The sequence below is a fragment of the Quercus robur genome, chromosome 10, assembly GCF_932294415.1.
Source record: "Quercus robur chromosome 10, dhQueRobu3.1, whole genome shotgun sequence".
Classification (NCBI taxonomy): domain Eukaryota; kingdom Viridiplantae; phylum Streptophyta; class Magnoliopsida; order Fagales; family Fagaceae; genus Quercus; species Quercus robur.
In genome coordinates this window covers 30309083-30370030 of record NC_065543.1, presented here as the reverse complement: position 1 = coordinate 30370030, position 60948 = coordinate 30309083, and the positions used below count along the sequence as shown (strand labels likewise).

General features: G+C 33.5%; 3 protein-coding genes across 3 annotated transcripts; all 3 read right to left on the bottom strand.

Annotated features, from left to right (window-relative positions):
* Window positions 1-1053: 1053 nt before the first annotated feature.
* On the bottom strand, window positions 1054-15415 carry LOC126701383 (golgin candidate 2). Its single transcript, XM_050399441.1, has 10 exons — window positions 15147-15415; window positions 13795-14883; window positions 9227-9337; window positions 8987-9046; window positions 8178-8235; window positions 7344-7396; window positions 7103-7195; window positions 2562-2687; window positions 1705-1752; window positions 1054-1612 (listed from the first exon to the last, which is right to left on the bottom strand). The coding sequence occupies exons 1-10, from the start codon at window positions 15198-15200 to the stop codon at window positions 1247-1249; spliced, it is 2058 nt and encodes a 685-aa protein (XP_050255398.1). The 5' UTR covers window positions 15201-15415; the 3' UTR covers window positions 1054-1246.
* An 8616-nt stretch (window positions 15416-24031) lies between these two features.
* Window positions 24032-30503, bottom strand: LOC126702533 (uncharacterized). Its single transcript, XM_050401254.1, has 2 exons — window positions 30356-30503; window positions 24032-24640 (listed from the first exon to the last, which is right to left on the bottom strand). Exon 2 carries the CDS (start codon window positions 24436-24438, stop codon window positions 24151-24153), a length of 288 nt encoding a protein of 95 aa, XP_050257211.1. The 5' UTR covers window positions 24439-24640; window positions 30356-30503; the 3' UTR covers window positions 24032-24150.
* Window positions 27397-30815, bottom strand: LOC126702532 (ras-related protein RABA6b). Its single transcript, XM_050401253.1, has 2 exons — window positions 30356-30815; window positions 27397-27919 (listed from the first exon to the last, which is right to left on the bottom strand). The coding sequence occupies exons 1-2, from the start codon at window positions 30571-30573 to the stop codon at window positions 27487-27489; spliced, it is 651 nt and encodes a 216-aa protein (XP_050257210.1). The 5' UTR covers window positions 30574-30815; the 3' UTR covers window positions 27397-27486.
* Window positions 30816-60948: the final 30133 nt, after the last annotated feature.

Genomic DNA, 60948 nt, shown 5'->3' with positions numbered 1-60948 from the left:
ACCATTTTAAAAACACAAAACTCAAAATAACAAACCAAATAGGCTCTAATATTGCCCATCAACCACCTCTTTTAAACTTCGCAGAAGTGAAAAACTTGTACATTGGCTACAAATATGTATTTATTTATTTATTTTAATTTTATGTTCTTTTTAATCTAATTCCATCATTCCCTAAGACAATATTGCAAATATTTAATCACAATAATCCGTAATGCCAACAATAATAATATAATATGCGTACGCTTGGAATTTTTGGCACCCGTTTTTTCTTTCCAAGTTCCACACTTGCATAAGTTTGCTCCGTAGCAATTTTTTTTAAAATTTTTTGCAATAGCTGCATAAAATGTGGTTTCCACTAGACACCTCTCTGAAACGTGATCTTCCCTATTGGTTTTTCAATTCAATTGATACCAATAGAATATTATTATCTCTGCCTCAAATCAATAGAAGCTTGAGCATAGGATAGTTTTCTCCTTGCTATCCAGTTATCCTCCCTATATTTCAATTTACTTTACAATCTCAGCAAGCAAATCTAAACCACGAACACTAAACCCTTATTGATTCAGTTTAAATATACCTTTCATTCATTTAAAAAATCGTTTGGTCTCAAAGATTTATATTCAGACTATTACTAACTGACCATGGTACTTAAACAGCTACCATCTTTTTGCTTGGCCCTCTTTTCTGTTTCTGCCTTCCTCCTCTCTTTCTTCTCTTCACTTTCGCTCTCCAAGGCTTCTTAAATTGGGTTTCTTTACTTAATTCAACGCCATTTCATAATTTCATTTAACCACCTAGTTAATGTTATCCATCTTCCTGGGGCATAGGGTGTAATGACTCCTAAGGCATTGGGTTTAATTCATTATACTTTTGAACCTTCATGCTAATTTGTTAGACCACTATAGGGTTGGAGGTAGTCTCTCATTATACCACCCACTCACAACATGTGTGGGTCCCATGTGTGATAGTGGCCTCAAGAAACTGTCTCATAATTATCAACTAAAAAGAGGAAATGAACAAACTGCTCCTATTACTAGGTACTGAAATAAAATCTGGTAGGAAATTTTTTTGCACTGCATTGATGTGAAGTTGTGTGACTAATTACATCCCTAAATACAATCCCTACATATTCAGTGTTACTCGATGTGTGGGGGGGACTAGTTTCCATAATACACCAAGAAATGAAGACCTCTTAAAAGCTGAGGCAATCAAATGAATAATGAAGAAAAGCACAATATATTACAAATCATACACCTGCAGTGTTATTAATGTTTTCCAAGGAAATGACAGCACCAGATTTGGCTCCATTTGATTCTCGAGAATGTGACATGAATATATAAATGACCCAGAAGTGAAGGCATACAAGGTAAGCCAGAGACCACACCTTCGCTCTGGAATTCCTCCTTAAAAATACCTGACCAGCCAAGAAAATAGCATCCAACTGCTGAAGCAATGATCCCAAGTGTTTCCTGCCTGAACGCATCCTGTCATGAAACAGAGGCCCCCACTCTGATTCTGAGAGCTCCCACCTTCCTGATTCCAAGTCCCTTGATGAAGTACTTATAGAATCCGCTAGCATTGTCTTGTTTTCATCTAGAAATCTTGAAACCGCCTACACAATGCATCGAAGTATAAAGTGCAAATCACTAGATCTGTTTTATGTAGATAATACCAGTATAAAATAACGCTGGGGTGACAATGTACCTCAATTCTGAAGAGAAGAGTTGCCTTCTCTGAGGAGAGAGCCTCAACCTGGTTGAACATATTGAAATCTCAATGATCATTACACATACTACTGAATATCATTTTATTACAGAAAATTTGTGATTTAGAATAATTTTACTACTGAAAAAGAACTCAATCATGAACTCTGTCCTAAGATAATTCAAGTTATCATACAAAGGAATCTTTCACAAACATTGGAACTAGATAATAATAAATTTTTGAAGTAGCTGATAGTTGTATTACAGAGAAGGATAACCAATAGCATACAATATGCAAAATGTCCATGATCGCAAAATGTTACATACTGGCAACAAACATTTGAATGTGAAACAAATGAGCAATAAATCAAACCAGGAGCCTTAAATAATAGCAGAGGCTCTAGTAATGGCAGACCTGGAAGCAAGATACTATATACATGACTTTTTGGTCTTCCATTTTTTTTTATTGGCAAGTTAACCTTTGGGAGAGACAGTAAATTCAGTATTTTTTTTGCACCTGACTGAGACACCCATTGCAAAACAATATAGCTAATTAACCTTTTTTTTTTTCTTTTTTTTTTTTCAATTTTTATAAGAATATTAGTAATTAAATTTTATGGCTCCCATCCCTCTCAAACCTTAAAAAGTGTCTCGGCTGAATTTGGTTCTTCATCAACAAAAGGCTGAATGATTCATTTATATCTGAGGACACTTTACAAACTCTTATGGTATGCTTTTGCCTTTTCTATATAAGGCATTAAGCTAAAAACCAGATGTATCATATGCCCCCCCATTCATCAAACAAAAATAAGTACAAGAAATCACCGACTGAATTATCCAGGATGTTTGAAGACAAACCTGGGCTTGTTTCTGAATTAAATGATCAGTCATCTGACCAAGCCTTTGCTTGAGCTCAGTTTCAACTTCAGTTGGCTCCTCTATCTCTTTCTTTGTAATTTCAATGTTTGCTTCCAGCTTCTTTGCCTGAAATATAGACGATACTGTAAGTAAAATATATTGATTGCCCAAGCTTATATATACGTGTACATATGGTATCAGTCAAATAAATCAGGTTAACATGATATGTCAAAAAATATGGAACTTGGAATATAACTTTGGTAAACCATCAGAAGACCCCAAAGATAAAAGCAAAAAAATTCTTCATATAAATTGGATATGCTCTCGGTTGGTTAAACCCAAAACTTAAGTAACACCCAAAAACTCCAAAACTCTCTACCTTCCATCCAGCCACATTAGCAACAGTGTATGGAGACTAAATGGCCATTCTGACATCCATTACAATAGACCACATAGATACTCTTTCTCTCTCTCACACTCACACACACACTAGAAAACAAACTGGATATTATAGAGCACTAGGAGGTCTTTGCACCAAGTCAAGCTCACCATATGTGGACCACAGCACCTATATCCTTTTTTACCCCTGGACTCACCATTAAAACTTGCACGTTCAAACGAAACCAAAGGAAGAGGAGATACATGATTAAACATCAGGCTTTCATTTGCACAAGAAATGAGTCATGCTAACAGCATTTACAAAAGAAAAGAAGCTGGGGACATCTCAAGGATATTGCAGTGAAAAAATGCTCAAACCTAAACCTACTTTATCCAAAAGAAGCAATGTACACAGTTTATCAACTTTTGCATTTAGATTCTTTATTGTTAAATAATAATAATAAAAGTACCTATTTGTCACATTTTCGGAACCAATAAAATCTGTGTGCTACTGACTCCACCCACCAAACCAGTTGCCAGGTAATCCATGGGGATTCACCCCTGGCAGGCTAGGTAGTTTATGCTCATGCCTAGGAGCCACATAACCTCTTCTTATGTCACCAAAGGCTTACTCCATAAGGTTATATCTACTTATGTATTTGTATGTGTAGAAAAATCATATAATTATATTAAAATAGAATAACTTTTTATGTGATCTCAATAATATCACACTTTCATGGATTATACAAGAAATAATAGAAGAGGTGCCGCGACCATCAAATCCCTAAATATATAGCTAAATGAACCAATTACAAGGGTAACCAAAAAGATTGTAATGCCTACAGGAGCTTGAAAATCTCTATAAATGGGGAAAGGATATTAACCCAATTTGGCGATGCATGTCTTAATTCATAACACAAGGCATGGACTGTCTTGTAGCTTTCCTCCCCTGGATATCATGTGTATCCTTGCATCTATCAACATCAGTTTCATGACATTAGGGCTGGTCGCTAACCAGTTATATCCCAACCCATCCTACTGATCCCTTCTGACCCGAAGGGTCATGGATGGTTTCAAATGGGTGAATCAGTTGGTAGCAGGTCTTATCTGTCACTTGCAGGCCAGGTGTCAGGTTTAGGGTTTCCAACTGAGTAACCCAACCAGATTGTATATTATATATAAAATACGTTTTTTTTTTTTTTTTTTTTTTTTTGGGGCTACATGTGCGTTTTCTATTGTCTGGATATCTAACCTTATATGTTATCCCTATCCCCTCCCCCTTCTTCTTTTTCTTCTTCTTCTTCTTCTTGATTATTTATATGGATTTGTATATGGGTTTAATGAATTTGGGATCTAGATTCAAAATGAGTTTGATGATTTGTACAGATTTTCATGGCATGTTGCTGGATTCAAGAGAAGGTAAAGGAGGAAGAGGGTAGGGGAAGAGAGAGAATCAGATGAGAGATGAGAGAGGAAAAAAAAAAATAGAGAGCTACAATATCCGTTTTACACGGTTACTATAGCAATATTGTATATGCACAGTATTATAGATAGATTGATGTGGGTAAATTTTGAGCAAAAATGTGTAAAATTGTACACTTTCTATTTTACATCTGCTGATGTGATTGCTCTTAATATTGGGCACACACAAACTTCTACTGCACAAAGGTAGTCAACAACAAAAGGTGACTTAATATCGCTTGAAGCAAAAAGACACTAGGGGGATGGGCCCAAATTTCATCTTGTTAATTGGTCTATGGTTTGTACTCCACTTTCTTCAAGTGGTTTGGGGATTAGGAACCTGAGAACCTTTAATGTAGCTTTACTAGGGAAGTGGTTATGGAGATTTGAGCAAGAAAGGGATGCTCTATGGCGACAAGTGATATAGGTGAAGTATGGTTGTGATTGGGGTGGTTGGTGTTCTAGCTCATTCTCTGGTCCATATGGAGTTAGTTTGTGGAAAAATATTAGAAGGGGGTGGCCCTCTTTATCTTGGTTTATTTTGTATGAAATTGGAGATGGATCAAAAGTACAGTTTTGGCTAGATCAATGGTGTGGAACATCTTCTCTTACAGACTGCTATCTTGAAATATATAGGATTTGTCGAAACAAAGAGGCAAGTGTGGCTAATCTAATGAGGTACACCAATGGAGTCCTTCATTGGGAGATACATTTTTGTAGGGGTGTACATAATCGTGAATTGGAAGCTTTCTGGAGCTTCATAAATACCATTTATTGCACTCCTGTAAGGAGAATTGGGGAGGATAAGAGATGTTGGCTACCTTGTAAGAGTAAGGGGTTTATGGTTAGTGTGTACTACCATCTTCTAGTTGGCCATAGTGAGCAGTTTTTCCCTTGGAAAAGCATTTGGAAGCAGAAGATTCCTTCTAAAGTGGCTTTCTTTGTATGGACTGCTGCCTTGGGAAAATGTTTGACAATTGACAATTTAAGGAAAAGAAAGATATGCATTTTGGATTGGTGTTATATGTGCAAGTGTAATAGTGAAACTGTTGACCATCTATTCCTTCATTGTCCGGTTGTTTTGGAGTTGTGGGATATGGTTTTTGGTTTATTTGGAGTTTGTTGGGTTATGCCAATGTCTATTGTTGAGCTTCTTGCTTGCTGGCAAGGTCGATTTGGTCGCCATCATAATGGAGATATATGGATGGTTGTTCCTCATTGTTTGATGTGGTGTATTTGGAAGGAAAGAAATAGTTGGTTTTTTGAAGACAATTAGCGATCTATGCCTAATCTCAAGTTTCTATTTTTCATAACCTTATTGGACTGGTTCTCAATGTGGAGAAACCAAACTTTTTCTTCAATTTTGGATTTAGTTGATTTATGTAATTTTTGTATTTGATATGTACACCCATGTATACTCCCTGTGTACTTGGGTGTGTACTTGGGTGTCTCTCTTTTTTTGATATCAATAAATCTTTATTACTTATCAAAAAATATATATATATAGTTATTATACATGTAGGACTTAAATCATATGTATCTAATATATTGAAATTTTATAATCAGGTGTGTTTGATATGTGTTGTGTGAAGAAATTAGGTCTATTAATTGTAAAATTAGGTCCATTAAATCATATGTATCTAATATATTAAAATAAGGATTAAGAATATTAAAATATATATATATATCTTCAAATTCTTTTTGATAAATAAGTGAATTTCATTCATTAAAAGAAAAAAGTCACCGTACAATAAATGGTAAATATACCATAGTTTTTTTTTTTTGGATAGGTAATAAGAGTAATATTATTGATAAAAAAAGGAAAGAAAAATACAAGGAGTTCATGATGATGAACACATGAAAGAAATAACAGACAACAAAGAAAGCAAAAAAGAAAGAAATCAAGAAGCTATTCTAAGAAAAGACAAACTCTGAAAGAGAGGAACAATCTTTAAAACTCCACCACTGAGACCAATCAAAAAGACTACACTGGCACAGATCTTTTAACTTAACCAACATCTTTTCAGTGTCCTCAAAGGAACAACAATTTTGTTCTGTCCAACTATAAAGAAAATCCAAGAAGCTAGTTCCTGAATAACCACCCAAAGTAGTCATCCAACCAAACAAAGTATGTAAAAATTTGAGCTTCACATCCATCGCAGAATGTTCCAAGCCCTTCAAATGTTAAAACATGAGGCTCTAGCCTAAGCGCCTTTTTCATGGTCTAAGGTGCTCACCAAGGATCTAAAGTTGAACACCTTAGTAAAGGCGCCTCGCACCTAGGTGAACACCCGGCTCGCCTTTTACTTCCATGTACTGCACAAGGGAGGCCTTCTAAGAAGTAGTTGTCATCATAAATTGTAATGGCTACACACATATTAAAAGTTTAAAACCATTTAACTTAGGAGCATATTTTCAACAGTCTTCAGCTTTCACTGTCAAACAAAATGATTGTATGTGAGCATGCGCGAACACATGCATGCATGTATACACACACACAAAAAAAAAAAAAAAACATTTGTGTTTATAGATATTAAGTACTCAGGACATGATCTGCATGCATCTACAAAAGCTTACTTTTTCAATGGTGTCAACATCACAGAGCAAGGGGTGTTTAAAGCTAGAAATTAAATTCATTTTTTTATTATTATTATCAGAAATTGAAATCATTTATGAATATATCAATGGTTTGAAAAGCTAACCTTATCTTGCAATTGTATAACTTTATCAGCTATGAGAGAATATTCTGCCTCTAGTATCTCTCGTTCAAATTCCATTCCTTTTGAAGCAGCTAACTACAACATTATCAGATTAATGTAAAGATTATACAAAAGGCCAAGAAATTCATGTTGCTGCAAAGAGTTATTATGAAAGATGGAAAATATACATAGCTTTAAATGGCTCTCCCCCCAAAATAATCATCACAGACAGAATATAACTCACTTGTTTTAGAGATGTTCCAGTCTGATGAGAATTTGAGATCCTTCTCTTGATCTCTACAAGGAGAAAAAGGAGTTTGAAGGACCAAGCTCATATTGACGATGTTATTTATTGATATAATAATATAATGAAAATGGGCACGAAGGACCAAGATATATATATTTTTCTTGATAGGTAAGAATAATTTTATTAAAAGAAGACTACTCCACGCATAATGGACACAAGATAGCCAAAAAAAAAAAAATTACAATAGAATTAAGTATTGAACGTCTGTAGTATTCAAGGGTTACTGCTTATCCTCAGAGAAGCTCTTGAACTACTATTTTATTGACTCTTAGCATCTCAAAACCCTAACCCTCTCTTACAACCTTTATAACCCTAAATTTCTTAATTTTAGCTAAGCATTAGTCAGCAAATAACCTATCAAAACAAACCTTAAGAGTGTTAAATTAGTCTCAGCCCAGAAAATTATAAAAACATATTACACTAAGGATGAGATTATGTTCAAAAGTTCCTATAAACTCTAAAGCGTTCAATAGGCCATAGCAAACTCTAAAATTACAATTTCCCCTACCCATAACCAACCTAATAAGCTATTGTACACATAAGATTATGTTCTCGCATTGAGATTTTTACCCTTTTTTTTTTAAGAGAAATTTTGGCCCAAGGGAGAGGGAAGGGGAATCTGTTTCTTTAAAAACTCATTGGATATTATAAATACCCTATTCAGTTCCTTTGGCAAGTAGTTGTACAGGTTGTAGTTGAAAACACAAAAGCATAGTCAGAGGGGATCAAAAAGTTCATTCAATTATTTGCACTGTAAGCTAGGAGACATACCTTCACAGGTCGCTTCTTTCAATTCAATTTGATCCCGAAATTCTGCTACCCAATTAACCTGGTCCAAAAGTAAAATAAAAAGTATAAGCTACTCTGAAGTTCAATGGTACAATACTTCACCCTCCACTGCATTCTTATGCAAGGAAGTGGCATTTAAGCCAGAGCTCAATGGTACAATACCAACAACCTAAACTGTACTTTGATATATTTGCTGACTCTCCTGCAACTTTAACTTTTTCCAGTATCAAGGTCAAGCAATTTGCATACTTCTTTAGATGACCAGAGTTGAATGGCAACTATAGGCATTTCAAAGCAACAGCAAACTTAAGAGAATTAATAAAGGGCCTAAAAGCACCAGACAAAGTTTCTATCTTTCTTTTTCTTTTTTCTTTTTTTAAGAAGGTTTTGGCCCAAGGGGTGGGGGAGATGAGAGATTCAAACTAATGGCCTTTGCTTCTTTAGGCGTAGTCCCCAACTGATTGTGCTACCCTTGAGGATAAAGGACTATAGTAAGTTTCTATTTGGCATATATAACATATGAGATTGCACAAAGCACTCTGAACTCAAGGAACACAGTTATGGGGATAGTCAGAGCTGATGAAAAAACAAGTATCAAAACTAAAAAGACAGCCAAAGATAGGCTAAGCATAAACTTGAAAGTCATGACACTTTCCAAAATATAATTTCATCCACTATTATTACACAAATCAAAACATTCAAACCAAGGTCAAAACATTCCAATCAGTAACTTATTTAAGAATTCAAGCACAGGATTGACACAATCATTTGTATAAAGGATCACATAGTACCTGTACTTCAAGATTCCACTGCACAGTAGCAAGGGATCTTGCAAGATCAGCATTAGCAGTCTGCAAGAACTTTTGACCTTTAGTAACAACAATAACCTCATTAACTGCATTGCTTAAATTTTAATAAAGAAGAAAACATTGATTTCCATATGTAGCAGACACCCCAAAAAGAAGAAAGAGAGAGGACAAAAACCGTCTAAACATGAATATGAGGCAGATATCTAAAACAGGTTAAATTACCTCAAGTTTAGCCAATCGTGCAAGGGCCTCCCTTCTAGTATTATTATGCTTCTGTTTCTCTATATCAACAGCATCAAGTGTTTCCATCATAGTTGTCTGTAGATCGGAAGCCTAAAGCAAGCAAGAATGTAAAATTAAGTATACAATCACCGCAAGCATTTCAGGGACATCTTGCTAATAGTTGGCCAATTTCATATACACATGTATCAGACAAAGAAACTAGAAGCATCAACAGATAAAAAGTGTTTTCTGTTGTAACTAGCACCATGGAATGCACCATGCTCTTGAGATGTCAAGATGATTAGATTTACCATTGTTTTGGCACTTAGTTGTTTTAGAAAACTTTTTTTTTGGATAAGTAGTTGTTTTGGAAAACAACTGAGCTTCTGTTACTCCTTGGACTTTAAGACTAGGGTTTGTAACCATAGGGCTTCAACTCAGGTGGATTGTTAGGTAGGTGGCCATCCCAAGCTCAAACCCAAGAATTAAGATGGTACAGCCATAACCAAAGTTGTCAATTCCATTCCATTCTAGCCAAAACGGGCAAAATATTTCATACGAGTTTTAAAACTGGTGCAGTGAACCCTTTATTCCCATCGGCTTAAAATTCCAGTGTGTTTCTCATTTCAGCATGCTCTAGCCTATTTCAGTATTTAGATTTCAGACAATATAGTTAACATCGTCTCTCTCTCTCTCCCCCCTTTTATTTCTTTCTTTTTCCCTTCCTGCTTTCTCCCTCTCTCTTATTTTCTTCTTTTCTTTCTTTATGTGGAGTGTGGACCATAGAAAACTGATTTTTTTTTTTTTTTTCAAAATAAAGGAAACACCAAAGTTGTAATGTTGTTTATCTTTTTTATTTTCTTATTCTTTTTTTTCACTTACATATTTTATTTTATTATTTACCTGTAGTTTGGGGTGAAATATATAGAGGATATATTAAGCTAACGTAACCATCAATTGGGTATACCACCAACAACTAGTGGTACACACCGGTGGTAGTGGGGCATTTTATTATGTTATAGTATTTTATAAAACAGTGTTAAGAATTTTTATTATTTGTGAATCGATATAGCATAAACTTGATAAATAGTCAGATAGATATATATCATTAACTCCAAAATGGTTCACTGGAACTGAAATATTCCGTTCCAATAGACAAACTAAAACGGTTAGCAAAACCGAATTGATAACTTCGCCCATAACTCAACTTAATTTTGACCTCTTGTGAGCAACCCTAACCAAACCATTCCCCTTTGGAGGGAGGGTGGGGGGAAGAGGAAATGCACAGATACAGAGATTACACAGAATTTTATCTTTTGGTCAAACATTAAAAATAGGTAGGGAAATATGGTGAAGAAAGCAGCTCACAAATCTAATAAATAAGAGCACTCTGCTAGTCTTTAAGTTTAAGACTATCTTTCACACCTGAAACTAGGGGCGTAGCCAGGATTTTTAACTTGGGGGCCAAATTAGATGCTTGTACATTAGTCATAACTCATATATTTATGTGTATGTGTGAGATAGATAAAGTTAAAAGAAATAAAGAAATGAAGCTTAAAGATTAAGACTGCCACCTAAAAAAAAAAAAAAAAAATCACTAGTTAAGCAAAACAATAAACTTTTAGCGGCTTTCACATTTGAACATACACAAACATAGTGCACTTTTGTTTACTTAAAAATAAATAAATAAATAGCATCTGGACAACTTTGTATTTTTGTATTTTTTTTTTTTTTTTTTGGTTTGAGTAAATGTGTGTTTTGCTGGGTGTAGTCCACTTGAGAAACTAAAATATTGTAATTGTAAAAATAGTCAAATTTCAAAATGAATGCTATAAAGAAATTAACATTGTATGATGCATAAGACCCACAACAAAATAAACACATATGACAATTGCTCCAGTCAATTGCTGAACTAAAGGCTAATGACTGAAAGGTAACTTATACTTTTACTTTGTTTTAGTCATTTTATATGCCATAATTTGCTAGACATCCCCACTTAGCTAATTATTTTCATTACTTCCATATACCTTCTTTAATCCTAATAGTTCCATGCTCTGGATACATCCAATCGTCAGCCAATAAAATTGAGACATACTTATGGTATCAAATATTTTTTATCACTCCTGCTAGTGTGTCATTCTATGAAGTTTTGAGAGATAATTGCCTCAACTCTTTGATTGATCATACAACCACAACACATTTCAAAGGGGAAACCACTAAAACTAACATTAGACTAGGTATGTGAATTTTTTTGGAGGGGCCAATTGATACATTTGCAGGGGCCAGCTTGTTTTTATATAGTATTATATAGGGGTTTCAAAATCTTTGGGGGGGCCATGGCCCCCCCAAGCTTATGTGTGCCTCCACCCCTGCCTGAAACTAGCTTCAAGAAAGGTTGCAATACCCTCCAAAAATTCAATCTCTACAGAAGCTCCAAATCTGCAATAGCATTCTGAAGTGTAGTGAAATTCTAAAGGTAAAATATTTATTGCCCCAAACACAAGGACAATGACCTAAATGAGACTAAGAAGTGGAAGAATGTAATGAAAGCTATGACTCTCATTCAACACAAATGATAACTCATCCAGTGTCCTTTCCACTTTTACCATTTCTTGGCCACAATATAGCCCTGCTATCCTATAGCCTAGGCACTGTGTATGAGCACTTACTCTGTCTCTCCAAATCATGTGAGATTGAGACTGAGTCAAGTGGCTCAATTTTTCTTGCAGAACTGGACAAAATTTAATTTTTTACTAATAAAATAAAGACATGTATCTGTGTGTGTATTTGTGTTTTTGAGCATGTTGCTGGCTGTATATTTTTCATAACGTTCAGCAATGATGAGGGCTGGGCAGATTTCCTAGGCATCAACCCAAACCTTGAATATGAGGGCAGATTGAGATTTTTCAAACCCAAGCAAAAGCCTGACAACTGTAAACTTAGCCCAGCCTTGCCCAGGGCTCAGATTCAATTGTGCACAATCTCTCCAAGTGACAGTCCTACATATCAACCTTCCTTGTCCAACCCTAAACTAACATAAGTATAGATTTGGGTCATTAACCACCAATACCTCTCACAACCAATCCATATATGTCAAACCTTTAAGATCAAAAGCGGACAACTTTAGGATATTCTCCAAATGAAGTTGATCAATATGGAGATAACAAGCAGAAGATGTAAACTACCAATGTTCCAAACTCACAACATGAGGAAGTAAAATTGCACGTTTCAAGTTCCTTGAATCCTAAGTAGCTCCATGTCTTTTCTTTTTTAATTTGTATTTTTTTTTCTAGTTTCACTTGCAGGCAAGTGACAAAGTGAATAGTAACTGGAATCAACAATTACTAATATCAATAAAATGAGAAATGACAAGAACTATCAAATTGCCATACTAGGCTACAGAACTGGAAATAGTCCTCTCCCTTACCAAATCCTCCCCTAACATGGTTGAACCCAAGACCTCACTAAGCCTCTTCAGTAGGAAGCAACATAGAGAATACTAGCAAAGATCAGTGCTTCAATCAACCCACAACATTTTCTGTGTTAATAGTTTCTGCAAAAACTATAAAGGCAATATTTTTAATTTTTTGGATAAGAAAGAGGGGGGGGGAAGAGATAATTTGATAGTTGGGGGATGGGGGATTGTACCTTGGAAAAAAGTGGAACTTTTCACTCATTTGTGAGGGATAAGAGGTTGTGTAACCTATGGTTTGAATTGTATTTATGGAACAGAATCGCGCTAATGCAATCAGATAGGATGATACTAGATTAGTTAGCAACTTTGTTGTCTGTTATGCATTTTTATTAAACACCATGAATAGTGATGCAGGATGTGGTTCTTTAACTAAAAGGAGCTCTCTTAATAAAAGCATTTTTATTGTCCCTTCATGCCAATCGGACAACTTCTTCCTGTTTCCTTTGGTTTTTATTTTATAAGTTGATCGTATAAAGATACCTCTTATCAAGAGTGATTGATACAAAAATTGTAAAATATATGTAGAGAGGTGATTTTAACTTATGTTCATTGTATACTTCCAATGCACTAGGACTACACCCTTTTGTTTCAATAGAATCTTACTATTATTATTATTATTTTTAAAGGGAAAGAAAGATTTATGATCTATAACACACAATTATATAAAGAAAAACGAACTATGTATGATTCTTCCCTACTCCAAGAAAACCAATCAATTATAAAAGAGAAAGTCTAGGGACAAAAAAAAATCTTACGACATTTTCACAACACCCTTGTTTTGAGTTGTGGTGAGTCCCAGTAATATATATGTTTTTTTTATTTCATTTTATTTTGACCTATGATTGACATCTCACTTGTGAAGATGTTGTAACATTTTATTGTGGCCATAGAAGACCTTATTACAGTGCATCACATTTCCATAATTACACATAATATAATAGTCCCCCCCCCCCCCCCCCCCCACCCCAAAAAAGAAGCACAAGCACAAAGAGCATGGCATCTTGTCCTGAACAAGAAATGATCTGGTCAACCTCATCACCAGTATAAATCCAACAAAAATAAGAGAACAATAACAAAATCTGGATAATTGTACCTCTTGTGCTTGTTGTTTGGCTCGGTCCTCTAGTATTTTCTCCAAGCTCTGCTTCTCCCCCTCCAACCTGGCAACCACATTCTCCCTCTCTTTGATAGCCCCCACAGCTCTAGCTGCCAATTTTTCAGCCAGAATCTTTTCCCTCCTCCTCTTCTTTTCCTTCCTCTCGTTTTCACTCTCGGAGTCAGAAGTTGAACCTGAATCTGAATCTGAATCAGAACTCAAATCAATCGTCGAAGAAGAACCTCTCTTTAAATCATCAGAGACAGAACTTCTGGATGATGCAACGGATTTCTGCTTTTCCTTTATAGTATTTCTCAACCTACCCTGAACATCATCCATCATTCTAGTCTTCACATCAGATACTACATCAACCTTCTCCAAGACCGACTTCATCTCCACAGTTCGATTCAATGGTGAAGAATCCTCCGAAGAAACACCCTTGGAGTCAAAATGCCTGCCATTCTCTTCATTTCTCTCATTCTTTGATTCTCCTACGAGCTTCACACCCGTTTCTAAGTACTTACCATCACTCTGCACATCAACACTCGAAGACCTCCCCAACGAATCCGAAGAGCTAGACTCCTCCCCATCACCCGCTTTCCCTTTAAACTTACTTTCCTCCCCTGACTTCCAGCTCGATTTCAAAACACTACTACCACTACCACTACTCTTCTGATTCCTCTTCACCTCCGATACCAAAACATTTGCCACTGAACTCCCTCGTCTCTTACCATCCTTCCTCAACCCGCGAATCACACTCCCACCATTACTGCGATTCACCACAGAGCTTGCGGTCTGATTAGGCGTGCCAAGGAGTTCAGTCCAATCACTATCCGTAAGTGTAGAAGACTTAGGTTTAGGTGAGGGTTTCGGGGCACTAGAAATCTCAATTTCCTTACTATTAAGAGTACTGAAATTTGGATCGCTGCGCAATTTTCCATTATAGTCATTGTTCTCTTGTGGTTTTTTCTTTAATTGATCTTTCAGAGGCACAATGCCCTCGCTTTTTGTCGGCGTATGGACATTTAGTTCATCGGCATAAGGCCTCTCGTCCTTGCGAAGCGAGTCCGCCGCTTGCTGATCGATCTGAACCGTACACCACACCAATATTACACATCAAAATCTTGAAAGAATTGAAAGCATCAAAGACAAATCACAATATATAGTAGTATCACAAGTTTAGAAGAGTTAAGAGCAGTAGAAAAATGTTAGATTCATAATTTAGGATCAGAGAAAATGCTAAGATTAACTCGAATTGAGTTTGGTGAAGTATAAATTTAAAATTAATTTTCTCGGGAAACAAACATAAGATTAGAGAGAGAGAGAGAGAGAGAGAGAGAGAGAAGTGCCTGTTGGAGAAGAGTTTCAGCGGCTTTGAGTTTGGATGAGATCCAATTGGCCATGGCCGTTTCAGATTCAGCTGGATTTCCAGGTTATTTAGAGAGAGAAAGTCACGCACTTCGCCATTGTGTAACGGTCTTTTTTATTTCTTTGTTTTTGCAGAGAGAGAGAGAGGACGTTATGTTAACGTCAGAAGAAGAAATACAATGAAGAAGGTGAAGAAGAGGAGGGACGGTGACGAGTGGAATGCTAGAGTGACGTGCGGGTGTGTGAAAAGGGAAAATGTGGAATTGTGGGCGTGGATGGATGGATTTGGGACACGGAAAGTAGCAAATTGTTTTGATGACGTGCAGTGACGGATGAGAATGAGAGAAGAGAGAGAGAGAGAAAAGACCCGCAGTGCAACGTGTGCCACAAGCCCGATAATGACCGAGCAACGACGTTTTCCACTATGAGGCCCTTTTGGTGGCAGATTTTTGTGAACGCTGGTTAGATCTGTTGTGTTTGGTGAATGCTTTTTGGTCACAAGAAAAATTGTTCCCTGAGTTTTTTTTTTTTAGCTCAACTAATAAATTAAGTCTATTGTATCTATCAATAACAACAACAAAAATTACTCATAAAAAAAAAAAACAACAAAAATTATTTTTTTCTAATGTTTCATTGTGTTTTTGAAAACGTTATGAAAAAAACTTTTTTTTGGTATTTAGCTTGCACTACAAATTGTAAATTTTTATATTTTTTATATAATTATTAAACAATTTTAATTCGCAAATTTAAATATTAATACATTAACTAAATCAAACTAGAAAACGAAGACTACTAACATAAAATTATACTAACAAGTAACAAGCACACTGAAAATAAGAGTGCAACATCCCAAAAAAAATTAATAATAAAATAAAACAACTAATATATATATATATATATATATATATATATAAACTATCAAGTAAACTTACACATTCACATGCATGATTGCAAATTCTTAAAATTAAATACCCCCTTCATGTAGGCAGGGATTCCAAGAAATCACTCATGGCAACAAATATCTATTTTGAGTAGGAGGGATCTATGAAGAAAATGTTGATGCAAAAAGGTTAGAAACAACCGTATATAGTGATGCAAGGGTTCGAACCAACTTCAAAGCCATATATATGATAATGCATTGTCAACTGGGCTCTCAAGGTTATCAAGAATTCAAGATCACAATATAGGTGGGAGGGATCATGCTAAAATTTTGGAAGTTATGGAACTGTCTTAGCATCATAGGTGTTTAGAATTTATTTGACACAGGCTAAAAGTGGAATTGTAATGAAAGTTTTAAATTTTGAATTTTAGTTCTTCAATTATTGATTACAGATGAGAGTAACTCTCTTTTTTCTTTTTTTCTTTTTTTTTTTTTTGTTTTTTTTTTTTTTTTTTTTTTGCTTCAAAGATTACGGATGAGAATACTTGGACCCTCCTTTTATCAATCATTTTGTATGGATGGTAAAATTGGCAAGCTTATGGAATTGTGGTTAGAAATAATTTGAAGCTAAAATTGTTCAATTAAGTAGTGAAAACCATGTTAGGTTTTTGTTTAGCCATATAAATCTTTTATTTCCTATATTGTTTCTTAGTTTCTAATTTAAATGGATTTGCTTGGTGTAAAAGATAACAAGTCTTGGTGAAACTCCTTTGTGGATGTTCCTACTCATCTGCAATTTTAATTCAAATGAATTTGTTTGATGTAAAAGATAACAAGTCTTGATGATTCTCCTTTGTGGATGTTCTTACCCATCTCCTAACATTATGGAACTTCTGATGTATAAGATTGACCACTTTTGGTCCCTTCAAAAAAAGAAAAAGAAAAAAAAAGAGCTCTTTTGGTCCAATCAGTGCTTTGATGAGACTTGTGCTTTTCTAGGCTTTTGTTCTCTTGCTTTTGCCTTTGCAATTCCTAAAAAAAAAAAAAAAAAAAAAGGCATTTCCTTGATGTTCTCTTTGCTGTAATGATGTGATCATTCTTGATGTCTGTAGGGAATGTGATATTAGGCTTATGTTTTAGTTTTTCTTTCAAAGTTCGTGACTTAGAGCATCCACATCAGTTCTTCTAAAATTTTTGTCTATATTACACGAAAAAACCTACTTTTTCTATTTTACACTATCACTTTTACAAAACACCCACATCAGTTTATCTATTTTACAAGATATTTCAATAAAATATTCCCCCTTCTCAATTTTTCTATTATTTCTCTCAACTACCTCTCTTTAATATGCGCCTTCTCTCTCTTTCTACCAATTTTTCTGATTTGTTGCTCTCTCTCTACACCCATCTCTCTGGCCACTGCTCCATCAGCCATCACCTTTGGCCTTCCTTTTCCAAATCACAAAACCCATCCACCTTCCTCTTCCACCACCATCACAAAATCTCAGCCACCACCAAATCTCAACCACACACACTCACCCTGACCCACCAAATTCGATCCACTACCAAATCTCAACCACATAGCCACTACCCACCGCAACCGTCACCCACTCCCACAACCCACCACCAGCAAAACGACCCAGCACCACCATCTCCACCAAACGACCCCTGAAATCCAGTAACCCACATCCACAAAACCCACCAAAAATCTTCGATCTCAACAGCTGAAACCCACCAAACGCCAAACGTCCGATCCACTACCAAATCTCAGCCGCACAGCCACTACCCACCGCAACCGTCACCCACTCCTACAACCCACCACCTGCAAAACGACCCACCACCACCATCTCCACCAAACGACCCCTGAAATCCAGTAACCCACATCCCCAAAACCCACCAAAAATCTTCGATCTCAATAGTTGAAACCCATCAAACGCCAAACGCTGAAACCCAAACACCGATCTCAATAGCCACCGATCTCAAACGCTGAAACCCATATGCTGACGCACACCGATCTCAATAGCCACCACACACCATTGCACACCGATCTTTAGCAAGACCCATACTACAAGCACCGATCTCTAGCAAGCACCGATCTACGAGCACCGATCTCTGAGCACCGATCTATCTCTCTGTTGGTTTGTCTGTGTGGGTTTTGTTTGTGTGTTGATTTGTCTATGTGGATGTGTTTGTGTGTGAGTGTGTTTGTGTGTATCTGAGGAAAAGAAGATGATGAGTTGAGGTCGTTGTGCAAGGAGAAGAGAGAGAAAAATTGGTGCGAACGGAAATTAATAAAAAACTAAATAGACGTGCTACAGTGCCCGTGTAAATTTACACTAGTATTGTAGCTCGTTGAAAATTTTAGATGATTATACACGATTTTAAATGGACTGATGTAGTGTGTTTTTTGGTTCAAAATGTGTAAAAGTGGCCAAAATGTGTATTTTACATATTTATACAAGAGCTGATGTGAATGCTCTTAAGGGCTATTTGGATGGCTTTTTTTCATCACTCAATTTCCATCACTCATCACTCATCACTCATCACTTTAAAATACTCTACCTGTTTGGCATCATTATTCACTTGCCATCACTCAATATTTTTCAACTGTTTGTGAGACCCACACACTGACCCAATGTCAGTTGACTTTTCTCTCTCCTTTTTTTTCCCCTGCCTTTCCCCTTCGTTTTCCCCTACTTTTCTCTGCTTTTCTCTTCATCCATGTTAACACATATTTTAATCAAGCCCACCATTATCCTTATTTTCATGCTATTCATAGATCTACAATATAACCAAAAAAAAACCCAATGTTTTTCCCCTTCGTTTTCCCTTGACCAAATGCTTTTCATGCTTTTTCGAAAACCCAAAAAAAAAAAAAAAAAAAAACACCACCGCCGCAGCCATCGCTACAACCCACAATGACAATAGTAGCAATAGCAACATCAACAGCAGCGACAACTTCGACAACACCAACAGCGGCGACAACTTTGACGAACTCGAGAAGAAAAAAAAAAGAATGGAAACCTAGTGAAAAAAAAAAAAAAAAAAAAAAAAAAAAAAAAACCAAGCCTAGAAACCAAACCCAGAAACCAACGTGAAAAGAAAAGAAAAGAAAAGAAGAAAAAAAAGAAAAGGAGAATAGAAAAAAAAAGAAGAAAAAAAAAGAACCAAACCCAAAAAGTGAAAAGAAAAGAAGAAGAAGAAGAAGAAGAGCAGGTGTGTCCCAGACCTGTGAAAGACACACACACACACACAAAAAAAAAAAAAAAAAAAAAAAGATAAAGAGAGAGAAAAAAGTCTGACCATGGGACCCATGTGTAATTTTAATTACAAAAATGCCATTGAAAACAGAGTTATGGAAATTGTAAACACTGTTTTCAATTTTCATAACTCATCACTCAAAAATCAGAAAATTGAGTAATGGAAACAGAGTTATGGTGGTGCCAAACGGACTTCTAGCTATGGGTCCCACCATTTTTGAATTATGAGTTATGGAAACAGAATTATGAGTTATGAAAATTGATGATGCAAACACCCCCTTAGGTTGCTTAGATTTTTTGAAAACATAATTTTTACTTGAAAATACAATCAAAAACTTTCTCACTTTAATTGTTGATGTGTAGGTTTAAAGAAAAGAGATGAGATTCTAGAAGGAAAACACACGAGTCATGATTGTTAGGTGAAAATGCCCACATGGTATTTGAGCAATTATGATAGCCCTTAAAGTTGATATTGGACTTTGTGCAAATTAAATGCCTAGAACATAGACAGATGTGGTAATTGTGTTTGTTGAAGTTGAAATTTTGAAGACAATGAATGTAATAGTGTTTTGAAAAATTAAAGATTATTATTATTATTATTTTTTTGGGTAGAAAAGGGGAACATTATTTAGATAATAAAGAGTTTATACAACAACAGACTCATAAGCCTCCAAAGGACATATTCTACTAGTCCCAAGTTGCTTCATATTTCGTACAAAAGTTGGATACACAAAATTTGGGCATATATCATAAACTTCCAAAATGCTTTATTGTTGACGACCCCATTTAGCTAGCGCATCCGCAAATTCGTTAGCCTCACGGTATATGTGAAGTAGATGGACTGTCCATGCTCACGCCATAAGATTCCTGTAGTCAAAGATTAAAGGAACAACATCTTGCGATGAAATACCATCAATAATTAGTCAATTAATAACAATAGTGGAATTAGTCTCTAAAGAAATAAATTTAAATCCCAAATTATAGTCTATAACTCAGCAATGTTATCAGTAGCTATGCCCAAGTTTAACGAGAAACCAGAAACCCATAAACCTGAACTATTATGCAAAATACCACCAACACCTGCCTTTCCAGGATTACTTAGGGACAAAAACTTTTAAAGATTTAACGGGGTAAGGCAAGATGATAAAAATCAGTTGCTAACTGTACAGATTTGTAAACAAGATGAGATTGAGAGATAGATTGATTATTGAAAATACGATCATTCCTACCTAACTAAAGTTGCCAAGTAAGGAAAGGAATAAGCAAATTCCAAGGAAGCTGCTGTTTAGGGAGAATAGTTTTATTAACTAATACCGTAGGTTACATGAGGTGGAACATGTTGGTAATTCTTCTGAGCCAACTAATACAAATAAGTCAAACTCAGCTAACATGCAAGTTGTTTCACTTGACAATTGTAAAATTGACACTATTACATGCAACCCAAGCTTACCCCAGTTAAAATTCTGACCTTAAGATTTACCTTTAGCAAGCTAAAACCTCAGTGACTCCTAATGTGACCCCATCATCCGATTAGGAATCAACGTAACCTACCTCACCGATAAGATCTCCAATTCTTGTTCTCTTTCCTAAAGAGCCCTCCCATCCAATATTGAACCACACCGACATGCATTACACTACTCTCTATGAACAAACACCTAACTTGGGTAAAGCTCTATATCACCATGTTCTCTCACCAAAGCCTTTCATTCATCGTGTCTGCCACACATTGGCCAAAGCTTGTACAATAGGAGCCCATGTACGAGATAATTGCGATGACATGTTTAGCGATTTCAACAGCTAGATGATAGTGAGGACCCAGAAGACCTACTTGAGAGTTCCCAATGATTACCTCAATCCTCATACTTCATCCATGAAAATTGCATGCCTAGAACTATTAGGGAGCTGGTAATGAGGCTTTTTGTACCCATGCACACGAACTCTATCGTATGCATTGCCCTTAAATTCTAATCATTGTGGAACCCCGAATTGTAGAGGAACATGCTCATCAAGTTATCGAAACTTTGCCTTATTCTCATTCCACTATGTTGACCCGATTGGCTTTTCGAGTGGTATTTGGGTGTTGTGGAATGAAGACAAGTTTATTGTGGAGATTCTCACAACTAGTGAACATAGTATCTAGGGGTGTCCAACAAAACTGCAGACCCGACCCACCCGGCCAAACCGACCGGACCCGAACTGGCAACCGCCCGACCCGACTACCTGGCGGTCGGTGGCGGGTCCTTGCCATCCCAAATCGATTCCGGCTGGTCGGATGGCGGGTCTTCCCTTCCAAAATCCGATCTAGCCAACCCTACTGTGTATATAACCCAGTTCTTATTCATTCTATACTCTCCACTCCAATTCAGACCATCACCGGCTTCTCACCCTCAGTTTCTCTGTCCACTCGCTTGCTCAGTCTCGCCTCAGAGTCTCATGCTCTCGATCCCTCTCACGCTCAACAGCCAACACCATTACCGATCTGAATCTTTAGATCTTCGAACCTCCACCATTGTTAATCTAAATCTTTAGATCTTCGAACCTCCACCATCGCACCATCACCGATCTGAATCTTTAGATCTTCGAACATCACCGTCGATCTGCCAGTAACACTCTTTATTTCTTCGTTTTAGTCTCATGCAGGTTCAGATCTGCTATTATTTCTCTCCATTTTTGTCTAGGTTCTTCAGATTTATGGTTACTGATATTTGGGTCTGTAGATTTGTTCTTAAGATTTGTGAAATTTGTACCAAGTTCCATCTTTGTTTTCTGTCTTTCAATTGAGTTGGGTCCAACCGTCGTCCACCCGAGCCCAATCCGACTCGACTCGTTGTTTTTCACGGTCGGCGGCGGGTCCGCCGTCCTTCAACCTGATAGAGTCGAGTCGGTTTCGGGTTGAGCCCAAACCCAAGCCGATCTGACCCGTGGACACCCCTAATAGTATCCATGCTCTTGTAAAGGTACCTAATGAATCTTATACTTTTCTTCTTACATCTATATATGCTTCTCTTAACTTTGCTAGGCATAAATTATTATAGAATATTGTTACTAGAGTTATCTTCTTCTATCAATTGACCTTGGATACTTTTAGGAGACTTTATTAATATGCTGTCAAAAGAAGAAAAAATGGGGGAATTTCCTCTTAATTTAAATCTGATAAGAGCTTTTAGAAATTGCATTGATCATTGTGGCCTTATGGATTTAGTATTTCATGGGCTGAAATTTACTTGGACTAATAAACACCTTAATTGGCTATATAATATAAAAGGGACTCACATATCAGTGAGATACGGGTCTCATGAGCCTGTCTTAGATGATACTTTCTCCTAAATATTAAAGAACGACTAGATAGAGGTTTAGGTAATACGAAATGGAAACTTCTTTTTCCTCATTTTGAAATTCACTATCTCCCTTGTATTAAATCGAATCATTATCGTATAATGCTGTATACTGATCCTCTTATTCAAAAATTAAGTAATCCTTTCAAATTTGAGTATATGTGGCTTTCAGATCCTTCTTTTTCAAGTTTAGTTAAAGATAGTAGGTTGTCTTCCACCTTGCTTCCATCCTCCTTATCTTCATTATCTATGTCTTATCTTCATTCTCTATGTTTCATCATAGGTTACATCACGCTTGAACAGCAACTTATCCATGTTTACAATAATACTTTATACCAAAAATTCCTTTTTTGGCAACTCAAATCTCGGATGACTTGGTTAACCTATGGAGATAATAATACTAAATTCTTTCATCTCACTACTTTACAAAGGCTATTATCACCCTTAAAGATTCCTCTGGTTTATGGGGATTGATATACAATTAATTTGAAGTCATATATTTTTTTGTTGGTGCAAAATTGAATTTAGATTCTGCCTTTAAGCTAGGTAAATACTGCATGAAAAGTTTTTTTTTTTTTTAATAACATTTTTATTTGGAAGAAACTTTTCTTTAAGTAATTTTCAAAAGTTATGTGCCTCTAGCAATCCAAGAGCTTTTCCAGGCATTGAGATTGCTCTTCCAGACATTTGAGATTTTTAAAAAAATTTTTTTTTAATACAAATCTTATCTTTAGTGTAATCATCTATTGTTTTAACTTTTAGATGAAAATGTATTGATTAATGATCATTCTTTAATTGTATGTCTTGTATTATTATATACGATGATTATTATACCTTCAAGCATGAGATTGATCAAATTAATGATCATTCTTTAATTGTATATCTTGCATTATTATATATGAATATATGATGATCATTATACCACAAATAAAATAAAAATGTGACTTTTAATTAACTATGTCATGCATCTCATGAATTAGTTAGTAGTTTAAAAATAGTATATATAAAATAAAAATAAAAAGCCATACGTCGCATTAAGCTCCAAAATACCTTAAGCGGCTTGATAATCAATTTATTTCATTTCATTCCTTTATATTTTTTACCTTTATAATTTACTTATTTTATTTTATTTCTTATAAATTAACCATTTAATATTCCATTTCACTATGATGCTGATAAATGTCACACCCTAACAAATATTTATATGTAACATAAAATTTTTCTTAAACTGTATAAACTTATATATTTTATTATCCCGCAGATAACCCAGAATGGGAACTTGAACAATCGTGTAATAAGAAGATAAGAATTCATACCTAAATCCCAAACACAGTCATTTGTAAATTTGATCATAAAACCATACAGAAAGAGAAATGAACTCAAAACATACATAACCTGAATCAACGTGTGCAATATATAGATGATTGTCATTTGTTATAATGGGCATTGACATTAACAAAGCAGCGAGCTATAGCCAGTGTCACATATAATAAATAATTATCTATATTTTTCATTCGAGTGAGAAGTCGATTTTGTGAACAGATCGAGAGAAGGCAAGAACATCATCTCGAGTTTCTGCTCCATGATTGTCACCAGTACCACCTTCTTTTTCTCCATTACCGTCAGTGATGATGGATTTATGAATCAATGTCTTTGTCATTGGATCGAGCCCCGTCGTTGACTTCTTCGTTGCAGCGCTTTCATCAACACCATCATAACATTCATTCTTCTTCTTTCCTTGTGTCTCTGAATCTTCCTTTTTCTCTACCACCTCTCTTCTCTCTTTATTCGCCTCCATTTTTGTGAGTGTATATACAAGAGAAATATGAGCCTCTTGAACCTTAATTCACGGAACCTGTTCTTATTATAGAAGAGAAGAGTAACTAGGCACACACGTGTCTGTCCCTGAACTATGAGTGGCTCCTCTCGCAGGCAAAGAGGAAAGGAGCAACACGTGTAGGCAAAACTGTTGGCATTCATTATCCACTGATCTATGAAAACTGTCAACGCATGAGATTGAGATGAGATGACCTATAAATAAAATGAGACCCATGATGTGGATCAAATGAAACTACTAGATGATGTCCTTAGAGATTGTATTTGGGCTCAACAAAGTGGGCCGAAATCGATGTCACACATTTTGAGAAACTTCTTCCACATTCCCCTACTGATTTGGCTCGACTCTACTCTAGAGAGGATTTGGATACATGGTCCGTTTGGATTGAACTTATTGTTGCTGAAACTGAAAACTGAAAATACTGTAGTAAAATAATTTTTAAATGTGTAAATAGTATCATGGGACCAATTTTTAATATTTTTTAATATATGAACAGTATATGTACAGTGCATGATTAGTATATACACTGTTTATAACAGTATATTTTGTCTCCCAAAGTCAACAAATGCGGGCAAAAGAAAAAAAAAAAAAAAAAAAAAAACAAACAAACAAACAAAGGAAAACGCAACACTAAAACGTGGACGTAGGATTCCTTGGAATCCAAACGCCCTCACAGTGTATACCGCGTTGTGTTTTGTTTTGTTTTTTTTTTTTTGGTTTTTTTGGGCACGCGTTTAAGGGGATAGTGCGGTTACTATTTATGTACTGTTATGAACAGTAATCGCATTATTTGACTTTTTAACTCTTTTCAATACATCATTGGATCCGTAAACGGTATAGAGAACCCACAAATTTCACTTTTTAATAACTTTTTCATTAAAAATGGGTCTTACGATACTATTTACACATTTAAAAATTATTTTGCTATAGTATTTTCAGTTTTCAGTTATTATTTTACTATAATATTTTCAGTTTTCAGTTTTCAATTTCAATAAAATAAGTTCTATCCAAACACACTCATATCTATGCTTTTACCAAAACATCCAATCTAGTCCATAATATTACTATCTTATACCTAGCTGGCCCACGGTGTCATGCTATTAACATCACTGCCTCACTTTATTGCTGTCGCCACAGATGGTAGTGTCACTAGCTAGAAGCCCAGTCAAAGGGTTTTCTTAGAGACCATCCCCACAATCACACGTGGAACTATTAGGCCGCATGCGTGCCATGGCTAATGGGCTACAAATATCTACCCTAAGAACTAGATTACACAATTATTTTAAACATAATAACAACTGATCAAGATTGTAATAGAGTAATTATGTGCTAAGATTACTTTATAAGTATAAATACTTATGGGATGTAAAAGGTAAGAGTCGAAATTCAAGTTTTCAGGATGAAACTTTACACACATATATACTTAGATTAAGCTAATGTAGAATTTCTATTTTATACATAAAAAAAAATTGTATGAGAGTATGAGCCCATACATTTTGTCACAACTTGATGATGTGTGCAATTGTGAGTGATGGATCTATATGTGATTAATAGTTTATTAATTATAATTGCAACTAAATGATGTGTGTAACTGTGAGTAATGGATCTATGTACGATTAATATTTCATTGATCATAATTGCACATACCATCAAGTTGTGGCAAAAGTTATGACAAAATGTGTGATAGTAGAAGAACTAAGATTTTTTTTAAAAAAAATACCGGTAGGAAACTTCTAAACAGGCAATGGACAATGGTCCTTCAACATATGAGGGCAACTAATGTGCAGATATTTTGGCAAATAGTTCGAGTCCAGCAGGACACTAGTGTGGTTTATAATTCCTGACCAGAGTTTGTATATTAATTAGGGTGCGTTTGAATCGGCTTCAAATGAATTCCAGAAATCAATTTCCGGAAAAGAGGGCGTTTGGCTATCACGGAAAACGTTATTTTCCGGAAAATGTTTTCCTGTTGACCGAAATTTTCAGCCTTGACCACGGAAATCCATTTCAGTACCTATTTTCACTTCAATTGATTTCCGGAACTGGGGACGCGCAAGGGAGAACGAGCGAGCTCACAGCCTTGACCACGAATCACCCTTCGCGAGATCGCGATCGACGCGAGCGGTGCTTCGCGAGATCGCGCCGTCGATCGCGATCTCGCGGAGCGTCGAGCGACGCTTCGCGATCGACGCGAACGGTGGCGCGATCTCGCGGAGCGTCGAGCGACGCTTCGCGATCGACGCGAGCGGTGCTTCGCGAGATCGCGCCGTCGATCGCGATCTCGCGGAGCGTCGAGCGACGCTTCGCGATCGACGCGAACGGTGGCGCGATCTCGCGAAGCACCGTTCGCGTCGATCGCGAAGCGTCATCGCGATCGACGGCGCGATCTCGCGGAGCGTCGAGCGACGCTTCGCGAGATCGCGAACGGTGCTTCGCTCACCGTCGATCTCGCGAACGGTGCTTCGGCGCCGTCGATCTCGCAAACGGTGCTTCGGCGCCGTCGATCTCGCGAACGGTGCTTCGCCGCCGTCGATCGCGCCGGTTCTTTTGGGTTTTGTAGTGTTTTTCTGGGTTTTGTCTTTTCCTTCTTCTTTTCCAAACACCAGAAAATATTTTTCGGAAAATTTTTTGAAATGCAACCAAACACACATAAATATTTTCCTTTTCCGGAAATTAGCATTTCCGAAAAATATGTATTTTTCGGAAAACATTTTACGACAACCAAACACAGCCTTAGTCTTTTGTTTGGGACTTGTCAAGAATGGCATCTTGTCATCATATCCCTATTTTCCCCTAGTTTTCTAACTCCGTATTTTTACTTCTGCTTTAGTTGTTTAGTGCATATCCATTACACACACCACGCAAAACACTAAAAAAATTAAAAAAAAAAAAAAAAAAACCAACAACAACAACAACAAATAGTAGCAAAAGGGAAATAAAAAGGTGTGGGTATATAGAAACTATGTAAGAATACTTGAAAAGAAAAATTGGAAATATATTCAGCACTCTCTAGCTTGAGCAACAGCTAGGTTGTTTAGTTGCCGTAACTTCATCAATACTAATTATTTCTTTCCCACGGCCAAGAGTTGTTGATGTTTCGAATGTTTTAGCTTCTAAACTTTTTTGGCTTGTGATTTCATGGATTTTAGTAATCATTTGTAAAAATGATTCCTGCACATTCTTATTCTCTAACGCAGATGTTTCCATGAAACATAAACCTTCTGCCTCGGCAAGACTTTTTCCTTCTTCCTCATTCACTTCTCTAGAGTGACTCAAATCAGATTTGTTCCCCACAAGAATAACCACCATGTCTGCACTGCCAAATTGTCTCAGCTCTCGCACCCATTTCTTCACATTCTCAAACGTTGCTCGCCTGGTTATGTCATAAACTAGCAACGCACCTAGTGCTCCACGGTAGTATGAACTGGTAATGGCTCTAAACCTACAACAAGATTATATATGCTCATATTGATGAGAATACATTTTTGAAATTTTCCACACTTTAGTAAATAGTGCAAAGATTTCTACATCTGATATTGTACTAGAGACGATGAAGTGGCGAAACCATGTATACACATTTTGTTTAAGATTTTCTATTAATCCAAGCTCATACAATTATTTTCATTTAGCAAAACAAAAAAAGTTTTACCTTAATGCTTTTTATAAAAAGCATTTTCTAAATATTTTTTTTAGAATAATAGTTATTAAATAATTAAATTCATATTTTTTCATTAGCTTATACTTTATGAATAAATTTCATTAATATATATATACACACACATAAAAGGATAACTATAATTGTAGTGGTACTCCTCTCTCTCTTATTTATTTGTTTATTTATGATTTTTTTTTTTTTTTTTTTTTGAGAAAGTATTTACGAATCAGTATTCAGTAGTAGTCCTGTCCTGTCTCGTCTCTATAATTTATATTTATGGTAGGGACCGGGCTTGGGCCTAAAAGAGAAGCTTTAGATATAAGGCAAGCCTTATTGTAAGGTGGGCTATGAGTAGAAGTTTAATACCCTTCATTCAAAGAATTATATGTCAATCAAACAGCAGTGAAGAAGAATTAGATTTACACGTATTTCTCCTCCCAATCCCAATTAAATCCCCCAACGTATGTATTTCACGAGACTTAAGAAATATCTAGTCAAAAAAAAAAAAAGATAATGAGGCATGAGTAAGATGAGATAAGATTATGTGTCAGCCACCTTTGGTTGGAGGTTGGGGCAATATGTCATAAGACTCATAACTCATAATTGTGTATCTGTACTACCATCCATGGCACCAAGTTAAAAGAAGCTTCCCGGCCTTGCAGACTTGGGTTTTAAACTTTTTACTTTTAGCCCTACTTTTTCCCCTATGGTGCACATGACATGTTCAATAAATATAAAATCACCACAAATTTTTGTAACTATTTGATGAAAAAATTATTAATAGTTTTTTTAAAGGGTGTTTCAATTTAGGACGTTCGTTAATTATTACTAATAAATAATAATATAGTGTCAGCGACTTTTTTGGTGAATTTTTGTTTTGTTTTTTTTGTATTTTTGGATGGGAATACTAAAATTAGTGTGGGATATTTGTCGTGATCGTATAGTGTGATAATACGGCACATGTCAAAGAAAGAGAGTCCGTGTGGAGCAGTCACAGTCCAGATAGCAAAGTGACAAAACATCTCCATAAATCCTAGATTGCTGTGTAATGAAAAGAGCATGTTCCTACCTAATGACTTTAAATAGCCAAAAAAGGTTGAAATTATAGGGTAGAAGGTCTATATAAAGTGTCCCACACAACTGTAAATTCACAAGTGAGGGTGTTTCAATTCAATTTGCGCATCATTCTTTTCAGCAACAGGCAACAGCAACTGCTTTACACATGAAATTATACATATCAACTAGTACACAACCTATTTAATCTACTATTGCTACAATCCGCTTATACAGCAAGTTGTAAATCGTGAAAGTGTGGATTTACATGAACCATTACTTTTTCTTATCTACTTAGTAACGAACTGTAACAAGAAAGTTGTGAACTTTGCCGTAATCTTAGCATTTTTCATTCCTATCATGATAACTACAACAATCTATGACTGATCAAGAACATGAATAAGGAAAAATCTCTTTTCGGTTTCTGGGTCCCAGCTGAGTGGGATTAATTATTCAATTTCCTACCCTTTCTCTAATTTTAATGAAGAGATTAGGACTCTCACTTTATTTTCATTAGTACATCACAATTCACGGATGAACAGTGGATCACAAAAGCTATAGACCATTCAACTCACCGAAATAGCGGGTGATGATCAAAATGATTTCTATCTTCTATGATATAAAAAAAGCTAAAGAAAATAAAATAGAAGACAAATTCAAATTGAGGAAATCTTCTCAGTTGAACAGTTTGTATCGTCAAGGTTAAGACAACGAGTTCAGACTGGACCCACCTCAGAAATGTATCCATAGGATAGAAGCAACTTTTGATAGCTCGTTTTCGATTATTATAACCAGGAAAAACAAAAAAACAAAACAAAACAAAACCCTCAGCTAAGTTAAGATTGAATTGAATTATATAAATGGTTTGTTTCGTCTAGTTTAAGATCACGAGTTTGCACTGTACCAAACTTCGAAAGCATAACCATAGAAGCAACTTTTAAGCTTAAAAATGACTTTTTTTTTCTGGATAATTTACATATTTTGAATTTTGAACCAATCGATACAAGTTTGATGAATTGTGTATAATTTTATCCCTAATTCTCATAACTTGTTTATGCTTCTTTAAAGCTTTGGGTTGCCATAGAAAAGTTCATGATCAATTTTCGAAAGATGATGATCTAGCTAGCAAATGGAAATACAATTAGAGAGAAGTATGAGATGGGTGATTACCTTTCTTGGCCAGCAGTGTCCCATATCTGGGCTTTGATGAGTTTGTCAGCAACCTTTATATTCCGGTAAGCAAATTCAACCCCTATGGTTGGCTTTGAATCTAAGCGAAATTCATCTTTTGCAAACCTTGAGAGAAGATTTGATTTTCCAACCCCAGAATCTCCAATAAGAACAGCCTTGAATAGGTAATCACACTCTTCATCAAATGATTCAGCCATACCTATAATATCTCTCTTTCTATATAAAGAAAAAAAAATATTAAAAAAAGAAAAACTTGAAGAAGGAAATATAAAGTATAGGAAGTTGTTGAAGAAATAGAAGAAAAAAGAGACAAATATTGAGGCATGGTTTGTTATGTGATGGTCTTTATATTTATATATGAGTTTTCCAAATCATGTACGTAGGTTAGTAATTTTAGCAGTTCCTTTGTCTTTGTTTTTGGAGGGTATTGAGTATTTACATGTGAAAACATTCATAAAAGACATGATGGCTGTTTGTTGATATTGTCATGATCTGTGGGTGTCACTAATAAATTAATAATAAAATCAACCAAAACTTAATCTTTGGATAATCCTTAACCCAATATGTTAAAGGACAGCCCACTTATAATACTCCATTTTGTTCACCAAATTATTTTTTAATGATTATTTTAGCGTCAACTTTTTGCTCTTATGCTTACTAGGCAAAGTTTGATTGGGCATTCCTCATCTAATTCTAAATGATGAGTTAGCTTAGCAGGAATCAGATTTTTATTTCGTACATCTCATTGGTTGCTTTAAGGTATGGTATTGGTGATCATAGTTAATCATTGTAAACTGTCCAATCTTGGAAAGTAAACTAGTATATGTGACCTTCTCTAAAAAAATAAGTAGTATATGTGACGGTATGGTGGTTGTTTGATTCGATCACTATTTAGCCAAATTATAGGAGGTTTTGGCAACAAACTCGAAGTTATAAACTTATAATTATAAAAGTTACTACAGTAGAGGTATGTTTCTACTAAATGGATTGATGGCTTTACGAAGTTCATAATGGATGATTGGGAAAATAATTCTCCCCTTGCCCTTCATTTTCTTTTTAAAGTGTAAACGCCATTCCATTCTAAAGTTGCCTTTTTAAAAGAAAACTAGTCCCATCCTCAAAATCTGCGAAAATATTTAATTATTTTGTAATGAAATATAATATATAATTTATTTTCTAAAATATTCATAAAATTATATAATCATAACTAATCATTTGTAGCAAAGTGTTATCCTCGTAAGAGAGTTTTATTTTAGATGTGTACGGCACCAAGGTACCCAGATCAATTTGGGCCTTGAATTCTAACCCAACAGCGTGGCCCATGGCCCCAATCTCTTTCTACCCAAAACCTCAGTTTGAACCCACACAAACTGCAAGTCCAAGTTTTGTCACCTGGTCCTTGCTCGGCAAACCATTCCCGAACAATAAAGAAAGAATAACGTCCAAACACCATCCTGAGCATGCCCGGCAGTGCCCAGGGAAACACCGCTGTTGAGCATGCCTGCTGGAGTGGGAACCAAGTTCCAAGGCCACTTTCACCACATTCCACTCCCACCTAACCATCCACTTACGACTGATGATATTGGACTTCCAATTGCACTAATTATGGCAGTAATCATGATCTCTCCACTAATCTAGAGCTATAAATATGAGAAGTTGGGGAAATGAAATGGTTGTTGAAAGGTTTTCAAGGAAACAGAGAGTAGAGAAAAAGAGTGATTTAGAGAGAGAGCGAGAGAGAAAGAGAGGCAGCTACACTGAGTCTCTGTGCCAAGAACAACTCAAAGTAGGAAATCCTAAACCCACATTACAAATAAGTTGTGAGCCCAAGTGAGGTCAAGCCCAATAGTCTCATTTTAGATGCACACAAGATGTATTAAACTATTAATTAAGAAAATTTTCTTTATATAAGGGCAATGATCTTTTTTTCCCCTTAAAATAAACATTGTTATAATACTTTATTAATATTTTTTAAGTAATGAATTTTGTGTTCTCAATAAATAAAAATTATATATATTTTTTGCGTTCTTTTAATATTAAAATTTTCATCTACTCATATTATGAGCCAATTTGCTAGTGATAGAATATAGTGTGTATTAAGTTTTTCCAATCATGGTTGTTAGAAAATAATGAGAGAAATAGTTTTCCCACCATTCAAATTTTCAACCTATAGCTTTCTATTTTAATGTTATCCTTAATCCCAAATTAGCCTATCTCTCTTAAAGTATACAAAGTATGATCATGATCTCTCTTCTTGAAGACAATGCTTATCTCAATACATCCATAAAAATATACCGAATCAAAACATATCCATATGAAGATGCTTTGCAAATAAACAAAACGCCGTGTCAATCGTCACTTAACAACAATTAATTTGACTAATTAGAAAAATATTTTGTTGTTAATAATCTATTAAGATTTTTTTTTTGGGTAGAATCTGCAAAATTTTCCACCCAAAAAGATTATCAAATAAAAAAACTATTAGCAAAATCTCATAATTAAGTTTCTATATGCATCATTATATAATAATAATAATAATTGTTAGGGTCATACTTTATGTAATTAGCTAATTTTTTGACAAAATGAACTTTATTTGTAATTGGGTAGATCTAAGTTGGGTTTAATACATCAAGAAATATGTTGTTCAAGCATATCAAGTGTTCATATTAAAAGACATAAAGATTGATCCAAAAGACAAGTGAAGAAAAGCTGTTCATTAAGTCTCGACAGATAGCTCGACAGATGATTGCTATCGAGACTTAATATGAAGCTCAATAGATGGCTCTACACATCCTCGATCTATCGAGAATTACAATTTCAAAATTTTCAGGTCTGAAATTCGGCCCAATCTTTTGAATTTGTTTAGGGTTTCTTTTCTCAAAACCCTAAACATATATAAGGCTTATTTGAAGAGCCGTCACACACGGATACAAAGATCAAGAGATTTATATTCTATGTGAGAAGTTACTGCATTTGTACATCATAGGGTTTTGTAACCAAATGCTTCTTGATCTTCATTGTTGATTAAGTTAATAGGCCAAGAATGTATTGACCCCCTTGTGATGAATTAACAAATTAATTAGCCAAGTTAATTAATTAATTCAATTAGCATGCAAAACGCGTGGTAGTATAAACAAATCACCAGTTAACTAAATGCAGCGGAAATTAAATTGACATGGTGATTTGTTTACAAATGGGAAAAACCTACACGGCAAAAACACTCCACCGGGTGATTTTAAGGTCACCACTCCCGAGAATTCACTATTATTACAACAAGCGGTTACAAGTAAAGGAATCTCAGTACTTTATACGAACCTACAGTTGAACCCTTACCCCAATACTTAATTGAACTTGTTTTGTAGTGATAATCTCTCCTATTTAATGCACAGCTCCCAGTACATGACTAACTAATAGATGCGCGGATCCCATTACGTGACTTAATCACCAACTTGAGAAAGGTGTTGGCTACAAAGTTCTTTAGTTCATCACACGATGTAGATCACGAAACTCCTTAGTCACAAAACCCTAAGGTGTACAAACACAACAGCTTTTTCAAGAGAAAGATGAACTAGGACAAATTCTATCTCCGATCACAATTTGCATAAACAAAACTTTGCTTCACCCTTGCATAACCTTTGACGACCCTTAAAATAATCCTTATATATGTTTAGGGTTGTGAAAAAAGAAAGTCCAAACATATACACACGGCTTGGATGAAAATTAGCTCTGAAAAACTGAATTCCATAAACCTCGACAGATAGAGTATTTATCGAGCTAGCTGTCAAGCTTCGGGATTCGGGATTCAGCAGCTTTTTAAACCTCAATAGATACTAGCTGTCGAGATTTAAAATTCAGCACTTCTTCACTTGTTTCTTAGACAAATTTGCATGGTTTTAACACTTGATCTTGAAACCTTATTCTTTAAAACATTAAACACATCCTAGATCTACCCAATTACAAATAAAGTGCATTTTGTCAAAGAATTAGCCAATTCTAATTTGATATATGTTCCTAACATCAAATCACATATGTCTTAACAATCTCCCCCTTTGGCAATCCGTGACAAAACTACAACAAACAAATGAACATATGAGAGAAGTCATAAATCACTCAACTCATATTCACTTGTTGAATACAATAAAATCTATCTTAATACAAACTCTTGAAAAACTTTGTAAGAAGAGAGTCTATGACAAGTAGACTTTGACAACCTGTATTTCTGAAACACTTTAAACAAAACTCATCAAGGCATCTTAGTGTGAAATAGAAATAAAGATTGCATACATTATATAAGAAGCATGTGCATAAACAAAGAAAAGAAATAACACATGTAAAGATAGGTGAAAGAAAGTAATAACAACCTCAATATATATATATATATATATATATATATCAACATATGTATCTAAAATAAAAAGAAAAGAAAGGATACAAAAATCCTCACTACATCCTTCATATACACTCCCTCTATCACAAAAAAAAACTCCTTTGCTAACCCTCCCCTATGTATGACTATTCTCATATCAAAACTACTCTCCCTTTTTGTCATGAGTGACAAAGGGTAAGTACATCAAGTAGACATCTCATCATCACTGGGCGAGCTAGCATCCTCATCCTCATCAGCACCATCATTGTCAGAGCCATCGCCACTCTTATCCTCAGAAGCCGGTGGAGATGGAGAAGAAGCAACAGTGAAACCACCTATGACAGTCTGTCGTTGTGCGATATGACCAACACAGGTGTTCACCTGACACAACTCATCACTGAAAGTGTCAAGGTGAGCATCCATGTGCACAAGCTATGCCATGATGGCCTCAAGTGTCACTCCACCTGCAGAAGACAAAGGAGTGGAGGTGGATGGAGCGGTAGAAGCTGGAGGAACTACCATCTCTATCTGGGTCTGCCTTGGTCTAAGCTGTGCTGTGCTCCATCTAACGGTAGCAGCATCTATGGCACCCATCACGGAAAAATGAGGATGAAAAAGCTGTGCCGCTCTCCGTCTAACAGTAGCAGCATCTAAGCTGTGCCAAGGATGAAAAAGATGCTTGCTATCAAATTTTATCCTTTGGATTGTGATGAACTTTTTTCATATACAAAACAAGATTATTTTTGGCCAAGAAGTTCACATTTGAATTATTTTGGAGAACCATATATTCCACAATTAAGAGAAGCATTGTTTGCCGAACAACACATTTTTCTTGAAGAAAATATAAAAGTTTATGAGAAGTTCATGAAGATCTTATTATAGAAAAAGATTAATGAAGACCCTATTATAGAGAAAGATCTTGAGGTTCAGATAGTAGAGACCATTAAAGAAGAAATTATAGAGGAAGTTGTCAACGATCTCGGTGAAGTCAAGTTAAATGATTGCAACGTTCAAGCTCCTATTATTTTGGTGGGAGCAATTGAAACAAAGTTTATTGATTTTATTGGGGTGGAAAGATTTGATTGGATTATTGATTCTTATTTGGTGAATATTTTCAATTGCATGAAGATCAAATGACAAGAAGTTCAAGTTGCCCAGTTAATGACTTTCAAGTTTGGTAAGAATACAAAGAAGATGAAGTATTCAAAGTATTTGTTCTCTTGGCGTGGAAGTTTTCAGATTTCAACTATCAACTTGTTGATGAGTTTGTTTCAAGTGGAGGGGTCTGATGTAGGACAAAATCTACTATTTAATTTTTTAAATTATTTAATTATGGTATTTTTATGTAAAATTTGTTATTTTAGGTTTAAGTGATTTTATTTTATTTTTTGTTTGTAGGTGCTTTTAATGCTTTTTAGGTCAAATTTGGTTCATATTATGGTTAAGTATTAATTAAGAGTTATTTTAGAATATATTTTCTTGTCTGTCAAGTTTTACAGTGCCTTTAAATAGGTCCCTATGTCTGTGAGCTTTTTTATTTATTTATTTATTTATTATTATTTTTTTTTTTATAATAATCATTCAATCAATAAAATTCAGACTTTTGTCTTTCTATTTTCTGGTGGACTCTAGACCTTTTCTCCTTGTGGATTTAAGGAACCCTCATGAATTCGAGGTTATTTTCATAAGCAAACGTGTTTTGTTTCTTGCTTTCTAGAAGTAGGCACATTCTGCTTCTTAACGCTTTCGCATTCCATATTACCATGTTAAATATTTTTGTCATGTGTTGATATTTTATTATGTTGTTTGTGTGAATATGGTTTTGCTAACCCCAAATCACCACTAATTTAAACTAGACAACATAATGGAGTGACAAAATGCTCCCTTCTTAAATTTCAAAAACTAAAAGTAAATTTGCACAAAATTTCAGAGATCAATCATGTAATTTATATCAATGAGATCCTTAGCTGTTTCCAAAACAAAAAAAGCTTTGTAAATGCATCAAATTATTGTTGATGATCAGCTTCTCATAACGACTTGATGCTTCAATAGTAAACTATTAGTAGCCTTCTCTCTCTCTCTACAAAAATCAAAATTGGAAATTAAATTTCACCCTCCCTTCCCCATGTATAGACTTATCAAAGGTAAATTAAAACTCTTTATATATAGATAAATTTTTGTCTTTTTTGGGATTAAATTTTACGACTAAATCATGATATTATATAAAATTAAACATGTCTTTGTTTGGCTACATTGATACTGTTGGGTGAGTATATTAAAGTGAAGATGTAATATTGACTTTGATAATTTATATGCTATTGTTTTACACTATAAAATTTATTTTAGGATAGAATCCAATATAGTGTTTTTTTTTTTTTTTTTCACTTATACTCTAATTATCAAATTAATCTATGAGATTTCATTTTCGTAATTTTGTCAAAGGAATCAATATAGCCTTATTAAAATCCGTTGGAGAAATATGGTTAACCCCCTCAACAATGCTATTTTAAGCCGAATATTTCACTTAGAGCATTCATAGCAGTTCATACAAAAATTTATGTTTATTTTAATATAAAAATCTACTTTTTCTATTTTACAAATTAACTTTTTAAAACACCTCACGTTAGATTTTCTATTTCAGATTACATTAATTAGAAATATCAATTTTTCTTGATTTTTTTTTTAATTGTTTCTATTTTTTTTAAATATAACAATCATTATCCACTCTCTTTATTTATCATTGGAATACATAAAGAAAAAGAAAAAGAAAACTAAATGCAAAATGAAATGTCAGTGTAAATTTACACAATTATTATAATAATTATATATTTTTACACAATTTTGATGACTGACCTTTGTGTTTGGTTGACTAAAATATTGTCATTTTGTTATAGTAAAAGCACTCATGCAAGTGCTCTTACAAATCACGAGAAAGGTTTCTAAAAAAAAATAAATAAATACAAATCACGAGAAAGGATTAAGAAATAAAAAAACTACCCAAATTTGATTTTTGCCAAAAAGAAAATCAGATCCCCCCACCAAAAGAAAAACAACTCCCTCTCATTCCCCTTCCTCCTTCGGCATCCTAGTGTGTGCTTCCTCTGTTTCTGGGTCCCAACAGCTCCTTCCTTCTTCGCACTGATGAGGCACTTCAGGTTTGGGGCAATAGAGGATAGGGTACTAATAGCACTACCTTCTAGTCCAACAAATCAATGTTCTTCAGATTAGTTGTTTAGATGACTTAAAGCTAGGAGATCATATAGAGATCCAGTGGAGAAAAAGTAAAGAATATTCCCCTATCGTGTGTTTCTGAATGGTAGCATATGCATCTATGAGATCTTTACCTTTTATTTTTGTTATGTAGCATCGGGTCTCATTGTTTGTAGAATTCTGTGTGTTGTTTGTAGTTTGTAGTTCATAAGAATTTGATGTTCAATGTCTAATAGACTTTTCTCTAACAGAAGTAAGTGTTACAAAAAATTTAAAAAAAAAAGGTCATGATAATATGACAAAGTAGAGGCACTAAATTGAATTTTAGCATTTATTTTATTGTTGACATATTATAATTTTATATTGTAGTTAGTACTTAGTTTGTTTGTTAATATCAATCAATCAATATATATATATATATATATATAATAGCAAAGACCTCACGCGGAAGAGCATGGGGTTCTGTTAAGTAGCATATTTCATGAGACTCTTTTATTTAGGCTTCCACCTCATCAAAGTTTGTATTTATGTCAAAATTTTAGTTCATTGAATGTGTCAATAGAGTAAATACACATTAAATATCTATAGGTGTGCACTAATTTTTAAAAATTGTAAACACATATTAATTATCTATAAGTATTTTATATGGTTATTTATTTTCTTTTTAATTTTATACTATAAGAAAGAAAAAACTCTCATATAAAAGACCATGCCATTCTACCATGCCTGCTTTGATAGAGTAAATTTCATTTAGCTAGCTTTCCATGTCACCTTCTTTACATATTTTGGATTATAATAAAATTATATTAATAGGATATTACTATTTTCACTTAGTGTTTAACCTATCAGTAGCATACTTCAATAACATAAATATGACATCATAATTTTTTTTTATGATATTTCCATAAGCCAACTTAACATTAACATGATATTACAAAACTTTTATGCTAACTCTAATGCATTGAAGAAACAAAAACTATGATTAAACAAACAATCAACTTATTGCACATCACGTTTGTATAAAATTTAAATAAAAAAAAAAACTTTATTACACCAAATCTATATATATAATAATAGGTGAAGTTGAGAGAAACTCAAATTAGAATTTCAAATTACAGTTCTAGTTTTGCACCATATGTTCTAAATTATTTATTTTTAAAGAGTTTTATTTCTTAATTTTAGAATAAAATGTGGGACCACATTATAAATATTTATCCAAGTGATTTATTAAGTACAAAAGCCAAAAAGTCTAAAATAAATGAATCATTAAAAAAAAAAAAAGTGCTTCACAATAATTTTTTAAAAATGGACAATTTACATTTTATACCTAATAATATTCTTACAATTTTTTTTAAAGAGTTAACAAAAAATAAAAATGACTATCAATAATATTTAAATTATATATATTGGAATTATATTATGCATTTTATTATATATTTTTAAGTGTATTCATGCATATGCATAGAGTTATAAACTAGTAATTTATAATTTATATGACATTTACTCTATAATCTAAATTCTTCATCCCTTTAATTTTGTATTACATCATTAATTTAACAATAACCTCTTCATGTTATAGCAATATTATTTTAAAATATTTAGAACAATCTACATAACCTTCTCACATAGCAGCTTACAACATTATCCGCGCATCGCGTATGCCCATTTCTAGTTTTTTAATAATAAATGCACACTAGAAAATATCAATTTAGGTATGAAAAACTTAAATAAGAGAGAAGAATAAATATCAATGCTCCATTTTTTAAATTTCATGAACTAAAATCCAAACTTGCACCAAAATTCTAGTAACCAAATGTGTAATTTACCCATGTATAATAGATCTGAACATCTAATTGGTAATCCATCAAACAACTTTGTAAACAATACGAATTATATACTATATAATAAAGTTGCATCGTAGAAATTGTGGTTGTTCCAACTTACATATCTCTCCAATAGTTTGGGGTGGTTTCAAATTAAACTCTCAATTTAATATTTAAAAAAAAAAAAATTAAGTTATGAACTTTTTAAACCATTTCAATTCATATTCGTAATAACTGTCTAGTAACCAAAATCTCTTATTTGACGACAAGAGATTTTACTAGTTGAACTAACTAGAACTCACTACTGAAAGTTATCTAAAATCAAATAAATTCTTCCATGTAAAACAATGTTAAGAACCCATGGGTAGAACTCACTCTTGAAATCTGGCTTGCAATGGGAGGATGCCCAAGAACTTATAAACACTCTGTTAAGTTTACACATAATCCATGTAGAACATTAGGATCATAACATATCACCACGCTCCACAGCTAATGTCCGTGGCGGTTCACTCTAGCAACACTGACCCAATGGTAGCCTTTTTCTTTTTGGTGGCTTCACTCACCTATTAGTAATCTTAATCTAGCCTCTAAGTCACTCCTTCGAGATCCAACCACAAAACCGCAACTCATTTGATCCCATACTCAATGAGCTACGTCCGATTACTCGACATGGTGGTTGGCTTTGATATTAAATGTTAGGAACCCATGGGTAGAACTCATCCTTAAAAACCGGCTTACAAGTGGAGGAAGCCTAAAAGCTTATAAATATATGGTTACACTTAATTCATGTGGAACATTAGGTTCATAACAAATATAAGACCTCTCATATTTTAACGGGAATTATGAAATTATATAATAATCAATCACTAATTTATTATTCCAAAATAATAAAATTAGATATTATATAAGCTCATATCAAATCACATCATATAATATATAATAAAAATTATATCTTATATGTTGTGATAGCACCAAGTGAATACATTCTCATTATTTTATTAATTTCTTTAAATTTTTATTCATTCCATTTGGTGAAATATAAGTACATTAAAATAAATAAGAAAATTGCTCTAATTGAAAGCTAAATTTTGAAAAACTTAAAAATACGACTCTAATTAAAATTCTAATTCTAATGCCAAGACGTTTATAGAAATTATTAAAAAAAAATATATATTCATTTTTTATTTTACATTACTTTAATAATTTATCATAATATTTGTTTTAATAATGAAAAGTTATGTTGGATATATGTCGGGCTTAAACTATGTAGCTTAATATAAATATTAGAAGTTGTACTTGTAGGACATTTTGCCATATGAAGTGAATTAAAATTAGTAAGAAAGTTTACTTCAAGGGGAACTTTATTATCGAAGAACTAAGAAAATTAAAATACTATCCTAGTTAAAACTTAATTATATCAAACTTCAAGATATTTAAAGGGAGTTTCAATATTTATTTAAGTTATTTTATAATTTATTACAATCTTTGGTTTTTGATAAAAACTTAAATTTACACTTTGTTTATTTATCACGTAGCTTAAAATATTTTTTGTTAATTTATTTTTAGTATTTATTCTTTTTGAAAGTTTGTATCTATTATATTATTCATTTTAATCATACTATTAAAATAGTTTTTATAATTTATATGTGATTCTTGATTAAGTCATACATCACCCGAGTATAATACTGTTATGAATTCATTGACTCTTAGCGTTTTTCATCTCTTAGTTTTGGCACTTATGGAAGGTATAGCTAGGTGCTTGGGTTAATTTCAACTACATTGATTATTAACGAAAATGGTTGAACATTACAAAAAAAATTTAAAAAATTAAATAAGACACTTAAAAAAATAATCTTTTTTTTTTCAAAAATTTAATTTGATAATTACATTACATTGAAGGATAAGAGATTTAAACCCTAAATGTCCTTGTTAGACCCCTTTTTGGTCCATTTTGGAGAGAAATTATAGGGTCCTCTAGTGGACCATTCATCTGTCCACCATTTCACTTAAAGACTCCTACTTGTTTAAAATTGCCAAGTCAATAATCAGTTTCTATTTAAAAAAATTTCCAACTCAGCAAATTTAAACAGATGTGAGTCTTTTAGTAAAATGGTGGACCACATCACTTGTCCATCATGTGGACCTTATAATTTCTTCATTTTGGATCCACTATATATATATATATATATATATATATGTTGTTGTTGTTTCATATTAGGGTTTGATGCGTTAAAAATTGTACTATACGGCTACCTTGGTATTTTTTTTCTCTATGATATAATGAAATTGCTACAACTTTATGAACATAGATAGATTGTCGAATCACGTAAATCTTGTGATATGTAATTATTTCTTTTAGCACTTTTGTCACTCTATTTTCACATCTTACATGTTCTAGAAATTAGCTTTAATTCCTAAGCTCCAGCAAGTTATAAATACAAAATTCCCATGAACATGTTTTATTCTTCATTTATATATATATATATATTTTTTTTTTTTTTTTCTTTGAGAAGAACAATGGACTAATTCCCTATGATAAAACATTGGACTAATTCTATTTCAAGAAATAGTTGTTGGAAATATTTGAGTGAATAAACAAGTTTTGATACAAAATTAGTATTCCAAATAATTAGCAAAAACGTAAAATAAAAAGGAGTTTAGAATGATCTCACAATGCTATAGAATCACGTTGCGAAAGCATTGTTCTTAAAGATTGATTCGTGTCACCCAGAGTAAAACTCGGTGCGATTGGTTCTCTAACCCCCCAGGATTAGACTATAGCATCAACCTTCATGATGGATGTACTTCCACTCATGAAGGTTCATGAATAAACCTCTATTGCCTTTCCTTGGAACAAATATAAATTGTAGAAAAATATGTGGGAGAGACATATAATAGGATTGTGTATATCTAAATATAGAGTAGTAAAAAAAAAAAACTTATAGGGAAGGGTGTGATGATGGGTATTATATAGACTATTCATGACAATAATAACCTATAGTTATTGGTAACTAATAACCCATAAAATCCCAACGGCTATATTATCCATTATTTGCCCACTATTTTTCTCATAATTGCCAACGGCTATTTTACTCATAAATTCCCAACGGCTAGAAAATAAATACTAATAAAAGTGTTTGGAACACACACCCACACCAACAATCCCCCACATGTTACAAACACAAAATAGGAAAGGCAAACAACTAAAAAAAACATGCATCAATATGGTACCAAAATGTTTTAACCATACTTAGGATAAATAAGTAGGAACTAAACGACAATAGTGGAGTAAAACTCTTTTAACCAAGCTATTAGTGATCCAAACTTACCACCCACATAACTTTCTTTACCAAGATTGTTCTTAAGTGGGTTGGCATCTTATTCAAGCCATGCGCCACTGGGTTTCATGAGAGCTCTAGAGACCTACCCAAAAAGTCTCATAGGAAGTGGCACAACTTCCACTCACACAGAGGTGGCATCCATCAGGAGTGCGTGCAGAACACCCCATCCCAACAAGTAGGGATTATGGATCCATTAAGAGTCTAAAGCTCAACCTCCAACAATCTGCAACTTAGTTGGTGGCATCCATCAGGAGTGTGCGTAGATACACCTCATCCCAACAGGTAGGGATATGGATCCATTAAGAGCCTAAAGCTTAACCTCCAACAATCTGCAATTTAGTCAGTGGCATCCATTAGGAGTGTCTTATTCAGGCCATGCGCCACTGGGTTTCATGAGAGCTCTAGAGACCTACCCAAAAAGTCTCATAGGAAGTGGCACAACTTCCACTCACACAGAGGTGGCATCCATCAGGAGTGCGTGCAGAACACCCCATCCCAACAAGTAGGGATTATGGATCCATTAAGAGTCTAAAGCTCAACCTCTAACAATCTGCAACTTAGTCGGTGGCATCCATCAGGAGTGTGCGTAGATACACCTCATCCCAACAGGTAGGGATATGGATCCATTAAGAGCCTAAAGCTTAACCTCCAACAATCTGCAATTTAGTCAGTGGCATCCATTAGGAATGCGTGCAGATTCACCACATCCCAACATGTAGGGATATGGATCCATTAAGAGCTTAAACTCGTCCTCACCAAATTTTGCAACTTAGCACTGTCTCACACCACAACGATGGACTCATCACTAATTTCCTTACTAAGATAGTGAAAAACACATAACAAATGACATTGCCCATGGACCATTGATGACCTCTACCCATTTAACCTCTTGTGTAGAATCACCCATCATAGAGGTTGGGCATTAGCCACAATGTCGCAACTTGGGTATTAGTCCAATTCCCCTATATGTTTCACTCACCAACCTTCTTGCTAGTGGTTTGGTCAAAGGATCAGCCAAGTTCCTTTCAGACCTTACAAAGTCCAATGACATAACATCATTATCAATAAGTTGGCTCAACCTCAATTGGATATGTCGACTTTTGCCATTATAAACTTTGCTCTTAACATGTGTTATGGCAACCTGACAATCACAAGGAAAGCAAATAGAGACAACAAAGTTAGTAAATGGAGGCATATCAATTAATAAACTCCTAAACCATACAGCTTTGGATACAGCCTTCTCTAAGACCACTAACTTTGTTTCCATATTAGATCTTACTTTGCAAGTCTTCTTGGATGACTTCCAAGAGACAACCCTTCCAGCTAGTGTGAACACATATCCACTAGTGGGTTTCACATAATTTGTATCAGAGATCTAGTTAGCATCACAATATCCCTCTAAAACAACAGGATAACCACAATATGACAAACAAGAATAAAACGTCTCCTTTGAATATATCAATAATATAGATATTGTATCTCAATCCTCAACACTAGGACTATGAGTGTATATACTCAATCTACCAACATCATATACAATATCAAGGCGACTACAGGTTGTTAAAAATATTAAACAACCAATAATTTATGCTTATTTATCTTGTGAAACATTATCACCACAATTTTTGACCAAGTGCACCTTTAAGTCATACATAATAGACATAGGTCACATATCAAAGTGTCTAATTTTTTTTTCTCCACATAATGAGATTGTGATAGTACACTATAATCATTATCCCTAAAGATCTTGATGCTTAAAATAACATTTGCCTGAACCAAAATTTTCATATCAAATTTAGAGGCAAAAAAAAATAATAAATAAATAAAATAAAATCATTTAGTATCATACACAACATTATGGCTAGTTCCAAATATAAGTAAGTCATCAACATATAAACAAATAAAGAAACCTTCATTATTATTAAACTTATTATATGTGCATTTATTCTCATGACCATAAATCACATATCCATGTGTAAGCATCATATATTTCTCATGTCATTGTTTAAGTGCTTGTTTTAATCCATACAAGGATTTAACCAATTTGCATAACTTTATATTATTGTCCAAGGACAACACAACCCTCAGGTTGCTCCATATAATATATATATATATATATATAAATCACCGATTAGAAAAACAGTTTTAACATTCATATGATGTATAATAGATTTGTAAATAGATACAATGACAAACAACATTCTTATAGATGCAATTCTAATAATCGAAGAATAAGTATAAAATAATCAACATGATATTTTTGCTTATAGCCTTTAGCTATCGAGCATGCCTTATACTTATCTGTGATCTCATTTGGTTATAATTTTCTTTTAGAAACCCACTTGCAACCATACAATTTTGTTTTAAACACCCACTTACAACTAATAGACTTAACCTTAGGTGGAAGCTCAACTCATTCCAAGTGTGATTAGACATAATCTAATAATTTGTTAAAAACTTCCAACCATAATGGTGCATCAACAAATTTAATTGCATCATAATAACTTACATGTTCATCTTCAACAATATAGGTAAGAAAATTGTTACCGTAACTCTTTTTCTCCCTAGTTTGCTTACTTCTTCTCAATTCTTACACATCACATCAAGATCATTAGAAGTATCAATAGGTCCATGAAACATATTTTCCTTATTTTTCAAAGGAAACTCATACTTAAAGAAAATATTTTTAAAATTCAACAATAGTATTAAATTCTAAATATATAACTATTGATAAAGATAATTCTATATCATGAACTATAGCAAACATAACCAATAAACACACAATCACATCTTTAAGAATCAAGTTTCCTTCTTATAGGTTCATGTAACATGACCTTAGGCAAGTACCCCCATACTTTGAGGTATTCTCCTTTTAGATTTGGGTAACATCTTAGCCAACCACCCCCACAATTCGAGGTATACCGAGTTAAGCTTACGCCATTCTCAACTTCATTTTATATTTTATAAAAATTTCCAAAACTTCATCTTTGGTTCCTAATAAACAAAGCTAAGTAAATATAGAATGGTCATCAGCAAAGATTACATAAAATCTTTTACCATCTCTAGTCATTATATACTAAACTAAGAAGTTTGGTTCCTCTAGTTATGGATTTGCAAGGTCTTTTTATTTCAAATTCACAAAAACTATCTACTATCTCAATACAACACATATAGCCAGTAAATATATGTATATATATTTTTTCAATATCACTCTTGCACTTGGGGGATAAAAGGAATATTTATAATACTATATCTTATCCATTAGCCCAAAATACTAGTTGGATCATTTTTATATGTGTATATATATATATATATATATAAAGATAAAGAAACTTTTAATTATTTTCCATAATTTCTCATTTCTTATATATATGCCAAGAGATGTAAAAAAGACAGCACATGTACATAGAGCCAATAGCCTCTAGCTACTAGAAACCACTCTTAGGAATGTCCAAAATTTTACAAGAATAAGGCACTTAATATTTTGTAAAATTTGACATCATTATACCGCAATTGTATAATACAAATGTTTAATCATTCACAATTTCTTTTTCACACAACCCTAAATGATTACTTGAATACTTTGGCAAGGAAGATAATATTTAATTACATTATAGTATTATTGTATCTTCATTATACAAAAGGAATACCGAGTTGATACGACACTGTTGATCCTACTTAACAATAGGAGTGCACTCACCATAAATCTACACATTATTTTCCATGTTTGTGCCAAAAATAAATTTTTATCTCATTTCATTTACATAAAGTAGATTAAGATCTATCTTCTCAAAAAAAAAAAAAAAATTCAAACCTTAATAAACATTATCTCAAAAGTTTCTTGTATATACTGTCAGACTTCATTGAACACGCAACTTCTATTGCATGAGAAAAATAAACACATGCTTTTTATTAAGATGTAGATTGTAGATCATAAAAATTCAATTTTTAATAACCAAACCAATGGGCATAGATTGATGTAAAAATCAATCTAATTAACCAAAATCAACATATATGAATAAAATCAAAACCCACATGTTACTTTTATTTTGAAACAAGACCATATATATAATTAAAGCCAACGAACCAAAACCACCTTTGAATCATTACAAATCAAATAGTATCATACAATACACATGCTTAATATTATAAGGAAAATGTTGAAACGGTACGACAAGTCAATCTTTAAAATTATATATTTTCATCAAAAGATTCAAGCTTTGTAATTTTTGAAATAACTTTAAGAATATCAACAATTTGTTGAAAATATTTTAGTGAATAAATAAGTTTTGATACAAAATTAAAATCCCAAATAATTAGCAAGAATGTAAAATAAAAAAGAGTTTAGAACGAGCTTACAATACTATAGAATCACGCTGCAAAAGTGTTGTCCTTAAAAATTGATTTGTGCCACCCGGAGTAAAACTTAGTGCAATTAGTTCTCTTGGCCAAACAACCCCCTAGGATTAGACTATAGCGTCAACCTTCGTGATGGACGCACTTTCACTCACAAAGGTTCAAGAACAACTATCTATTGCCTTTCCTTAGAACAAATATAAATTGTAGAAAAATATGTGGGAGAGACATATAATAGGATTGTGTATATTTAAATATAGAGTAGTAAAAAAAAAAAAAAAAACTTATAGGGAAAGGTGTGATGGTGGGTATTATATAGACTATTCATGATAATAATAACCTATAGTTATTGATAACTAATAACCCATAAAAGCCCACCAGCTATATTATTCATTATTGCCAAACGGCTATTTTTCTCATAATTGCCAACAACTATTTTACTCATAAATTCCCAATGACTAGAAAATAAATAATAATAAAACTGTTTGGAACACACACTGACACCAACCATAGTTCCTTCCTATCCTGATCCGAATGGTTGCTCCTTCATTTGTACACCATCAAAGTCAGTTCTCCAATCTGCATGTCGTTGCTCTTGGCCCAATTTAGGAATGTTGCTCTAACTCCTAATTTTGTGGCCTATTTGTGTGTATACATATACCCTTTCATACTGTTTATAGTGAGTAATTTGTATCCATCTCAGCAAAAAAAGAAAAAGAAAAAAAAAAAGAGTAATTTGTATCTAGGGGTCGCTCGTGGGCTTACGCTTATTTCTCTGGCAAAAATGCCTAAATTAATATCCTTAATTTTTAAAATATACAGCAAAACAACACATTTTTCAAATTATGTAGCAAATACCATTGTTTTGAAATTTAACATTAGTAATGTCGAGATTTATACATATTTTGCCACTTAAATTTTTTTGACAATTTTAGGCAGAACTAGACTTTAAGAATTTCGAGTTTCACTTAAAAATATGCATAAAACTCGACGTTGCTAATATCAAGTTTAAGTCAAAACTCAATATCAATAATGTCAAGTTCATAAAGAGTAATATTTTGCTAGATAGTTTAAAAAGAGAGTTGTTTGGCTACATAGTTTAAAAATTAAGGCTATTTAACTATTTTTCCCTACCTTAGCCACTATTACCAAATATTTCTAAGAATATGAAACTATTAGCTATGCCAAGATGTGAGGAAATTATTGAGTACTCCCAAAGTACCATAAATGCATACTCTCCCATCTCACATAATTGTGGATCCCACTAATTAAATTCATGATGAGACCATAATTCATGTGAGAGGAGGGTATGCATTTATAGTACTCCCATAGTACTCAATAATTTTCTCAAGATGTGGATGGAGGCTCGATGCCCCATACATAGAGAAGCATGAGATCTCTAGCCTTGGGGGCAAGGCAATTTAGCTTCGTAGAGATTTTTTTTTTTTTTTTTTTTTTTTTGGACAATGGCTTCATAGAGTTAGGATGCATTTGTATAAGCTATTGTGAAAAGTATTTTAGGTTTAAAATAAGTGTTTGTAAAAAAATTATAAAAAATTATTATTACGATTTGCAAATCAATGTTTTGGGTTTTAAAAATACGTTTTTAGGCTCTCAAATCGCTTAACCAATTGAACTCTTAGAATTTACAATCTTATGATTACAGTTATTATTATTATTATTTTTCCTGAGAATCCATTTCATATTCAATTTGTAATTTAAAGGCTAATTGTGTGATTACTCCCATCGATTATTTGACGACAACCGTCAGAATATAGATTCCATTGGACAAGACTAACGAAGATGATTTTCTTCATGTCAGGGATCTCATAAGTACATGGTTGGTCTGCTAAATTGAACTCAAAAAGGGCAAAACACCACTTATCTATTTTTCCACTTAAGATGGTCCTCAATAACATGTATTTTACTTCCAATTAAATATAAATCGCATAAGTTAAAAGATGATGCCTTAATTTAAAGTACAGAGCTAAGTCCAACTTTTTAATTATAGAATATTTACATATTCAGCATTGTCTAATAGCCTGCTTAAACAAAATATTAGCTTGTTTGTAGTCTTCGTTGTTATTCTGGACTAACAAACTTCCTATTTAATCCCAAGTTGCTGTAATGTGTGCAATTTAATCCCAAGGAGTTAGTACTAGTGGCTTTCAGAGATACTCTTTTAATTGCTTCGGATGCTCTTTGATGATCTTTATTCAACACCAAATCTTTCTAATTTTCCTACCAAATTTTAAACGAACATCTTTAGGAAATTAATTTGACCAAGTAATCTTTGAAGTTCTTCCTTATCTGAGGGAGACATTGCTTGTACAAGGAAACATAAGAAAATCTCTGTACTTACTCCGAAAGCACATTTTAATGGGTTCATCTTTAGTTGATGTTTTCTCATTTGGAAAAAAAAAAGTTTTTTTTTTCTTTTTCTTTTTATATAAAAAAAATTATTTATTTATTTTTTAAGTCTACTAGATTACTGACTTCAGTGCTATGTCTTTATAACTACATCATATATGTATATATATATATATATATATATATATATATACATATACCTCCATAAAATACCTTATCATATTGTGGAAGATTAAATTCATTGCACTTGCTATGTAGTTTTAGCATGCTTAAGGCCATTTGGCATAACAACCCATTTGAAGGTCCCAATTGAATCGGGCCATTTGGCATAAGACTTTATGCCCAGCAACCCTATCTACTACAAGTCTGCTGTAGGCATTACATATTCATCCTTTGGCGTGGCTGTGTTTAGGTATCTATAGTCAACGCAAATCCTTAGGTGGTGTTATGTATGAGGTAATGTTTTAGGATTCTTAGAAATGTTTAATGATTTCCTAACATTCTCATATTTGGTTGTAAATTGCACAATAGAATCAGATGTTTGAGGGTATTTGAATTCCCACTCAACCCCAATTTTGTAGGAATGTGAATTCCCCTTGAAATAAATGATTTTTTTTTAGAATCTAGTATTTGGGTTCAAGTTTGATGGTAAAAGAAAATAAATTATTTTTATTAACAAAGCATGATGTTGTTATTGGCATGAAAAACAAAAAATTTAAAAATTATTTTTGTATTATAAATGTCATTGAGGAATGTTAGAATTTAATTTTAGCGAATTTGCTACAATGTAAATTCCTCCAAACTGAACACCTACTTAGTTCGTGATTTTTTTTAAGGGTGAGATCGTGTTAGACAACTTTTCTACATACTTGGGCTAGTCTTATAAACTCGGCTTGTAACTTCCTCAATTTCTTCCCTTATTTTTAAGGTCACCTTTAGACTCATCCTTAGAGGTGCTTTAGACATAGCTTTACTTAGTTGGTATGTTGTGAGGCTTGGGAATCACTCGACTCTAGACATGCCTAATTATTACAAGAAAGTTTCATCTATTTCTAAGGGTGACAGTATGAAATATATGCAGTCATAGCTAGAGTGGCTTCCATATTCTAATCCTAGAGAGGCCCTCCTCAATTATCCAACCTTGCTTTCAAAGGAGGATAGGGGATGGAGCAGATAAAAGATATTCCCTCATTGACTCAAATAAGCTTCGCAATCATCCCCTCATGTCTTAAATCTCCATGATATACAATACACCATCAATTTTCACGTCTCACACTGTTTCTTCATGTGGCCTTACGCCCTGACATTTCAGTGATTTGGAATTCTCAATTACTCTCTGCTCACATGTTTCACCTCACTCCAGAAAACAATTCAACCCCATCATCACTAATCTCACCTTTTTTTTTTCTTTTTTTTTGAATCATGATCAATAGAACTCCCTACTAGTATCTTCATGACATGCCCAACACCCGTTCTTCTTGCCACCATTATTACTCCTGCTTTAGGTACCCACCTTTTCCTCCTAACAAAATACCCCCATTTTCTTTTACTTGGATTATTTTTCTATGATTTATGCAATTCTTGACTTCAATAAAGGTATGATACTTTAAAAAAATTCAATGGTTCGGGGTTTACATGGACAAATAGTAGACTATAAAATAATTTTCACATCCTGCAGCGAAAAAAAGAGATCATTTTTCGTTAGCTAGGGTTGTGTAAAAAGTCATGTTTTCTCATGCGCACATCACACATCTCTTTAAAACTTACCATAATTAACACAATTTTTTATTCAAACCTCAACTCTCTTTTACTAATTTTGGAATTTTGCTAGACTGCACAACGAATAGTGGAAAATTGGGGGCAAAAATGTTGTCACTCTGAAAATGTTGAGGAAGCAGCTTAGACAGTACTCTAAACTCACAAAATAGCTTAGGCAATTATCCTAAAATGAGTACTCTAACTCTCAAGGTAGCTTAGACAAGGGGTTCAAATCAGGGATGACAATGGGGCAGGGCAGATCGGAAGGATGGGATCTTCGTCTCCGCCTCGCATGGTTTTGTCTTACGCCATCCCTACCCCGCCCCGCATGACGGGGAAACTTTTCTTGTCCCATCCCCACCCCTTGGGGCCTCATGAAGCCCTACCCTACCCTGTAAAACTCTACTTCTTGTTAATTTGCCCACAACTATTACAATTGTTTTTAATAAAACCTGTTTTGTTAATAAAAATATACTTGAAATTACAAATAAATTTATCCCACCAAATCAAACTAATTTTTTGCAAAAATTGAATAATATTTTTAAAGTGTTTAACAAGACAATATCACAACAAAAACAAAAATCTCATAATACAAAATCATTGATTCAATATAGTATATAAATTTGTTTATAATAAAGACAAAATAAAATGTTAAAATTGGTACTTTATTTCCAACCTTGCTAGAGAAAAACAAAGAGAGGCAGAAAGCCTTGTTGGGTAGAATAAAACAAGATAATGATATGTTTGTTTAAATAGTAGGGTTTTATGGTATGAAAAATTTACAATTTAACCCTTATCAATGCGGGGCAGGATGGGTTGGGTCTAAAAAGTCTAAACCTATCACCGCCCCATCCTGTGATGCAAGGCTAAAACCTCGCCCCATCCCCGCCCCACCACCTTTGCGGGACGGGGAAAACCTGCGTGGGGCGAAACGAGGAGGGGCGGGGCAAAATTGTCATCCCTAGTTCAAATGAACCCCCTAACTTGGACAAAATAAAATTATATATAAATTAAAAATATATATATTGTTTTGACCTCCTAAAATAAAATTTTAAACATCCTTACCCTAAATTTGGTTTAAATTCAGTTGGAATAAGCTTGAATATGATCATCTTAGTGCTACTTTCACAAAATTCTCACAATAATTTACAATAAATGTTTAGTGACAAGTTGTAACTAGTTTTTATCTAGACCTACAACTGACATCATTTTTTTACATACCTTGCCACCTATATTTTGTTGTGTCAGTAGTACTACTCTTAAAATTGCTCATTCGTTTAAAAAAAAAAAATTGTCTCTGGACTCTGGCTTACTTTGCCATTGACAGCGGAATGAAATTGTCTTTTCCTACACTTTTCTTCTTCACTAGCAAAAAATTACACCTCCCTTCAATGTTTTCTTTCTGACTAATTAAGTAGTTTGATAAGTGCTCTATAGATTTCTGAGTCTAAGAAGTCATTTAGTAGGTGCTCCAATTCCAAGAGAATGATCACGTGTATGGTTAAAAAGCCATACACTTCAAAGGCAAAAATTTATATCAGTTATTATTTTTGTTCTTAGTTTCATGTTTACACCCAATCTTACTCCTAGGTGTGTTACTATTCTTCTTTATCATATATTTTTATTTAATTGATATTACATATATATATATATATATATATATATATATATTATTAATTTGAAAAAAAAAAGTATGGTTAGTTATTTAATTTTATTTATTTATGCATTCGATGGTTGATGACTTATCAATCTTTAAACTATTAATAATTTTTTAGACTATTATAAAATATAGGGTAAACTACGTATTTGATCTCTATTCTATATACTATATTTCAATTTGATCCCTAACTTTTTAATTGTGTCAATTTAATTCCTAACCTTTTAGTATTGTGTTAATTTAGTCCATGTCATTATCTTTTGGATGAAAATTGATGACGTGTCTAATGGCCAAAATAAAAAATTAGCTTTTATTGATGTGACAATTAACTTAAATTTTATTTTGGTCGTTTATCACGTCAACAATTTTCATCTAAGATATAACTGTAATGACTAAATTGACACTATATTAAAAGATTATGGACCAAATTGGCATAATTAAAAGGTAATGGACTAAATTGAAATATGATGTAAAGGTTAGGGACCAAATATGTAGTTTACCCTAAAATATAATTGTATTGTATACTAAATTGTATTTAGAATACTATTTAAGATTATTGTGTATGTTATATATATAGAAAAAAAAATAATCATTTTATTTTTTTACTCCCCTCATAACAAATTCCTAGCTCCGACACTATTAACCCTAGAAAGAAAGAAAGAAAATAAATAAATAAATAAATCCTGAAGCAGCAATTAAGCATAAGCACTTATAAAATCAACATCTAACTCTCTCCTTACAATGTGGGACATAAGGCTCCATTGACTCTTTTAAAGGGTTATCTTTTTCTTTTGCTAAGTGTGCGTTTGGATGTAGATGAAAAAACTAAATTATTTTACTATTTAGCTTATTTTTGCTACTATTTATGGGTCCCACTGCACTTTTTGGTACTATTTATGGGTCTCACTGTACTATTGTAGCTAACTTTTACCTCTATCTACAGTACTTTTAGCAAAAAGTTTTCAATTTTAGCAAAATAAGTAATTTCCATACAGGCCCTGGATAATGAAGGAGAAAAAGAGAAGTTGTTGAAAACTTAGCTAAGTGTAATTACTTAGAAAGAGAGGGGTTGCTAAATAATTAATTACTTATCACATGTATTCATTAATATTTATACTACGAGCAAGACTTAAATACAGTACTTAGGTGCTGTTCCTTAGGTTTTCCTCTTAGGATTCTGTCAAGTGGTTTTTTCTCATAGGATAAAAGTGTATTTTTTTAATTAAGCAACCACATAGCAGAATCTTAAAATGAGAACTTAAAGTATTGTATATAAGTTTTTTCTTTATACTACATGATCTATTAATTTGTTATTCCACAATAAAAATTTGAAACATTTATTGTCAACCAAAAAAAAAAACCAATTAGACTTTTATAATTTTATAGAGGAAACCCAATTATACTTAAACAACCCAATTAGACTTCCCTTAATGTTTGCATTCTGTGTGGCATGTAAAACCATTGATTTGCATTGGTTGACTATAATCTATATAAGCAAACCAAATCCCACCATACCCGTAAATAGCGAATCACCAATTATCATCGAGCACGCTTAAGAGCACTAGTATTCGACATGCTAAAACTCCCAATATTTTAAAATTTAGTATCAAACCTTATAAATCTTGCATTACCTGCCCTTCCAATTCTAAAAAATTATAAAATTGAGCTATAGTATCATCCTAAAAAGTAGGATAGTACTATAGTAAGATGATATTTTTTTTAAAAATAATATTTTATTAGATTTTGGGTTTTTATTTGGGTATTGGGTTATATTATTTTATTGTGTAAGTATATTATTTTAATGTGTTGTATGGTAAAATTAAAATTAAAATATTGGGTGTATTATAAAATAATATGGTATAACAAATAAAATAATTTTTGAAATGATAAAATGAAATATTTTTTTAGAAACTAAATGCTAATGCTCTAAAAAGGAGCGAGAAAGAGCAATCCACGGGAAATAATGCTTCACAATATTGAATATACCCGTAAGTGCAACTATACGTTGCTAAACTTTATTTTATTCCATTTGGGCAAGCTGCAATTGTGCTAAAACAAAAGCTATTGTTGTCAACTTGTATCGGCCCCTTATTTTTTGGGGGTGGGGGGACCCCTACGAATATTGTCCCTTTTTCAATATTTATTTATAAAAAAAAACATTTAAATATTTGGCCACGAACTCGATCTCTCCCTATGATTTTTTTTTTAACTTGTCACACCCTCAATATGTACCAGTCCTATATTATGATTTATAATTCAACCAAAATAAAAATTAGAGAAATTTCAAAATTCAAAACCATGAATTAAGAGCTTTGTTAGTTAGTTAAACTAACATATTTTGAATTCTAATATATTCAACAAAAATATCTATGATTCAAATCTCATTTCCTCTAATATCAAATAATGGAAAACACACACATACATATATATATATATATATATATATATATCATAAATTGTAAAACTTTTTTTTTTGATACATAAATTGTAAAACTTAATGATACAATAAAAAAATACAAAAAATAAAAACTTTTCCCGACTTGGACCTGATTTAACTAGAAGACAAACCTAAATAAACACGTTTTTACTCAAAAGGTGATGAGACATCATACAATATAAAAGTAAAACCAAGAACCGACGCAATTCATGAAAAAATTGTCTCACCACACACTTTCAAGGAAATAACCACCCTATAGCCTACAGGCTTTAGATTAGTAGATTCCCAACCGAGTCAAGCCATAGCTAACATTGTTTGTCGCATTGGATTCAAGCATTATTGGAGTGGTTATTGTTTGACATATGTGTGCGATACACGTGTGAAATCCATAGTTTTCAAATTCAGACCCTTTAGGGTATCTTTGGTGGGAAGAGTGAAAAAGTAGAAGGATAGAAAATTAGTGAGATGATGAAAAAGTAGGAAGATAAAAAAGATTTAGTTTTCTCTCATGTACATATAAATTACAATAGTGTACATATAAATTTAACTCGGAAACAAATTTTGTAACCAGGGTATTCCTATAACGTGGGCAAATCAAAACTTGCACTAATAATTTAATTGGGCAACTGGGCAAATCAACTTGCACTAAAACTTGCATTGATTTATATAAATCAAAACTTGCACTAATAATTTAACTGGGCAAATCAACTTGCACTAAAACTTGTATAAATCAAATATTGTACTAACAATTTAACTGGGCAACAAAAACGTCGGCAGTAAAAATGTGGTCAGCAAATTTACACTCAATAAAAAATAATAATAAAATAAAAATTAAAAAAAAAATTATCTAACCATTGTTACGTGGGAAGATATTAATTAGGTCACATTGCTATGCTAATTAAACGAGAGAGAGAGAGAGAGAGAGAGAGAGAGAGAGAGAGAGAGAGAGAACCTGGAGTAGTTCACGTTGCTGTGCTATGAAGGTGCTAAGAAAGTGATAAGGATGAAGAGGCAAAAGTAATCATGTCATAGATGAGATGAATAAAGTGAGGGGTAGATGAGATTAATAACTTTGTGTAAAGTACATCATTTAGCACTTTTTCCTCACTATTTTCCTCCCAAATTGGGAGGATAAAAAAAGGTGGACCCGAAGAAAAAATTTTCCTCCCTATTTTCTGTCTCTCTTGTTTTCTCTCTTGAGCCAAACAGTGGAAAATGTCACTTTCCACCTTATTTTCCTCTCTTGTTTTCACCCCAATCAAATATACCCTTAAAGAATTGATAAAAATAGATATTTAAGCTTAACGTTTTCAAGGCTGGAACAAAGTTTGACCAAGGTAGAATCATGATAATGTCATAATTAATTTAGTAGTTAATTAAAATAAAATAAAGATATTAAATTTTTAAATATTATCAAAATTGACTAAAATATCTTTAAAAATTAAAAAAAAAAAACTTTCAAATAAATTTTCATGATATTATAAGGTTAACATAAAATAGTACATTTATAAGATCAATAGAAAATTGTATTAGCATAAATAAGCATGAATAAAATTGTATAATAATCCTTCGAGTAAAAATTTTACGATTAAATAAAAATAACTTTTAAAATAAATTTATAATAGTAAATTCCTATGCAAAGGTACTATTCTTCAGTCACAAGTTAATTTAGCAGTGAAAAAAATTTAGTAATATTTAATACATTGAGATGGAGGTGATATGAAAGTTGAGAAACTATAAATCATGTAAATCTAATATAAATTTAATAATACTCCACATTAACTCATAAGTAGCTTACATCTTCTGTTGGTCATGCTATTAGCCATATTGCTCAATGGGGGAGAGTAGCGCCCATTTCTTTAATTATTTCAAAATAAATACAATCCCTTAACCAGGTTAAGCGGGCTTGCGGTTCTAACAGTTTTTTGGGTTAAACTTTGGTTCACACAGTTCTCTCAGATCTCTTAAATGCTCGGTTCTTGCATATAAAACACCAATTTTATGATCGATTCACGGTTAACCTGGTTGGACCACCCGATCCGGTTTGGATTTGAAAACCATGATGAAATAGCATTTCCAAAACATAATTTTATTTAAAATTGTGAAATTTTGTTTTGATTATTTCACAATTTTGTCATAAATCATAATTTCAAAACACAATTTCATCTATTGTGTGTATGGTTGTGTGAAAGTTACGGTGTACAACAATAATTAGTGTTATACAATTCCTCAAGACATTCACCACTAATCATGAATTCACTAAATTCAGTCTATAAAACAATTTAGAAGTCAATGATCGAGGTTTACATGGACCAATAATAGACTATAAAATAATTTCCTCATCATGCAACAAAAATATGAGATTATTTTTCATTATGGACAAAGTTTGGCTACAACTTCACTCAATAATTTTTAAATTGGATGTGAATTTTGACAAATCTACCATTAGATTACATTTTCTTCTTATTTCCTCCATTCTTACAAAATTTTCAGAAGATCAAAGATCAAAGTTTTGTCATCAATCAATTAATTGTTTAAATTTCAAGTTTTTGTAGTATAAAATTATGCATAAAAAATAAGTTTATGAATCGAATAATAAATAACATCCAATTGACACGAAATTTGACATGTGTGTTAAGAATATAAAGAACATGTAATTTAATAGTTAGTTTTTCAAAATATGTAGGCATTTTAATTTTTTTTTAGTGGGAGTTGTAACCAAACTTTATCCTTTCAATAGATAGGATTGTGTAAAAAGTCATTTTTTCTCTTGCACACATCACACATCTCCTTATAACTTACCATAATTGACGCAATAAAATTTTATTTGGATCACAACTCTCTTTTACTAAATTTGGATTTTGCTAGACCACAACTATAAAAGCCTTTAATTTTTCGGCCTATGTCACTAACGTGTCACAAATCAGGTCCAAACATAATAATGCAATGACAAATAGAGGGAGGGAAAACAAACCCATTACAGCAGCAACAACAACAACAACAACAACAACAAAAATGTTGTACACCAAGTAGTAAGGTTGTAAATGAGTCAAGTTTTGTTGAGAATTGAATGTTTGACCTCAACTCTAAAACAAAAGTAAAATATTCAAGGTCACCTCAAGTTCGAACCAAGCCTACAAACAATGTTCTAACTTAAGGTTGTAAAAAATCCAAAAGCTTGAGATCGGCTTGACTCAGCTTGGTTCGTTAGTTAAGCCAAGCTTAAACTACATATCAAGCTCAAACTCAAGATCCAACACAAGTATATTATCAAGCCTATTTGTTTTGGATAACAGTCCCAACTCCTAATTAATTAAAGGTTTAGTAATATATGAGTTTATTTTTCAAACTCATATCAAGCTTACTACCAAGCCCATTAATGAGCCTATGCTTGAAATTTTTGTTTATCAAGCCCTATGATTCACGAGATTGTTGTTAAACTTCTTCTGCTTCTTTAGCTTTACCTCAATTCATTTATTAGACAAGCTTAAAACTAAGGTTCAAGTTTGGCTTAATTATAAACAATCAAATATTGAAAGTTTAATTAGTGTATAAAACACTATGAACGTTTAGATCCCCAAATTACAAATTATCAATTCAAACTTAATGTCAAACAATTAATGTGTGAAATATGAACTTTAGCTTAAAACAGAATTGATAAACAATTTAAATCAAATAAAATCACATCCACAGCAAAAATTAAATGGAAAAGATTAAGGGAAGAGAGATGTAAACACAAGGACAACACACGATGTGTTATTGAAGAGGAAACTAAAGCCCTCGGCATAAAACCTCTTCGCCGCCCTTTAAGCGGTAAACAATCCACTAAAGAATGTAGTTGGGATACATGAACAGCAGAAGACCCTCCAAGCCTAATCTACCCAATGTACCTAAGCCCTCCAAGCTCCTACTCCAACGAGGTTACGCCGAACTTATTTCTTCTTTAACTTACCAGATTCAGCTACTTGACCATAGCATCAACCATTATGAAATTGGTCACTTCTTAACTGATTCCCAAACACCAAATGGCCTTCTCACAGATATGAGTATGGTGAGAAAAGGTTTTGGTAATGTACCTCTCAAGGATTTGACAATGTAGAGGAAGAGAGTAGAGGAATTTAAAGAGTCTCTAAGTGAAGATTGTGGATGAATCAATCTTTTTTTTATCTAAGGTTTCTCTCTCAAAATTCTCTTTGGAAGCTCTCTGAATATCGTGGGTATAAAGGTCTATATATAGTAGGGTGAGAAGGAATGTGAAAAGTCAATTTTTCCCAAATAAGGTAGTCTGGCGACTTGGCCTCGCAACTGGGCTGAGTCACGAGTTCAAGCCGCGAGTTAACGGCTTGGCTGGCCTTGGACTTTTGTCCTGTAGTACAACAGCTGGCATGACTCTTTAGCTCCCCTGTATGCTCCACACGTGTGCCAACTTTGGCGGTTTGCCAGTCGCGAGTCACCCACGAGTCTAGTCGCGAGTCTTTGCATCCTTGCACAATTTTGAGCATTTCTTCACACTCTCTCACTCACTACCCTTATGATTCGTTCTAGGACCTCTTTGCGATCATGGAAAAGATTTTGTTCTGGCTTCAAACTTGACCACAAATTGATTACGGGGCTTGTTCAACACCTGCTGGTCAATTACATTTTTATTCTTTTTAACATTTTCCTTTTCAACAGTAGGGGCAACTACAACCGACTCTTTGGCCTTCACAAACTTCACTTCTTTGGAGATGTTCACAGCTGAACTATTTTCTCCGGTGTATCCTAATCCGGTTTTGTCGGAGAAGGTCTTTTGAGAGGAAAGGACATCATCAAGCTTCTTTGTAGAGACTCGCTCTACCTTGGCATTTGCTTGAACCACCTCAAGCTCAAGGAATTTTACCTTGGTGTAAGCTTCGATTAGCTCGTCATTTAGCGTCTCTATCTCACACTTGGCCTCCTTATATCTCACTAGAAGACTTTTATAGTCCTCCTCAGCTTTCTTCATCTTTTTCACAGCTACCTTGGCCACCCTTGCATATTCTCCTGACTTCTTAAGTAGAGAATTGTAGTTCTCTTTAAGACTAGCTGTATCTTCATCTTTTTCTTCAGCATCTGATTCTTCTACAATTCCTATGAATTCCTCATCACTATGCTCCCCAAGCTCTTCCACAAGAAAATTCAAGTCCTCTGAAGACTCAACATGAGCAACAGTCATGAATGCTGAGAAATTCTCTTTTTCATCACAACTATCCTCCGAATCAGAGGTGGAGGAATC

Coding starts and splice junctions, on each gene's coding strand:
- LOC126701383 (XM_050399441.1), bottom strand. CDS start 15,200: ATGGCCAATTGGATCTCATCCAAACTCAAAGCCGCTGAAACTCTTCTC. Junction 8,236..8,986: donor AGTGGAATCTTGAAGTACAG/GTACTATGTGAT, acceptor CTTTTGGACCAG/GTTAATTGGGTAGCAGAATT. Junction 7,397..8,177: donor GAAAGAAGCGACCTGTGAAG/GTATGTCTCCTA, acceptor TTCTCCTTGTAG/AGATCAAGAGAAGGATCTCA.
- LOC126702533 (XM_050401254.1), bottom strand. CDS start 24,438: ATGGAGGCGAATAAAGAGAGAAGAGAGGTGGTAGAGAAAAAGGAAGAT.
- LOC126702532 (XM_050401253.1), bottom strand. CDS start 30,573: ATGGCTGAATCATTTGATGAAGAGTGTGATTACCTATTCAAGGCTGTT. Junction 27,920..30,355: donor GACACTGCTGGCCAAGAAAG/GTAATCACCCAT, acceptor ATCTTGTTGTAG/GTTTAGAGCCATTACCAGTT.